Source organism: Macaca mulatta, chromosome X (genome assembly GCF_049350105.2).
Source record: "Macaca mulatta isolate MMU2019108-1 chromosome X, T2T-MMU8v2.0, whole genome shotgun sequence".
NCBI classification, from domain to species: Eukaryota; Metazoa; Chordata; class Mammalia; order Primates; family Cercopithecidae; genus Macaca; species Macaca mulatta.
In genome coordinates, this window is record NC_133426.1 from 23,777,369 (window position 1) to 23,849,457 (window position 72,089).

The 72,089-nt window shown below is 43.2% G+C and overlaps 1 protein-coding gene across 5 annotated transcripts; it reads right to left on the reverse strand.

The window, feature by feature from the left end:
• Positions 1–5,455: 5,455 nt before the first annotated feature.
• KLHL15 (kelch like family member 15) lies at positions 5,456–53,716 on the reverse strand. Of its 5 annotated transcripts, XM_077987584.1 has the most exons (5): positions 52,968–53,115; positions 52,683–52,884; positions 52,437–52,499; positions 32,179–32,890; positions 5,456–10,762 (listed from the first exon to the last, which is right to left on the reverse strand). In XM_077987584.1, exons 4-5 carry the CDS (start codon positions 32,881–32,883, stop codon positions 9,653–9,655), a joined length of 1,815 nt encoding a protein of 604 aa, XP_077843710.1. In that variant the 5' UTR covers positions 32,884–32,890; positions 52,437–52,499; positions 52,683–52,884; positions 52,968–53,115; the 3' UTR covers positions 5,456–9,652.
• Positions 53,717–72,089: the final 18,373 nt, after the last annotated feature.

Consider the following 72,089-nt stretch of genomic DNA (forward strand, 5'->3'; position numbering starts at 1 on the left):
GGCGTGGTGGCACAGGCCTGCAATCCCAGCTACTCGGGAGGCTGAGACAGGAGGATCGCTTGAGTCCGGGAGGTGGAGGTTGCGCTGAGCCGAGATTGTGCTACTGTGCTCCAGCCTGGGCAACAGAGAGAGAGAGCCCATCTCAAAAAAATAAAGATAATTTTTAAAAAGTATTTATCATAATGGGGGCATGGTTAGATAAATGACAGTATAACCATATTAGGGAACACTAAGTAATCACTAAAAATACTATTTTCAGGCTGAACATGGTGGTTCATGCCTGTAATCCCAGCACTCTGGGAGGCTGAGGTGGGTGGATCACGTGAGGTCAGGAGTTTCAGACCAGCCTGGCCAATATGGAGAAACCTTGTCTCTACTAAAAATACAAAAATGAGCCAGGTGTTGTGGCACACGCCTGTAGTCCCAGCTACTCCGGAGGCTGAGGCAGGGGAATCGCTTGAACCTGGGAGGCGGAGCTTGCAGTGAGGTGAGATTGCACCACTGCATTCCAGCCTGGGCAACAGAGCAAGACTCTGTCTCAAAATATATATATATATATTATTTTCATTGAAATTTTAATGGCTTATGAAATTATTTCTAATATAATGTGAAAATACAGGAAAAAAAACTATAATTGCACTGATCGCAATAACACTGACCCCTCAGAGGCAGTTTTCTGTTGACTCCTTATTTTCCTGAGTATGGGTCACACTTTGCTGTTTCTTTGTACATCCTGTTTCTTTTAGATAATATGTTGTAGCAGCTCTGGACCCTTCATTCACCCACTCCCAATCCAGGTGTGGTGGGGTTTGCTATTTTTAGATTTGTTGTTTGTTTAGTGATCTGCCTGGACTAATTCTGTGGCTTCTATTCCCTACTCACTCTCCCCACTCCTCAGTGTACAGCCACTGATGTCTCTGCTGTTTTTGAAATTCTTGTTTTTAAGACTCGATTCCGAGGGATCACTTCTCAGTTGGCATAGGTCAGCCAATGATTGGTCAGAAGTTGTGTTTAAACACCTTGAGCCAGTAAAGCTCTCACCTTCTGCTGATGAATGCGTGTGACCTGGGGAATGCATTCAAGTCAGAGCAGTTTCCAAGTCTATTTATTCCAGTTTTGATTTTGTTTGCAAGGTTTCACACGCAGGCAGGGACAAGTAGCTTGCTAGGGCCCTTTTAGGTCTCTTCTTGGGTGCACACAGCCCTGCACATGAGCATAGCCTTCTGGACCACTAGGGATAAGCAGGATCTTATCAAGCTTATTTTGCTGTCACATTCCCAAGACCTCCCTGTTAAACTGCTCGCTGCTGTCTGCCTCTCTATTGTTAACCCAAATCACTATTTGAGACCTCAGGCTAGCTGCAATGTTGGCCACACTGAGATACGGGATTCTCCACACTCGACTCCAAATAAAGTCAGCCCCCTCCCGCAGCCCTAGAACTTCTGTGATAGAGCCTGGGGAGAAGGGAGTTGGGATGGGAGCAGCCCCAGGTTAAAACATCACAGACTCCCGCTGTTCTTATAGGGGGCTTCAGTAGCTTTTCTTGAATAAACACTCCTCAATTTGCTGTATGCCTTTGGTCAACTTCCAGTCCAGTCTTAAAATTTTTTTTTTGACAAGTTTGTTCAGTTTTGTCATTGCTTTTTAGGGAGAGGATTCGCTGAGCTCCTTACTTGGCCTTATTGGAAGCACTGCTCCTCAAACCATACGGTTTGTAAAAATTTATACTGGCCGGGTGCAGCGGCTCATGCCTGTCATCTCAGCACTCTGGGAGGCTGAGGTGGGAGAATCACTTGAGGTCAGGAGTTCAAGACCAGCCTGGCCAACATGGTGAAATCCTCTTTTTAGAGACGGGATCTCACTGTTACCTGAGCTGGAGTGCAGTGGCGTGATCATAGCTTACTGCAGCCTCAAACTATCCTGCCTCAGCCTCCCAAGTACCTGGGTTGTTTTCTTTCAGTTATTCCTTAGCAAGGCTTTTTCAAGAGCATTCAGGGATCACACATATTCCATGAAAAAGAGCTCAGCTCTTGGACTGGTTTACAAATAGTCAAATGTTTGGTTTATACTGAGCTAAACAAAATCAAAATGAGTTAACAGCAGGACTTCTGGGAGCCTTTAATATGCTAATGTTGGTTAAGATTCTCCAAGAAGAGAAGCATAGTGTTTCCCAAGATTACTGTGACCACTGAACACTTCTTCCCCCAACAGAGCATTTCATGGGATTAATGTTCTGCAAAAACACCCTTTGGTCTGTCTTGATATTTTCAGCCTAGATCACAAACAGTGAGCTGTTCAGGGAAGAAGTATTTGTTGACAGCTGTGAGAGCTGTATGCATTACCCTTCTAGACAAAGGAGCGGTGGTAGTGGAAATGGAGGGAAATTCCTCGGGGAGGTCAACTTTGGCAGACAATCAAGCTCTCTAATACAGGTACCCCCTCACCCGGAACTTTTCATTGGCAACATTCCAAGTTTCTGGGTTCTGTTTTTAAGGAGGACTTACCGTGTACCAGACATTAAGTCAGACTCTTGGAAAATAACACAGTATTCGCTCTCAAGGAGTACGGTTAAGGGTGGGATGGAGAAGACAGTGGCCGGATCTCAGCTCACTGCAAGCTCTGCCTCCCAGGTTTACGCCATTCTCCTGCCTCAGCCTCCCGAGTAGCTGGGACTACAGGCGCCCGCCACCTCGCCCGGCTAGATTTTTGTATTTTTTTTTTTTTAGTAGAGACGGGGTTTCACGGTGTTAGCCAGGATGGTCTCGATCTCCTGACCTCGTGATCCGCCCGTCTCGGCCTCCCAAAGTGCTGGGATTACAGGCTTGAGCCACCGCGCCCGGCGGAGAAGACAGTTCTAATCACGTGTTAGGGGAGATGGGGTCTAGGTATCCCCAAGTGTTATGGTAAGACCAAGGGGACGTTAACCTGGCCCAAGGGGTTAAAAAAAACCCCAAAACCTGACAGAGGGCATGATACCCAGGCTGGTTCTTGAAGGCCAAGAAAGGGTTAGGCAGGAATGGAAGAGGGGAAGCATGTGTGCAAAGACAGAGAGGCTTAAGAAAACACGGTCCTGTAATCCCAGCACTTTGGGAGGCCGAGACGGGCGGATCACGAGGTCAGGAAATCGAGACCATCCTGGCTGACACGGTGAAACCCCGTCTCTACTAAAAAATACAAAAAACTAGCCGGGCGAGGTGGCGGGCGCCTGTAGTCCCAGCTACTCGGGAGGCTGAGGCAGGAGAATGGCGTGAACCCGGGAGGCGGAGCTTGCAGTGAGCTGAGATCCGGCCACTGCACTCCAGCCGGGCGGCAGAGCGAGACTCTGTCTCAAAAAAAAAAAAAAAAAGAAAACACGGTCTATTCAGGAACTACAATTAGTTTGCATAGCTAGAGGACAGAATGTAAAACAAACTGAACAGGTACAAAGAGAGCAACGCACAAAGGGCCTTGTGTGGCACGCACGCTAGGGAATTTGGATCTTAGTCTCAGGGTGAAGGGAGATCAGTAAAAGGTTCCCGAGGTGGGTGGATCGCTTGAGGTCAGGAGTTTGAGACCAGCCTGGCCAACATGGTGAAACCCCGTCTCTACTAAAAACACAAAAACTAGCCGGGAGTGTCATCCCAGCTACTTGGGAGGCTGAGGCAGGACAATCGCTTGAACCTGGGAGGTGGAGGTTTCAGTGAGCTGAGATTGCACCACTGCACTCCAGCCTGGGGGACAGAGTGAGACTCTGTCTCAAAAAAAAAAAAAAAAAAAAAGTGGATGATGGAGGTAGATGATCAGAAAGCTCCAGAAGGCCAGCAAGATGGACAAGGGTCTGAACTAGGACAGTATGAATGGAGAGGAGAGGGCAGTTGAGAATTTAAAGTGCTAGAACTGGATGAACTAAGATGTTGGGGTTAAGTGGGAGAGGCATTCCAAGGTTATACATGAACAATCATAGGCAATGGTAAAGCCAGATAATACAGAGAAGATAAAGGGCATGTTTTGGGGGAGGAGATAATGTATTCAGATTTGCACCTGTTCAGTTTGAAATTCCAATACAACACGTGAGAGATGTTCAGGAGATGGCTGGAACTCTGCGTTGAGAAATACAGGTATGATGGGTATCAGAATAAAAGTTGTAGGCCGGGTGCAGTGGCTCACACCTGTAATCCCAACACGTTGGGAGACCAAACGGGTGGATCATGTGAGGTCAGGAGTTCGAGACCGGCCTGTCCAACATGGTGAAACCCCGTCTCTACTAAAAATACAAAATTAGCTGGGCATGGTGGCGCATGCCTGTAATCCCAGTTACTTGGGACACCGAAGCAGGAGAATCACTTGCACCCAGGAGATGGAGGTTGCAGTGAGCCGAGATTGCACCACTGCACTCCAGCCTGGGTGACAGAGCAAGGCTCTGTCTCAAAAAAACAAAAGAGTAACAGTTGTAGATGAAGCCACAGGTATAGGTATGGATGAGATAGATAGTACAGAGTGTGTAGACTGAAAAGCAGGCAGAGACAAAAACCCCAGGGCACTGTAATCTCTCATCTGAATACCTATACCATTTGTCTGTTACATATGGAATTTGTCATATGCTGCAATAAACATTTAGCTCAGTGCCTACTGTGTACAAATGCTAGATATGAGGGTACAAAGAATGAAAAATCCTTTCACCCAAGGAGACTATGATCTAGTCGTGGAGAAAGAATCATGCCCAATTATTATGCAAAATGAAGTTAAATAGAAACTGTAAGTGTGTTGAGTGTAGAAGAGGCAATTAATTCAACAGAAGAGCTAACGCCGCTTTCAGGAGAGGGAAACATTTGAGTTGGACTTTGCAAAAATAAGTGGATTTTAACAAGCAGGGCAGGGGAAAGAAAGGCAAGTAATTTTAGGCTGGAAAGGAACACACGTAAAGATCACAACAGAATGGAGTGTAGGAAGTGGTGGAGAGAAAGAGGCTGGAAAGGTTGCCTGAGGCCAGGATCTAGGTGCTTGGGAATCCTGTTGCGGTTTCTTAGGTGTCTGTTTGAAAGATGGCACACATGTGCCGATGTATACCCAAGGCCTCCACCAAGTTCTGAATTTCAGAAATGCCTGGAAGACCAATGAATCAAAAATGCTAAAGGAAATCTAAAAATCACCAAACTAAGGCTTGAGGCTTGTAAACGCTTTTTCTCAGTTCTATATTTTCCTTTTGCAAGACTGCAAAACTCTGTTAGAACTTTAATTACTTGGCTTCATTATAAAATTTCCATTGCATATAAGAGTATAAATAATTTCACTCTAATGCTCTCATTTGAATCTGCGGCTGAAAGCATTGGCAGAAATCACATTTTCATGGCACTTCCTTGGCATGTTGAAGGAAAACAAAATGTATTCTGCTAATCAAGTCATTAGTGACTTTGAAAGTGATGGATTATATATAAAAAAAAAAAAAACAGCAAATAATCAGAGATAAAGAGGTATATTTTAAAGATTAAAAATATTTTATTTAAACTTTTCTTCATAAACACTTTTAACATTTTTTTTCAATTTAAAAACAGAATGGATAGCATAAACATGTTTGAATAGATTATATCCACGGCTTGGGAAAAATTACCTGACAAAAATGTAAAGGCTTTCAAAACAGGTATAAAAGGCAAACCTTAAATTATTCTAAGATTTTTATATCGGCCCTAGGATTATTTGACTACTGGCCCAAAATGTACCTAAAGGTCAAAATATTTTTCTATAGACAAAGTATGCCCAAGAGGTACAGGGCATATACAAGTTAGGTAGAAAATAACCTCTCCCAATCACCTCACTGGACCATTCCTTCAGAAAGCAAACACCTAATCCTTACTATATACTGATTAATAACATTTTAAATGTAGTTGTTCCCAAAATGTAAAAAGAAAACCTAAGAATTTAAGGGAGAACAAAGCTGATGGCATTCTCCTCAATGTTACTTGTGTAATATTGAAGTTATATGGTGTACTGAAAGGATATGATTTCCATGAATTTATCTATTCCAGTCTATGCCTAGTGAGTATTTGACTTTATAAACTCTGGATAAACTAATTTTTAGGACTTCCATTTTTAAGATAAATCTCTTTTTAGAAGATATTTATTCCCAAACCAACTCTAAATGTAATTGAACAAACATATGATCTCTCAAAATGTTCAGAATACAAAACAAAAATCAAAAATGTTTAACAGGCAAACAAGAAAACTGGCACTAGCAGTTTTACTGCCATATAGCCCTCAATTATATCTGATTTACACTATTATCTATGTTGTATTTTACTTCAGTCTAAAACTTTAAATTATGAATTCTCAAAAGAGCTAGTCTCCTTTGAGAGATAGCTTATAAACTGAAATAACAATTTATATTATAAACTGAAATGTTATGACCTACACCCACATATACATATATAAAAATAGTCCCACTGAACGTTTGACATGTTTAGATTATGCAGCTCAAATAATCTGTTATAAAATATTTTAAAGCTTAGTTTCATGTAATTAAGACAAAACTCCATTTTTACCACTTCTCCCCACATAAAGCGTGTGTCCTTTACTATGACTCGAGCAGGCTTCCCAGAATGAGGTGTCCAAAGGTGCTGCTTTAGAAAAGATAAGTGAAGGGCTCAGTCAGTATTTCACAAATTCTAGTAACACTCACACAGAGCAGAGTAATGAGGACACAGAAAGCTGTCTCAAGAAAAGCTAGTAATTCTATTAGTTAAGCTTTGCTTTTTAAAAACCAGTAGCATTTCTTCCAACACAAAACCTTCAATGTGAGAATCTTGCATTTTAAGAAAAGGTTGTAGTGCAAGGAATTTCTTTAAAATCAAAACTTAGAAGGTCAAAGACACGGAAGAGAACAAATAGTTCTAATTAAGATGTAATTAATGAAGATCAGCTATTTTTGTGAACTCTGGCATTTAAGATACAAAGTGAAAACACCACGCATAAAGGTCATAACAGTTAAACTGTACAGATTCAAATCTTACTGAATTTTTCGAAAAACTACTTTTTTGAGCGCAAAGTATATAAACAAAAATTCCAGATGAAGCACACAAAAAATAAACTTGAAAAAAATGCTATGAAAAACTTTTCCATAGTTTAGTATAACAAAAATAAATCTCTTGCAGCAATTAAACCATAATTTTAAAAGGGAATGTAAGTTAATCACGGATTTAAAATAACCTAAATTAGAACTACATATAAACAGGGAGTTTTCTCATACATTCAGAACCCAAGCAACAGCAACTATTCTTAAAGCTCAAAACTGATTACAGCTAACATCAGGTCCGACGTGACTTACGTGAAGCTGAACCCAGAGTTAGTTCAAGTTAAGATTTTACGAATTTTACAAAACATGAACTTTGATCTTGGCCTCTGTCTTTAAAATTGAAGACCAAGAATACTCAAATGTTCGCCCAAATGTCACCCTAACTAGGGCCATAAAGTCATATCTAAGCAATTAAAGAGAACCACCACTAGAGTGTAAAGCCTTTGATGGGGATACCTGGCCTGATGGCTCTTTCTTGGTCTTTTCTAGCAAAAGACATCAATGAGGAAAATAATGAAGACGTTATTTTCTTTAAAGCAAAACAGCACACATACAAAGCCACTAAACTAATGTAGTAGAAAAAAAAATTAAATGGTTAACTTATTCCTAGCTTTCAAAAATAAAATAATAGTTTTTTTTTAAATGTAGAAAAAGACTTTTTACCCATATTACCATGGGAAACAAGATACCAAATTTCATGTTTGGAAACTCTAAGTAAATGATAGGACTAGTTAATGGAAATTTAAGTTTCATATACAAAATTAGATTATTATTGATTTCTGAAATCAATGCCAATGGTTTTTTCAAAAGCTACTTGTGTACCTGACTTTCTTAAACCCAAATGCCTCCAATTTTGGAGTTTGAAGATCAGGTTTAATCTCATAGTATGCCTAATAACTGCCCAAAAAACCCCCAAAAACCAAAGTCTTCACATTTCCACGACTTCACACTTCCATTTTATGTTCAATGGTGGCAGCAGCAAACAAACAAACAAACAAACAAACACCAAACGAACAAAGTGAAACTAGAAAATTTATACATCAGCAGCCATATAGAAGGCATTGCAATATTGCACCAATATTCTAAGATCTGGCAAGCTTTGCCAGTATAGATCTAGTCTGTATCAGATATAGACTACTCATGTGAAAATGGCATCAATTTTAATGATCCACTCCCAGGCTATTCTTGCTTAACTTTGTCAACTGTTTTTTCCTCTGCATTTAAAGAGTTGAAAGGTGCAGCTAATCCTAAAACACTTATTATAAATGCTTTTAAACAGCTATTCTTGATCCATTCTGAACTTTGTGGTTACTATCCTTCATGCTAATAGCTTTCAGTAAATAAAACAAAACTGAGGGCTTACATCCCTAGTGTCGCTGGGTATTTTGTACAAAATAAACAAGTAGATAAAACCAGTAACATTGTAATTCTATTTCTTACCTCTAAGTCAAAACTGAGCTCAAATTTTCTAACAGTTTCTACCTTCCATTCAATAACAAATGCAGCAGCCTTACTGAATGTAAAAAATGGGAGTTGCACTTACTTTTAAGGGCCTTGATTTAGGAGTCTGGTATTACCTAAATGCTCTTTAAAAGTGCTTGCATGCTGCAGGGCCAGAACTTGTCATATACCACTCCGATTCTCACTAAAAACAGGGCAACGTTAAACAGACTGCAAAGAAAAACATTTTCAAAAAGAAAAGACATACATCGACAAAGAACACTAACATTTACTTTTGAAAATAAACTATAAAATGTTAGTTTTCATAACCATACATGTTTCAGAAATATAAGGAATTCAAATATTACTGAATCAGTATGGACTGAAGATAGGCTACTTTGATAGCAAATGAGGACTCCAGTTATTTTAACTTTCTAAAAATGTTAATATGTGAAAAGACGTTACATCTAAAATTCAACAAGTATGGCGAACTGTGTGTGCAAGTGCACTAGCTTAAAAATATAGAATCCTAACCACGCATAAAAGGGATGTGCCTTGTGTATTTATAGGTTGTATGCGAGTATGAATATGCTTTCACTAACACAATGCGGATAAGAGAAGGCAGCTTAGAAATAGTGTTTTGAATATAAAAAGTTAATTTTGTAGAAAATTTATATTTTTGCATTTTCAGCAAAAAGCCATGCAAAAAGGTCAAGAGTTTTAAACTTTTAAATAATAAAACCAAAAAGTATAACAGATTGAAATACACTGAAATAAATCTTCAAAAAGGTTTCAGATAGAGACAGGGACTGAAATCACATCCAGTGACACTTATCAGGTCTTCTCTTAGAAGACACATGACTCCTACGCTAACATCTGAAAGAAATGTTTAAAGCAGAAAATCAATTTCCCAGATAAGTGGAGCATTCTATTAAACTGCTTCTGGAAGTAGTTTCAAGAGCTAGCACTTAGAATTAACTTATTGCATGAGTTTGAGGCCACTGAAAAGAAAAGAAAAAAAGGATGCTAGCACAGAATGAAAAATTCTTACGATGTTAGACCAATGGCTTTGATAGTAAAACTGGTGAGGTTTTTCTTTATATGTTTTAATTAACTACTCTGCACAAACAAATACTTTGTTTGCCTCTTTTAGGGAGAAGGATGTCATTAGTTGCAACGCCTGACCTCATCCAGTACATAGTCCGGAAAATGCAGGTTGCATACTTGTAAACCATCCAGCTTGCAGGGCATCCGAGGGTACTCATCTTCCTTCCACTTGTTTTCATCCGGATCAAAAGTGAGAATGGAATCGCTGTAATGACCATTATAACAAAGGCCTCCAAGAACCATTATTTGTTTGTCCAGCACAGTCACACCATGACCACTTCTACCAATCGGCATGGATGCCAAGATGGTCCACTGATCAGTCTCTGGGTTGTATACTTCTGTAGAAGGGCATCCCTGAGATTCGAAAGAGGCCCTCAAGATCACACAGACGCCACCGAAGACATAAAGCTTGCCATTGTAAGAAATCATCTTGTGAAAGCATCTCGCGTAATTCATCTTGCTCTTATTCTCCCAACAGTTGGTAACCACTTGAGTTCTCCTGGTCCGTTGTTCTATGGTCCCTTCTTTGCTGGGGTCAAACACGCACACTTGCTTGGAGGTGGAAGATGAGGTGATTCCACCGGTGATAAACAACTTGTTATTGAGCACTGTCCCCTCATGTCCATATTTGTTAACTGGATATGGATCCACAAATTCCCATTTATCATTGGTGATGTCATATCTCTCAGTTGAATAGAAAGTCTCATCTCTGGTTCTGCCTGCTACGGCGTAAATAAACTTCCCAATAACACCTACAGCAAATTCAGAGCGTGGTACAGACATATCTGCCATCTGCAGCCAGGAGTTTTGTCTCGGGTCATACCTGAATACTTTGGAAGAAGCATGGAATTCACCATCCGGGCCCAGCTCTTCCCCACCTAACAGGAACACAAAATTATTGACGATAGCAAGGCAGTCAGGTCGCAGAGGTACTTGTGGGCCTTCTAGTTCCCACCAGACTCTTGGTTTCTTTAAGAGAAGTATTTTACTGTTAACCATGCTATGTCCAATCATTCCTCGAAATACTGTAGTTTGTGGTTTTGCAGAACGAATGCGGCTTGACTTCATATCCAACAAAGGCTGCTGGTGAACATTCTGAAAGTAATTCAATGCTTGGTCAACTTCGTAACGGAGCTGTCGGGAGTATCTATAAAATTCTGATGTCTTAACCTAAGAACACAAGAAAAAGAATTTAACCAAAGGAAAAAGCATCAGCGACAAAAACAAATTATCAAAGCCGACTAACACGATCATCTTAGGCTCACTTTACTAAAACTGCTTTTCCTGCTAAGATCACCTACTTTCTTTTGTTATCTACAAAGCTTTTTTTGGAGATGGAGTTTCGCTCTGTCACCCAGGCTGGAGTGCACTGGCACGAACTCGGCTCACTGCAACCTCAGCCTCCCGAGGTGCCTGCCACCACGCTCGGCTAATTTTTTTATTTTTAGTAGAGACCAGGTTTCATCATCTTGACCAGGCTGGTCTTGAACTCCTGCCCTCATGATCCACCCGCCTCAGCCTCCCAAAGTGCTGGGATTACAGGCGTGAGCCACCCCATACGGCCTCCTATATTTTCTTAATTTGTAATGATCTATGCACATTCCCAAGCTTTTAAGAGTAAACAAACAATTAGGCACCTATTATGTCAAGCCCTGGGCTACAAGGAAGGAATATGAGGAAAAGTACAGGGCTTCACAGTAGAGGAAACCATATTCACAGTTTTCTTTACCACAAGTAACACCATAAAGCTGTGACTGAATCATTTGGGGAGTTAAGTTAGTGAAAATTTAAATACATGTAAAATTTTGGGGTTTTGACATAAAGACTTGGTCTGATATCGACTTCTAAAAGAATTCAGGCCAGGCACGGTGGCTCATGCCTGTCATCCCAGCATTCTTTGGGAGGCCGAAGCGGGCGGATCACGAGGTCAAGAGATCGAGACCATCCTGGCCAACTTGGTGAAACCCCGTCTCTACTAAAAATACAAAAGTTAGCCAGGCATGGTGATGGGCATCTATAATCCCAGCTACTCAGGAGGCTGAGGCAGGAGAATCGCTGGAACCCGGCGGTGGAGGTTGCAGTGAGCCGAGATTGCACCATTGCACTCCAGCCTGGTGACAGAGCAAGACCCCATCAAAAAAAAAAAAAAAAAAAAAAAAAAAGAATTCAGTAGATATTAGGTCAAACTTTTTGTTTAATTTTTAAAATTTTATTTTAAAATTATTATTACTAGATATTTTTAGAGATGGGGTCTTTCTCTGTTGCCCAGGCTGGTCTTGAACTGGCTCAAGTGATCCTCCTGCCTCAGTCTCCTGAGCTGCTGGGATGACAGGTGTGAGCCACTGTGCCTGGCAAACATTTTCCTTTTGGATTCTGGAGCTGGAGCTACCTAATTATGATGACTACCAAGATTTTATAAAGCACTTTTGGCCAGGTGCGGTGGCTCATGCCTGTCATTCGAGCACTTTGGGAGGCTAAGGTGGGAGGATCACTTGAGACCAGCCTGGGCAACAAAGCAAGAACTCATCTCTACAAAAACTAATAAAATAAAATTAAAATAAAGCACTTTTAAGTATTGTGCTAAGTGCTACAGGGAGAAACAAAATTAAGTATAAGATGTGATCCATTTCCTTAAAGAACCTAGAATGTATTTGGGAAAGTGGAAACAAATACAAATTTACCAACAGGTAAATGAGTCAGGTGGCAATTAGGTATGAAGCCAAACAGCACATCTGTGAGTGCGGCAGAATTAGAGATAAAGATTATATTAAAGTGGCCCAAGACATTCAAGAGATAATTTGTGGAAGATGTAAGAAGTAGGGGACTCAGCAGAAAAATCCTGTGTCATAAGACGACAAGGATAAGAGGGTCTTAAATTTGGGTAACAGGAATTAGAGTAGAGGTAAAATCTACAGACAACCATGACTGATTTGAAATAGGGTGAAAGAATGAGGACTCAAATGTGATTTGAGCATTTAGACTTGAGGTGATGGAGAGAGTGGTGATATCAATAGGGAAAGCAGGGAAGATGAGCTGGTTTGAGAGAGGTATTCAACTTCCCTGGTAGGATGTTGAGGTGGAAATGTCTAAGAGCCTGTTGGAAATCTGGGACGACAGCTTGGGAGGGAGTCAAAACCAGGTGTATATATTTAAGAGCTTCCTCCCCTTCCTTCTCCTCTCTTTCCTTTCCTCCTTCCTTTCTTTAGCCCATTCATTAATTTATTCACCTTAGTCCAAAACAGTGGTCAAACAAAAAGCACCACAAATTTGTTTTAAGTATTTTGATAACTGTATTCAATATAACTGGTTTCCTTTGTAATATCAGGCATTTTATCATTAAAATCATTATTTTGAGAAGGGGTCCTTTCATGGGCTTCACAAGATCAGCAAAGGGGGTAAACAGCACAAAAAAAGGCTGAGAACCCCTTGTCCAATCACATAAGAGAGAAAACTAACATTGGCCGGGCACAGTGGCTCACACCTGTAATCCCAGCACTTTGGGAGGCCAAGGCGGGCAGATTACTTGAGCTCAGGAGTTCAAGACCAGCCTGGCCAACACGGTGAAATCCCGTCTCTACTAAAAATACAAAATTTAGCTGGCTGTGGTGGCGTGCGCCTGTAACCCCAGCAACTCGGGAGGCTGAGGCAGGAGAATCGCTTGAACCTGGGAGGTGGAGGTTGTAGTGAGTTGAGATTGCACCACTTCACTCCAGCCTGGGCGACAGAGCGAGACTGTCCCAACAGAAAACAAAAACAAAAACAAAAACAAAAAACTAACATTGTTACTGCACTGGATGCTTTCATGTACATCTCACATTAAATTATTCCTCCTGTGAGAGTGCAATAACCATCCCCATTTTCCTGATAAGAAAACTGAGGCTTAGAATGTGAAGTGACTTGTCCAAATTGTTTATGTAACTACAACTGGTAGAGTTGTGATCTGAACCTTGAATGAGGACAATTTTACTTCAAAGTTCATGTAATTTCCAGAACGTTACAACACAGCTTCCATTATTCTTTAGAAAAATCTTTACATTATATACTCATTTATTAAAACAACATGTTCAATGAATGAGCCTAATGACCCTTCTCAAATAAAAGACAGTAGAATTGCTCTTAATAAAAAAAAAAAAAAATCAAGTCATATGAATCACAGTGATTGGGCATCCAGCCCAATTCTTCCTAGCAAAAACAGTAACTCTGGAAAAATCATAGCAAATGATGAATACTAGTAAACAAGTAACTTCACTAAAACAAATAATATAATAAAGGAAAAAAGGTGAGAACAACCTAAGATCTTCCATTTTACTACTTTTACTTCACACATAAAAAGTTAAAGTGGGCTGGGCACAGCTCACACCAACATTTTTGCATTCTTTGTTTTTTTATATATCATATTTATAAACAGAAAGAGTTCTTGCCATTCAAAAATGGTTATCCATCAAAACGATTTTAAAAGCCCAGGAGTTTGAGTTGAGGCCAGCCCGGGCAACACTGTAAAACCCTGTCTCTACAAAAAATACAAAAATTAGCTGGGTGTGGTAGAGCAGGCCTGTAGTTCCAGTTATTTGGGAGGGTGAGGTGGGAAGAGCACCTGAGCCCAGGAGGCAGAGGCTGCAGTGATCTGAGATCGTGCCACCATACTCCAGCCTGGGTGACACAGCGGGACTCTGTCTCAAAAAACAAAACAAAACAAAAAACAAAAAACAGTCCAGGCACGGTGGCTCACACCTGTAATCCCAGCACTTTGGGAGGCCAAGGTGGGTAGAACACCTGAGGTCAGGAGTTCAAGACCAGCCTAACATGGTGAAACCCTGTCTCTACTAAAAATACAAAAATTAGCTGGGCATGGTGGCGGGTACCTGTAACTCCAGCTACTCAAGAGGCTGAGGCAGGAGAATCACTTGAACCTGGGAGGCGGAGATTGCAGTGAGCTGAGATTGCACCATTGCACTCCAGCCTGGGTAATAAGAGCAAAACTCCGTCTCAAAAAAAAAAAAAAAAAAAAAAAGCTGGGTGTGGTGGTGCATGCCTGTAATCCCAGCTACTTGGGAGGCTGAAGCAGAAGAATCGCTTGAACCCAGGAGGTGGAGGTTGCAGTAAGCCAAGATCGCGCCATCGCACTGCAGCCTGGGCAACAACAGCGAAACTCTATCTCCAAAAAACAAAAACAAAAACAAAAAAACAGGCTGGGTGCGGTGGCTCATGCCTGTAATCTCAGCACTTTGAGAGGCCGAGGCAGGTGGATCACAAGGTCAGAAGTTCGAGAACAGCCTGGCCAACATGGTGAAACCCTGTCTCTACTAAAAATACAAAAATTAGCCGGGCGTGGTGGCGCCTGCCTGTAATCCCAGCTACCCGGGAGGCTGAGGCAGTACAATTGCTTGAAGCTGGGAGGCGGAGGTTGCAGTGAACTGAGATCATGCCACTGCATTCCAGCCTGGGTGACATAGCAAGACTCCATCTCAAAAAAACAACAAAAACCCGAAAACAAACAAACAAAAAACAAAACTGAGCATTTTCCATTCATTTCTTCTATAAATTGACTAATAGTGTGCCTTGCCCATTTTTCTCATCTTTTTCTTATTGAGTTGTAGAAGCTGAAAACGAAATACTCTGAAAATCAGCAAGAATCATAAACCTCAAATTAAATATTTAAGTGCCTACTGTGCACAGCCAGTGGTCTGAGAGCTACACAGGTTTTCAAGTAATAGAATCCTGTCCAGCATGGTAATTAAGCACCATGTCTGGTGATTAAGGATCCAATTTAGGAAATTTCTGACTTTGGCACTCATGAGCTGTGGCAATCTTGGGCACAGAGCTCAATATCTTTAAGCCTATATCCTCAACTGTATTATTGGGATAACACATTCATAACCCTGTAAGTGAGAGTACGTGAAAAGGATTTAGTATGGTGCCTGTCATGTGGCAGTGTGCAAAAAGTATCAGCTATTATTAGCTATTACTAATGACCAGGGGACATTTGTGAAAGTGTCACTCAGCTTAAATCAGTGCTTCTCATGACATGCGTTTGTCTATGTAAAAATTTAGTCTTTCAGAAGATTGAGGAGAAATGAAAGAAACAGTTACTTTGGACCTATCCTCACTGGTGAAACATGACTGGTAATGTACAAATGGGAGAAAGCTTTACAGAAAGAAGCCATGTTGTTTGGAGATCAAGAAACAAAGGAAGGAGAATGCTGCACATATTGGATAGGCAGATTTCAAGTTTTTCAAAGGAAAATTAGGATCAATTCCAAGATCAGAAACTGTGCTAGGAAGCTCAAGAAGGCTTGGAAGCTCTCAAAAGCATAACGCTGACTGCATAATTGCAAAATACACTGATAAGAGGAAGAAAAGGGGAATGTATCTAAAAAATCTGATGTGCTGCACAGAGAGCTTTCTGGAATTCAGATGTTAAAAAACCACTTACAACAGATGGTAAAAATTGGGCACATAAAACAAGTATTATAATGAGTGAAATAGAGCTATAAGAATATAGTGAATAAAGCTAAAGCCTCAGGATGAACTGTGACTTGACGAAGTAAGAGACATGGAATAAATGGCATTTTATACGTTAAAGGAAGAGTGAAGCCCACCCCCATCCCATGGGGTGGTTAATGTATTAACAAATAACAAAGAGAAACAACCCTACTCCTATTTTATTTCCATTCTCAGCTAATAATGTCTTATTCTTTCTAATCTGAGGATTAAATACAATTACTAAGAAGAAACTTAAATCCAAGATGGTTGAGAACAAAAAGAAAAACTAGCTAGTTCTTCTCAGCAAGTTCAAGTCACTGGATCTCACAAATTATGTCCTGGGATCCTGAGGCTTCGTAGATAAGGCTGCTTAATTGCTTTTTGCAATCTGTGTGGAATTGTGATGAATGGGAGAGGACTAGAAGCCAGACAGATTCCTGAACTACAAACTGGTTAGCCTGAGGTAGATCCTGTATTGTTGAAAAATAGCCCTCCAAAACAAAAAAGCGCCCCACACTTGGAGGCAGCACGACCTCACTGGGTAATGCCAAGGATGACCCAGTTTCCTGTTTAATTTTTGATGATGTAACAGCACTGGAAGAGAATGAGAGAACCTATGACTTCAGTAATCAACAAGGTCTAATCATAAAGAAAAGAGAAACACCAGGGACCCATGAACCACCTGAAATTGCAGCAATAATTGTGTGTTAATCCATTTGGGGGGTAGGGTGAGGTGACTGGAAGTCCACAGTTTTTATCAGGTGCTCCAGGGACCCACGAACTCCGTATGTAAAACTTCAACTGACTATCCTCAAAATGAACTAAAGTGATATGGCAGCTGTAGGAACTAACAAAACTGTAAACTAAAAGGACAGACAATCCTGGTTGGGCACAGTGGCTCACACCTGTAATCTCAGCACTTTGGGAGGTTGAGGCAGGCAAATCACTTGAGCTCAAGAGTTTGACACCAGCCTGGGCAACATGGCGAAATCCCATCTCTACAAAAAAAATAATAATAATAATACAAAAAATAGCTAGGCATGGTGGCTGCATGCACCTGTGGTCCCAACTACGCGGGAGGATGAAGTGGGAGAACTGAATAGCTTGAGCCCAGGGTGAGGTTGCAGTGAGCCATGATAGTGCCACTGCACTCCAGTCTGGGCAACAGAGTGAGACCTTGTCTCAAAAAAAAAAAAAAAAAAGAAAAGAAAATAGGCAAGCCCACCCTCTCCATTCAGGTAAAACCACAACCAAGACAGTGCTAAGTTATATCACTATACTATTAAACACTGACAAAGTGGACCACATCTGGAAGACAGTGAAGGGATCCAAAGGGAGAATGGTCAAATGGGTGAGGAATGTTTCAACACAAGAGAAGACTCAGAAAGATGGCAACTATCTTCAGAACCATTAAGAAGAAGATTTTACACCAACGTAAGAAAAAGTTCTGTAGTAAGAACTGTCAAGAGAATGGATACTCATTGCATTATTGTTTGTAACAGCACAAAACCTGGGAATAACTCCAATCACCTATCAATAAGACATTGGTTGGATATGCTCTGGTAATATACCATATGCAGCTGTGAAAAAGAGTGAGGTTAATCCATATGCACTAACACAGATATTCAAAATGTTAAATGAGAACGTGGCTCGTACATGGCTCATCTTTAGAAGGCACTTCTCCCATCCTTCATTTCTCACATAACAGTTTAACTATCTGTATATCAGGTACTCTCAAAGAGGTATGGAAAGAATGACATTTCTTTCATGATCTGAATTACTTTCCTTTGCCTTTCATAGGATTAAACAACTGTCATGTTTTCAAGCTTGGAAAGAATAATGTTACCACTTTTGTTGCTTTGATACTTTAAAAAATTGTATAATGAAAAACATTTTGTCTTATTCTGAATATATTATATAATTATACATATAATTTCAGTGGTCTGAAAAAAATTTTTTTAATTTACTGATTATTTAATAAAATAGAGATTAGGTCTCACTATACTACCCAGGCTGGTCTCACTATATTACCCAGGCTGGTCTTAAGATCCTGAGCTCAAGTGTTCTTCCCACCTCGGCCTCCCAAAGTGCTGGGATTACACGCATGAGCCACCATGCCCAGCCTGAAAATGTAAATTGGCTATTTCATCTAAACATCTTTTATTTTAATGTTAATTGTGTATGCACGTATGCATATAGTTGACAATGAAGTGTGAGAAATAATTTTGAATACAGTTCCTGTAAATAGGTACACACACACACACACACACACACACACAAAGTTGAAGAAATAACTAGCCATTAATGCTGGGGAAAAATTTCATGTTTCTCCATTCAGTGTCAAAATGTTACATCATAGTGAAACCCCGTCTCTACTAAAAATACAAAAATTAGCCAGGCATGTTGGCGTGCGCCTGTAACCCCAGCTACTCGGGAGGCTGAGGCAGGAGAATCGCTTGAATCCGGAAGGTGGAAGTTGTGGTGAGCCAAGATCACGCCACTGCATTCCAGCCAGGGCAACAGAGCGAGATTCTGTCTCAAAAAAAAAAAAAAAGAAAATAAAAAAGGCTGGCTAAAATCCTAAAATAATTCTAGACTGTAGCCAGTTAGAGTCTATATTTTTTTAATTCCAGATTTTTTAATCAAATAGTAAACTCTGTGGAAATCCCTATTTTAATTATATTGCAAGTTACATTTTAATTCTCTCAAAATTAAGGAAGGTATATACAAATTACTTTTAAAACTTAAGAATTTGAATACCATGTGGTCAGGCTGGTCTTGAACTCCTGACATCATGACCTGCCTGCCTCAGCCTCCCGAAGTGCTGGGATTACAGGCGTGAGCCACCGTGCCCGGCCTAGCCAGCCAATTTAAGATACACTTTTTGGAAAAAAAAAAAAAAATTTTTTTTTGAGACAGATTTCACTTGTTGCCCAGGCTGGAGTGCAATGGTGCAACCTTGGCTCACTGCAACCTCCACCTCCTGGGTTCAATGGATTCTCCTGCCTCAGTCTCCTGAGTAGCTGGGATTACAGGCACATGCCACCATGCCCGGCTAATTTTTTGTATTTTTAGTAGAAACGGGGTTCCACCACTCTAGCCAGGCTGGTCTCAAACTCCTAACCTCAGGTGATCCGCCTGCCTCGGCCTCCCAAAATGCTGGGATTACAGGCATGAGCCACCACGCCCGGCCACAAAATAATTTTTAAAATATCCAATATATTAAGTCAAAGAAACAAAATACCTTTTATTAGTTTGTTTATCAGAAGAGGTGGGAGTTGGGGAGCAATTCCTGAACTTAAGATGGTGCCTGGCACTGTAAAAGAGGTAATCAAGACTGAGTCTTGGTTGTCAGTTTTATCTCCTCTCCACCATGATGCAATCTTCCCAAGTAGTTACTATCGTGGTGCTTTAATGCTGAAATAAACCATATCAGGTTGGGTGCGGTGGCTCACGCTTGTAATCCCAACACTTTGGGAGGCCAGGCGGGCGTATCATGAGGTCAGGAGTTCGAGACTAGCCTGGCCAACATGGCGAAACCCTGTCTCTACTAAAAATATAAAAATTAGCTGGGAGTGGTGGGGGCACCTGTAATCCCAGCTACTCAGGAGGCTGAGGTAGGAGAATTGTTTAATCCCGGGAGGCAGAGGTTGCAGTGAGCCGAGATTGCACCGCTGCACTCCAGCCTGGGCAACAGAGGGAGACTCCATCTCAAAAAACAAAACAAAACAAAACAAACAAACAAAAACCCCTGTGTCAGCTACATTTGATATAATTTTGATTCTCAGTAAAACATGGAACAGTCTTTAGATGTTCCTACATTGCATGTTTAGATGTTTGCTATATTGCAAAACTATCTACCCTGGTATAAGATGTCTTTATTTGTAAAATCTTGCTCAGAACTAAAGCTTATATTGATTTACGTAAAACAAAATCATCACAAAAAAAGCTAGGTGCAATATGCCTTTAATTAATCCCTTTGTCCTGAAAAACTGAGTTAATGACCAAGGATAAAGCTATGAAAAATCAGTTCATGCTAAGCACAAATCCTTTCAGTAATACTGTATTTATAGTCAAATACCAAATGGTAAATAAAGACAAATTGTAGTAAGAATTTACTCACCCTCTTCTCTCCAAGCAGGCAAAGTCAAAAGTGAACTGAACTTCAGAAGTAAAGTGACCAGGGTAAATAGGGGTGAGGGAGAGACGCTCCCTCAGGGCAAGATTCTAAGAGTTTCAGCACAATTTGGTAAAGTTCTCTATCCCTTCAACCCTTCTAGAGAGTAAAAAATATTTTTTTTTTTTTTTTTTTTTTTTTTTTTTGAGACGGAGTCTCGCTCTGCCGCCCAGGCTGGAGTGCAGTGGCCCAATCTCAGCTCACTGCAAGCTCCGCCTCCCGGGTTCACGCCATTCTCCTGCCTCAGCCTCCCGAGTAGTTGGGACTACAGGCGCCCGCCACCGCGCCCGGCTAGTTTTTTGTATTTTTTAGTAGAGACGGGGTTTCACCGTGTTAGCCAGGATGGTCTCGATCTCCTAACCTCGTGATCCGCCCGTCTCGGCCTCCCAAAGTGCTGGGATTACAGGCTTGAGCCACCGCGCCCGGCCGAGAGTAAAAAATATTTAAAAAATAAATGTGCTTCAAGCCTGTAATCCCAGCACTTTGGGAGGCCGAGACGGGTGGATCACCAGGTCAGGAGATCGAGACCATCCTGGCTAACACAGTGAAACCCCGTCTCTACTAAAAAATACAAAAAACTAGCCGGGCGAGCTGGCGGGCGCCTGTGGTCCCAGCTACTCGGGAGGCTGAGGCAGGAGAATGGCGTGAATCCAGGAGGCGGAGTTTGCAGTGAGCTGAGATCTGGCCACTGCACTCCAGCCTGGGTGACAGAGCGAGACTCCGTCTCAAAAAAAAAAATAAATAAATAAATAAATAAATGTGCTTACAAAATCTAATTTCCTTCCAATTTCAGTGCAATAGTAATAGAACACTATTAGAAACTTAAAAAGCTGGGCATAGTGGTGTGCCCCTGTAGTCCCAGCTACTCAGGAGGCCGAGGTGGGAGGACCACTTGAGCCCAGGGATTCAAGGCAGCAGTGAGCGATGATGGTGCCACTGCACTGCAGCCTGGGTGACAAACCAAGACCTCATCTCTAAAAAAATACAATTTCTGGTCAGGCAGGGTGGCTCACGCCTATAGACTCAGCACTTTGGCAGGTGGGCAAACACCTGAGCTCAGGAGTTCAAGACCAGCCTGGCCAACATGGTAAAACCACATCTCTACTAAAAATACAAAAATTACCCAGGCGTGGTGGTGTGCACCTGTAGTCCCAGCTACTTGGGAGGCTGAGGCAGGAGAATCACATGAACCCGGGAGATGGAGGTTGCAGGGAGCTGAGATTGTGCCATTCTACTCCAGCCTGGGCAACAGAGTGAGACTCTTGTCTCCAAAAAAACAAAAAAACCTTTTTTTTTTTTTTTTTTTTTTTTTTTAAATTTTAGAAAAAGAAACTAACAAGCCTCAGCCAAGTGCCATGGCTCATGCCTGTAATCCCAGCACTTTGGGAGGCTGAGATGGGAGCATGGCTTGATGCCAGGAGTTGAGACCAGCCAAGACAACATGGCAAAACTCCATCCCTACCAAAAAACAAACAAAAAACCCTAACAAACCTCAAAGGTAGAACATAAATTTTTTTGTTATTTTTTTTTGGTTTGAGACGGAGTCTCGCTCTGTCACCCAGATTGGAGTGCAGTGGCACAATCTCAGCTCACTGCAACCTCCGCCTCCCAGGTTCAAGCGATTCTCTTGCCTCAGCCTCCTAAGTAGCTGGGATTATAGGCACGTGCCACCATGGCCCAGCTAATTTTTGTATTTTTAGTAGAGACGGGGTTTCGCCATGTTAGTCAGGCTGGTCTTGAACTCCTGACCTTGTGATCCGTCCGTCTTGGCTTCCCAAAGTGCTGGGATTACAGGCGTGTGCCACCGTGCCTTCTGAGACGGAGTCTTGCTCTGTTGCCCAGGCTGGAGTGCAGTGGTGCAATCTTGGCTCAATGCAAGCTCCGCCTCCCGGGTTCACGCCATTCTCCAGCCTCCGCCTCCGGAGTAGCTGGGACTACAGGCACCCGTCACTACGCCCAGCTAATTTTTTGTATTTTTAGTAGAGATGGGATTTCACTGTTAGCCAGGATGGTCTCGATCTCCTGACCTCATGATCCGCCCGCCTCGGCCTCCCAAAGTGCTGGGATTACAGGCGTGAGCCACCGCACCAGGCCTAATAATGTATTTTTAAAAAAGACTTAGAACCATCTTTTTATTTTCTGGTTATACTAATATTTAGATAGTACAACTAAGTTCTAGAATTCACAACTTATAAGGAATTTTTTTTCCTATTGATGATAGAACAGGAAAGCCAAGTAAAAGGTTTCATCCTAAAACTAACTTTTCAATGAACAATGCTTACCTATTACACAAATAGTATTTTCTGAATAATAAATTTGAAAATAAAACTTAACTCATAGTACTTCCCCCTTCTTCCTTTCCTGCTCCAAACCTTTTCTCCAGTCATTTCCAGACTCTCTGATCCTCTTCAATTTCTGCTTATCATCTGCTTTTTCCTTCCAATTTCTTCAAAGAGTTTTCTCATTTTAAAAAAAAATTTTCTTTTGAGACAGAGTTTCACTCTTGTCCAGGCTGGAGTGCAATGGCGAGGTCTCGGCTCACTGCAACCTCCGCCTCCTGGGTTCAAGCGACTTGTCCTGCCTCAGTCTCCCGTGTAGCTGGGATTACAGGCGTCTGCCACCACACTCAGCTAATTTTTCTGTATTTTTAGTAGAGATGGGGTTTCACCATGCTAGCCAGGCTGGTATCAAACACCTGACCTCAGGTGATCCGCCCACCTCGGCCTCCCAAAGTGCTGGGATTACAGGCTTGAGCCACCGCGCCTGGCCACGGTTTTCTTCTTTTAAATGTCAACAAAGCTGTCCCTGTTCCACACCTTCCTTTTTAATTTCCAATTGTCCTATGCTTGTTTTCATCTATCTTTTATTTAAAAAGAGAATCAGCAAGTAAGACTGAATTTTTACACTCCGATTTTCTATAGGTTCCTGTTTGTCTAATACACTCCCCAAGATCCTATCTTTCCTAGGACACTAATATAATCAACACCTAGATTACAGGCACTCTTCAGGAATCTGTGAATCTGGAGTGAATGCAAGTCAAAGGCAGAAAATAAGAGCACTCTACATCTACACATAAAAGGCAGAAAACTTCAGGGAAGAAAAACACCTTGCGTGATTTCTAAAGAACTGAACATGCATTAATTACAGTCTTCCAAGTCCATGGGGTTGGGGAGGAAGAGTTGGCAAAAAGGAGTCTGATGCAGAAAAAGACATTAAGTTAACTGAGAAAGTACACTTAACCCACTGACCTAGTTTCTAACAGAAAACCTGCTCATCTCTATGCTTTCACTCCAAGAGGTGAGTTGTTAATTTAAGCAATTTCAAGTTCTAGCTGTGTATTATCTGATATCTGAAGGAGATTTGAAACGTTTTCAAAAACAACTCAAGCTTATTAGAAATTCGAATCAAATTTCACATTTGAAATACAGGTTACTATCTTTAAAAAAGTTGGCCCAGCTGGGTGCGGTGGCTCACACCTGTAATCCCAGCACTTTGGGAGGCTGAGGAGGGCAGATCACGAGGTCAGGAGATCGAGACCAGCCTGGCCAACATGGTGAAACCCTGTCTCCACTAAAAATACAAAAATTAGCAGAGCATGGTGGTGCCCGCCTGTAACCCCAGCTACTACTCAGGAGGCTGAGGCAGGAGAATCGCTTGAACCAGAGAGTTGGAGGCTGCGGTGAGCCGAGATTGCACCACTGCACTGCAGCCTGTGAGACTCCATCTCAAAATAAATAAATAATAAAAAAAAGTTTGTTACTGTCAAACACAGCACTGCTTATATTTCTCACGTACTTCTAAAACTGAGAGCTTATATTTCTCATGTACTTCTTAAAAACTGAGGGTTAGAGGGAAATTTCTACTTCTCTAGATTTATCTGGCTCTAGCTGAAGTCATTAGATATAAATGAACTGTTTTTCTCCAAAGAGTTTTTGGCTAAATTATGGTAACACTGCAGGTGACAGTTTGGTTCCTGGACAGAAATTTTGCATTGGTCAAGTGCTGGATTAGTCAAAACATGTTCCAATGCCTAAGTGAAGGAATTCTGGAGGGGCATACAGCACCTACACTTTACATAGATGTGGCTTTGCCCAGGCAGTTTCATTTACCAAATGGGTTGTGCCTCAATTAACCAGAACAGCATACCACCTAAGCATGAGATTATATTAAGAACAATATATGTCCTTACGTGTCATAGGCTATTGTTAATACTATATAGATCAACTATGCTCACAGAGAAAATATGTGGAAGATTATTAGTGTTTTGTGAAGACCAGTTGTGAGAGCTACTGCATTCTAAGTAATGTGTACTTTGGATGCCTAATTTGTCATTTTTTAATTCTGTCAGTTTCAAGGTGAGTCCAAGACACCTAATCCTCATTTTAAAATGTAGCATTTAAAGCCACAGATTCAGCTTGGGCAACATGGCAAAACTCCATGTCTACAAAAAATTAGCCAGGCATGGTCGTGTGCACCTGTAGTCCAAGCTACTTGGGAGGCTGAGGTGGGAGGATCGCTTGAGCCCAGGTGACAGAGTGAGAACCTGTCTCAAAAAAACAACAACAACAAAAAAACTAATTCTGCTCCCTAAATTAGATATATATATTTTTTAATGTTAAAAAGCTTTTCCGGCCAGGCACGGTGGGTCACACCTGTTAATCCCAGCACTTTGGGAGGCCAAGGTGGATGGATCATCCGAGGTCAAGAGTTCGAGACCAGCCTGGCCAACATGGGTAAAACCTCGTCTCTACTAAAAATACAAAAATTAGTTGGGTGTGGTGGTGCACACCTGTAATCCCAGCTACTAGGGATGCTTAGGCAAGAGACTTGCTTGAACCTGAGAGGTGGAGGTTGCAGTGAGCTGAGATCACACCACTGCACTCCAGCCTGGGCAACAGAGTAAGACTCCATCTCAAAAAATATATATAAATAAATAAATAAATAAAAAGCTATCCTGAGGCATTAATTTTTACAGATGCTTAGGTTTTCCAAAATAGTGAAGTCATCTTTATCACTTATCAAAATTATCTCAAAGTTGTGAATATTCTCATAACAAATTCTCTGTAAGTTACGGAAATCCAATTTTGGGGGGATATACTGAATTACATTTAACAGACAGGGGAAAAAAGTACATTCGGGGGTCTATCATGAGCCAGTTTATAAGATAAAATATTTTGAATAAGCATGATGGCTTTATTTAAAGCAGAATACTTCTATATAATCTACTTCCTTAATAGCCAATGAAAAATGAACTATAAAATCCTAAATACAAAGCTGAACTAATGTGTTTTTTCTCTTTATAGGATTTAAAATAGATTTCTTTCCCTTTGAGAGATTGAAAGATTTTATGATTATGAAGACACTGTATTTTACATATTAATACAATGTCTAAGGGGATCATTGGGATGCTGAATCTTACCTTATGCATATTTATGATACTGAAGATACCCTGGGTTCAAAAATATTAAAATGTCACTGTACTAGAGAATCAACATATGGGTATTTTAATGAATAATTTAACAATTTTCTTTAAAAAATACTTTATGCACAAAAAGTCGTATAGGCTGGGAGTGGTGGCTCACGCCTGTAATCCCAGCACTTTGGGGGGCCAAGGTGGGCAGATCACTTGAGGTCAGGAGTTTGAGACCAGCCTGGCCAACATGGCAAAACCCCGTCTCTACTAACAACACAAAAATCAGCAGGATGTGATGGCACATGCCTGCAATTCCAGCTACTCGGGAGGCTGAGGCAGGAGAATCGCTTGAACCTGGGAGGCGAAGGTTGCAGTGAGCCAAGATCACCCCACTGCACTCCAGCCTGGGAGACAGAGCGAGACTCCGTTTCAAAAAAAAAAAAAAAAAAAAAAAAAAGGAAAAAATATATATCTCCAAAAAAATTAGCAGGGCGTGGTGGCGGGCACCTGTAGTCCCAGTAACTCGGGAGGCTGAGGCAGGAGAATGGCGTGAACCCGAGAGGCGGAGCTTGCAGTGAACTGAGATCGCGCTACTGCACTCCAGTCTGGGTGACAGAGCTAGACTTGGTCTCAAAAGAAAAAATAAATAAAAACAAAAATAAATAAATAAAAGTCAGGTATAATATGCATTTTGCCAAATATACATTTACTTCATACAATGTTTTCAATAAAACAATAATTGTTTTTTAAAAACCAAAGACCAAAGAAAGCAGTTTCAACTATTTAAATCTTCGTATCACTGAAATTCAGAATGACAAATGTCAGGCCTTATCTGTTAACATGTGCAAAGACCATCAGAGCTAGTAAAAAATACATGCCATAGACATTTCCGTAAGTAAAAACTGAAACTGTAGTCTAGTTTTAAAACTAGGAATCCACTATAGATCAAATGAGTCATAAAAACCCTTAAATAACTATGTCAAAAGGACAAGATCCTTAAAATTTCAATTTGATTATTTCAGTGAAAACCCAAGATTTGTGCTTTCATATCGAAGTTTTCCCACACTTTATATATATTTTTTCAGTGCCATTAAATTTCCTAGGCTATGTTTTCTTTTTTTTTTGGGGGGGGGTAGGGAGGAACAGGTTCTCACTTTATCACCCAGGCTGGAATGCAGTGGCACAACCATGGCTCACTGCAACCTCGACCTCTCCGGCTCAAGCAATCCTCCCACCTCAAACTCCCCAGTAGCTGGGACTCCAGGCATGCACCACCACAACCAACTAATTTTTAAATTTCTTGTAGAGACAGGTTTGCCTATGTTGCCTAGGCTGGTCCCCAACTCCTGGGCTCAAATGATCCTCCTGCCTAGGATTCCCAAAGTGCTGGGATTATAGGCATAAGCCACCCTTCCTGGCCCTTCAGCTATGTTTTGCTCATGTAAACACTTAGAATTTTTACAACTCTGTAACATACGCCTGCCCCTTAGGCTATGTTTTGTTAATGTAAACAGCTTAGAATTTTCATAGCTTTGTAACAACTTCTGAATGACCCAGGCTGGGCCACAGGTTAACAGCATGCTTCTGGCACTTTAGGGTCTTCTCCCTATTCTATTAGCTGTAACAGGAAGTCCCAGATTGGGAAGCAAGCTGCCCTGGCTTTCAGCCTAGACAGTGCCACTTGGTCTGGAATAAGATCCTTAACCTTTCTGTGCCTGTTTCCTTATCTACAAAATGGGGATAACATGTAGATGCTACCTGTATGTACAGTAGAGCACTCAGTGCATGACGGAGCATAAATGTATGTGTGTGTGTGCGTGCGCGCACATAGTGTTCAGATAAAGAGTATTGCTGCCTCTAAGGAACTCAGGAAATTTGGAAGCCTTGGCCTCTTCAGGGATGGTTCCACAGAATACTTAGTACAAAAATTAAGACAATCTGGCCAGGCACGGTGGCTCACGTCTATAATTCCAGCACTTTGGGAGGCCGAGGCAGCAGGATCACTTGAGGCCAGCTCAAGATCAGCCTGAACAACACAGGTGAGACCCTATCTCTACAAAAAAATGTTAAATATTTAAAAAGAAAAAAAGTATACTAAAAAAAAGAAAAAAAAAGTTAAGACAATCTTATCTTACCTAAGGAGAAAATCCAGTAGAGGACTACATAGATACCGCAGAAGGATAAACCCAAAGATTTCAGCACAGCTAGAGCACATGACTTCAGTCCCTAGAACGAATGGGGGCTTTTCCTTGGGTAAAGGCAGAATGCCCCCTTCCCTACACTATTAAGTCACTGCTCAAATCTGTTACTACCAAAGGAAGAATTAAGAATCTCCAGCCAGATACAGTGGCTCATGCCTGTAATCCCAGCACTTTCCGAGGCTGAGGTAGGCAGATCACCTGAGGTCAGGAGTTTGAGACTAGCCTGACCAACGTGGAGAAACCCCATCTCTACAAAAATACAAAATTAGCCGTGCGTGGTGGATCCTGACAAAAAGATGCTATACTCAATGACAGTTATCTTCACCAGCCAATCCACAGAATCATCAGGTAGGTTAAAGTTCATTTAACACTAACTGTACATAACGTTTCTAAAGGCTAGAAATCTGGGAGAAGGGTTAAGTATGTGAGAAAGGCTATTTACCGTATGCACATTCAGACAGTTTCTATTGAACAACACATCTTAACTTCTAGAGCAGGGCTGTGAGATAAAAATAGAATCTGAGCCACAAATGTGAGTCAAAGATGCAATTTTTACATTTTCTAGTAGCCACATTTTAAAGGTGAAGTTGATTTTAATAATATAGTTGTTGAAAATATATCCAAAATATAATCTCAACATGTAATCAATGTAAAAATTGAGGTAATTTACATTCATTTTATCATCTTAGTCTTTGAAATCTCAATTCAGAGTAGCCACATTTCAAGTGTTCAAGAGCCACAAGTGACAACTATATTGAACAATGCAGTTCAAGAGTCACTGACACTTTAGCTAGTTTTAATCCCAATACATTAAATGGAAGTGTTCTAAATCAAAAAGAGGGAGGAGATTTTAGGAATCGAAAAGAAACCTAATACCGAATAGTATGAACAAAATTCTTGATTTTAGTCCTAGAATTGGGCTACTTCGCTTCATAATACAAAGTTCATAGAAACTACTTAGCTACTTTGATTAGAGTAGTTTTCCAAGTTTTTCTCTGGCAGTCAACATTTTCCTGTAACTGTTCCTGAAAAACATGGTGCTAAAAAGATGTGTTAGTAGGAAATAAAGGGAATAGAAGAACTAAGTTAACACCAACACAAGGAAGTTATCAGAGACATCCAGAATGTAGGACACACTGAGGCAACTGGTGGTCTGGTCTCAAAAAAAAAAAAGAGCGAAGAACTGTTCTAGATGAAGAAAGATTAGATAACCATATTAGGGTCTTGCTAATTTTCCTAGGTAGAATAGTATTTTAGTATTGTACTTAAGTAGGAAAAAGTTCTTACGCTTAGGAGAAGCATGTTAAGTATATAGGAGGAGGTGTCATGATATTTATAACTTATTTTCAAATGTTCGACCCAGAAAAAAATCGATATGAAGCAAATACAGCAAATGTTAACAGTTCTTGAATCTAAGTGATAGCTGTACAAGTGGTCATTATATTATTTACTCGACTTTTTGTATGTTTGAACATCCTCATAGATTAAAAGAGACATAGGCCAGGCATGGTGGCTCATATCTCCCAACACTTTGGGAGGCCAGGTTGGGAGAATCACTTCAGGCCAGGAGTTTGAGAACAGCCTGGGCAACATAGTGAGACCCTATTTCTTTAAAAAAAAAAAAAAAATTTTGTTTTAATTAGCCAGGCATGGTTATGCATACCTGCAGTCCCACCTACTCAGAGACTGACGTGGGGGGATCACCTGAACCCAGGAGAGGGAGGCTGTAGTGAGCCATGATCGTGCCACTGCACTCCAGCCTGGGTGACAGAGCGAGACCGTGTCTCCAAAAATAAAAACAAAAACAAAAAACAATTATCTCTCTGTGGCTAGGTCCTTACTAAATTTTCCTAAGAAAATAATTCCAGAAGGAAGCCTTAACAACATGTTTATTCTGATAACTCCCAATGTCTGGCCAATGGGTAATAACCACCTCCTATGCTGCACATGCCAAAGGAATCCACCAGTAGATATAACTGACGTTTTTTACAATTTGCAAAATTACCTGATAGTCTAGTGTTAATTTTCAGCTACTGTCACTTTTGTTTGCCTTGAACTGATCACTGGACTATAAGAAGGCTTTGAAGCTCAGCACTTAAAATAATTTACTATGGCCGGGCACGGTAACTCACACCTGTAATCCCAGCTACTCAGGAGGCTGAGGCATGAGATTCGATTGAGCCTGGGAGACAGAGGTTGCGGTGAGCCGAGATAGCGCCACTGCACTCCAGCCTGGGTGACAGAGCTAGACTCCGTCTCAAAAAAAGAAAATCTACTGCTATCAATTATCTATCATATTGTCTGACAAGAGGGAAAATCTCACCTTTTATTTCATAGTACCTTCCATCTAGACTGAGGTTGGAGGGGTTTTGTTCTAGCAGTGGGAAAGAATTTGCATTTAATGTATAAAGACAAAACAGGGGCCAGGTACAGTGTCTCATGCCTGTAATCCCAGCAATTTGGGAGGCCGAGGCGGGTGGATGACTTGAGGCCAGGAGTTTGAGACAAGCCTGGCCAAGATGGTGAAACCCCGTCTCTACTAAAAACACACAAAAATTAGCCAGGCGTGGTGGTGGGTACCTGTAATCCCAGCTACTCGGGAGGCTGAGGCAGAAGAATCGCTGGAACCCAGGAGGTAGAGGCTGCAGTGAGCCGAGATTACACCACTGCACTCCAGCCTGGGCGAGAGTGAGATTCCATCTCAAAACCAAAAACCAAAAACCAAAAAAAAAACCCAAAACAAAACAGGATTCCCCAGGGAAAGAAAGCAATAAAAACAAAAGGAAAAAAAAAATCAAAACATCAGAGACAAATGATTTACATAATTGATGTAGGGCTGATTATCACTAAACCAAAAATAATTAAGAAATATATCCTTGGCCGGGCGGGGGGTGGCTCAGGCCTGTAATCCCAGCACTTTGGGAGGCCGAGGCAGGTGGATCATGAGGTCAGGAGTTCGAGACCAGCCTGGCCAAGATGGTTAAACCCTGTCTTTACTAAAAAACACAAAAATTAGCCAGGTGCAGTGGCGGGCACCTGTGTAATCCCAGCTACTCGGGAGGCTGAGGCAAGAGAATCGCTTGAACCCGGGAGGCGGAGTTTGCAGTGAGCCGAGATCGCACCACCGCACTCTAGCCTGGGCGACAGAGCAAGACTCCATCTCAAATTTTAAAAAACATTATATATATATATATATACACACATACTTTAGTTTCAATTATTTTTGCTGTATCAATACATTCTGAGAATAAAAGATAAAAATCCACAAAACTGAATTCTCAGTTTCACAGCATTTTGGAGGAAAAAAAATGTCAGGCTGCTGTTATTCAAAGGCGCAAATGGGTTTATTTTTCAAATGGCATAAACAACCCTCCTTTGCAGATATTTTTATAACCAGGTCTAATAACTAAAGCTGAGGAACTATTTAACATGAAAGGTGACCGACCAAGTTTTCAGTGTGCTTTCTAGAAAAAAGAGAAGATGCAAGAAGTAAACAGAGCCCCAGAGGTAACCATGTGATTAGAAACCAATTAAGTTATTAAGCAATTACTAAATCTGCTCTATGACCTTTGGGCAAGAAAGGATCACAAGTGAAACTCTATAAAAATGAACATGCTTACATGCAAAAAAAGGGCAAGGCTGTTTCAGAGAAAGACTATTTTTAAGAGATGGTAAAATGTGCCCAGGGATGGTTGATCAATGTAGACAGAGGATTTATAGTCTACTTGTTTAGAAATGCCAAAATGATGTTTTTAGACACATAACATGTTTTCATTGTCAAATTTAGTTACTATTCACAGTAGAACAGGGAAAACCAGAAAGTAAGAGTAGGGAAGAAAATCACCATTAGGGCCTATTGGTTTTCAAGAGCTATTTTGTATGTCCTTGCTATATTTTAGAAGAATAAGAAACTCTATTAATGTATACCATGCAGAACTCTTCTCAATGCCAATTTCTGCATGTATTACTTAAATTTATTTTTAAAAAGAGATCTAGTCTGACTCGGTTCTGATTTAATTTGTGAAATGAAAAGCTACAGCAAACATGTAATATTTTGCATAAAATAATTATGCTTCAACTTTAAAAGTACTTTTAAAATAAAACTATTCTACTACCTACGTGGTTTATCTTTCACCCACAAAATGTATTTCAGAAAACCTAAATGCACAAAAAATCAGGCTTCTTACACATAAAGTACTCTTATAAGTTATTCATTCTTGGCTCCTAACTAAGTCTGTGAATCTTACCTATAAAGACATACACTGCCTTAACTAAATGATGAGTACCGTCTATTACTTTCAAACACACTAACCTTCTCAAAAACGCTGGTTGGGGTCATCAAGCAAAACCGGATATTCTGAATGATGGTATCGGTATGTCTCCAGCGTCTTCTATCATGCCGCAGCCAAGACTGCACAGCCTCATACAGCTCTATCTCTGGGAACCTACTCAGATGATCATTATCCAAATAAGACATGAGCTTCTCAAAGCTCAGATAGGACAGAAAGTCAGGCCTAGACATGAGTGGCACAAAGTTGTCTAGCAGAAAGGCGTCCAACTTCTCCCTGACTCCCTCGATGTTTACGCCGAAATCATCTAAGAGTCTCATAATTTCTGCACAATTTTCTAGGCAGATCTTCGCTAAGAGAAAAGAGCAGCAGAACTTCACCACTTCTATAAGCTGAACATACATGGCTGCCTGAAGAATCTCATGAACGGTATTCATACTCAGCTCTATAGTACCGTAGTACATAAATTGCAGGACGTGGCTGAAACCAGTAGCTGTTAGACCTTTTAAATGAATTTTGTCCTGATCTCGTTCCCTCATGTCTGCAGTAAACATAATTCTGAAGTAGTCACTCTGGGTGGCCAAGAGTGCTTTATGGGCCTGGAACTGATGATCTTCAATAACCAGAGTGACATCAAGAAGCAATCCCTCCTCATACAGTGCTCTGAAACCAGCAGAGACACTGGTGTCATGGATGGAGGAACAGAATCCTTCCACGTCCCCTGCCATGAATCACCTGGAAAAAAAGTAATCAAAGACAACAATGTTAAACACTTCCATGCATTCAGAAGAGAATATTAACTTGGAGTTTTAACAATTTTTGCTATTATCTCAATTCCACTACCTAAGTCCAAAATGTACAAGTCCTTTGGGAGAAGACAAACTGAAGGTTTGCAGACTAATGTTTTTGGCTTTCCTACCTAAGGAAAAGAATCTATTAAAGATACATCAATAGTTCATGCCTGTAACCCCAGCACTTGGGGAGGCCAAGGCAGGAAGATCGCTTGAGCCCAGGAGTTGGAGACCAGCCTGGGCAAGATGGCAAATCTCTGTCTCTACGAAATAATAATAATAGTAATAAAAAGTAGCTGGGCATGGTGGCACACTGCCAGCAGCCCCAGCTACTTCAGAGGCTGAGGTGGGAGAATCCCTTGAGCCCACGAGTTTGAGGCTACAGTGAGCTATCATTGCACCACTGCACTCCAGCCTGGGCAACAGAGCAACACCCTATCTCTTAAAAATATGTACATATGTCGGGCAAGCGCGGTGGCTCACACCTGTAATCCCAGCACTTTGGGAGGCCGAGGTGGGTGGATCACCTGAGGTCAGGAGTTCAAGACCAGCCTGACCAATATGGTGAAACCCCGACTCTACTAAAAATACAAAAAGCAGCCAGGTGTGGTGGCATGCACCTGTAGTCCCAGCTACTCAGGAGACTAAGACAGGAGAATCGCTTGAGCTCGGGAGGTGGAGGTTGCAGTGAGCCGAGATCACGCCACTGCACTCCAGCCTGGGAGACAGAGCGAGACTCCATCTCCAAAAAAAAAAATAATAATAATAATAAATAAATATATATACATAAAAATATATATGCGCACACACACATATATACGTCAAACAATGGTAAATTGTTATCTTACAAATAATATATGCCTATTCCATTGATTTCATACTGTTAATCAAATATACTTTAAATATGTTCCAAAATTAGCAACATAAAAAGGATTTCACAGCCAAACACTAAATTATGAAAAAAGGGACAAAAATGAAACTAAAAAGTATACCTGAAAACTCCTAGAAATTTACCTAAAGGAAATATTCAAATAAATAGCCAAGTTGTACATATAAGGTTTTTCTATCTAGGCTTATTATTAAAAAATTAGAAACTATTCAAAAGTCCAATAACAAATTATTAAAACATAATACGGTCCTACAATAAATTACTTTAACAATTTAAAATGATGCCAACAGTTTAACTATTTTTACAAAGAATATTTACCAGATGTTGTATGGAAAAAAAAAAGCAAGTGACCACAGTATACTGAGTACATCTTCAAAAACTAAACACACATATTATTTGTTAGCTGAGAAAAAGTCTGGAGAAATATGTACCAAAATAATGTCCCTGGGTAGTGGGTTTTCAGGAGAGGCTTTCTTTTCATTTACCTCATTACCCTTACTTTGAAAAACAATAATGATGTGATGCATATATATTTAAAAATACAAATATATAATTTTAAAGGAAATTAAACCAAATCTTTCCGTATCAGAGAAATGAAGGTGAAACAGCAGAGAACTATAATTAGATCTCTTAAATACAGCAGAATAAACTAATTCAGTCTACTTTTTGTTTTTTTGGGGACAGACTCTAGCTCTGTCGTCCAGGCTGGAGTGCAGTGACATAATCTCGGCTCACCACAACCTCTGCTTCCTGGGTTCAAGTGATTCTCATGCCTCAGCCTCCCAAGTAGCTGGGTCTACAGGCACCTGCCACACACCCAGCTAATTTTTCTATTTTTAGCGAAGACGGGTTTCGCCATGTTGGCTAGGCTCGTCTGAAACTCCTGGCCTCAGGTGATCCATCTGGCTCGGCCTCCCAAAGTGGTGGGGTTACAGGCATGAGCCACTGCGCCCAGTCACTAATTCAATCTACTGGGCTATTTATGAAGCAAATTAATTTTCTCCTTTTTACATACCCCCTCCCAGGCCATCTATCTTCTTAATTCTCATCCTTACACAGCTCCCAGCTTCTTCCCCAATGACCCATCCTCCATCCCTGAATTCCCTCCCAAACCTTTCCACTGTGCCCCGTGGAACCTTACTTCAATGTAAACAAACTCCCCTACATGCTCAGGTTGGTCACAGAAAGTTCCCTCCTCAACTTTATTTAAATGAGACATAGTTTTCCTAAAAGTCACAGCTTAGCCGGGCGCGGTGGCTCACGCCTGTAATCCCAGCACTTTGGGAGGCCGAGGCGGGCGGATCACAAGGTCAGGAGATCGAGACCACGGTGAAACCCCGTCTCTACTAAAAATACAAAAAATTAGCCGGACGCGGTTGTGGGCGCCTGTAGTCCCAGCTACTCGGGAGGCTGAGGCAGGAGAATGGCGTGAACCCGGGAGGCGGAGCTTGCAGTGAGCCGAGATCGCGCCCCTGCACTCCAGCCTGGGCGACAGAGCGAGACTCCGTCTCAAAAAAAAAAAAAAAAAAGTCACAGCTTCCAGGCCTCCTGCCTCCAACCTCTATCCCTACTCCCATGCATGTTAGAAAAAAAAAAAAAAAAAAAAAAAAAAAAGCTGTTAGAGCTTACAGACCTACTTTCCAAGCTTTCTTTTTTTTTTTTTTTTTTTTTTTTTTTTTTTTTTTTTTTGAGACGGAGTCTCGCGCTGTTGCCCAGGCTGGAGTGCAGTGGCCGGATCTCAGCTCACTGCAAGCTCCGCCTCCCGGGTTTACACCATTCTCCTGCCTCAGCCTCCCGAGTAACTGGGATTACAGGCACCCGCCAACTCACCCGGCTAGTTTTTTGTATTTTTTTAGTAGAGACGGGGTTTCACCGTGTTCGCCAGGATGGTCTCGATCTCCTGACCTCGTGATCCACCCGCCTCGGCCTCCCAAAGTGCTGGGATTACAGGCTTGAGCCACCGCGCCCGGCCTCCGAGCTTTCTCTCTCTTAGCTTTCTATTGTTCTTTTTCTAAAATCTGGCCTTTTGTTCAGATGAAAATTCATCTTCTGTCACCCCTTATCACTTCCATACACATCTTCTGATCAATCACTCTCAAACATTTGATGAAGACTTCAACACCTAAGCCAGGCATGGTGGCTCACATCTGTAATCCCAGCACTTTGGGAGGCTGAGGCAGGAGGATCACTTGAGGTCAAGAGTTCAAGACCAGCCTGGGCAACATGGTAAAACCTTGTCTCTACTAAAAATACAAAAATTAAAGGCCAGGCATGGTGGCTCATGCCTGTAATCCCAACACTTTCGGAGGCCGAGGTGGGTGGATCACCTGAGGTCAGGAGTTTGAGACCAGCCTGGCCAACATGGTGAAACCCTATCTCTACTAAAAATATAAAAATTAACCAGGCGTGGTGACGGGCCCCTGTAATCCCAGCTACTCAGGAGACTAAGGCAGGAGAATCGCTTGAACCCAGGAGGCAGAGGTTGCAGTGAGCCGAGATTGCGCCACTGCACTCCAACCTGGGCGACAAGAGTGAAACTCCGTCTCAAAATAAATAAAATAAAAAACAAATACAAAAATTAGCTGCACATGGTAGTGGGTGCCTGTAGTCCTAGCTACTCTGGAGGCTGAGACAGGAGAAATCTCCTGAATTCAGGAGGTGGAGGTCACAGTGAGCCAAGACTGCACCACTGCACTCCAGCCTGGGCAACAGAGCTAGACTCCATTTCAAAAAAAAAAAAAAAAAGGGGAGGGGGGGCAGGCGCAGTGGCTCACGCCCATAACCCCAGCCCTTTGGGAGGCCTAGGAGGGTGGATCGCCTGAGGTCAGGAGTTCAAGACCAGCCTGGTCAACATGGCAAAACCTCGTCTCCACTAAAAATACAAAAATTAGCCACGCGTGGTGGCTGGCACCTGTAATCCCAGCTACTTGGGAAGCTGAGGCAGGAGAATCGCTGGAACCCGGGAGGCGGAGGGTGCAGTGAGCCAAGATCACGCCACTGCACTCCAGCCTAGGAGACAGAGCAAGACTCCATCACAAAAAAAAAAAAAAAAAAAAAGACTTCAACACCTGGCTAAGTCATCTTTCACACACCTCTTCAATGTTCACATAAGATCACCCATCCAAAAACTGTAAGTCAAATCTACCTGACCATCTCAACTGTACAACCTCCCCACTTATTCCACTGCAAACCCTACTCCCACCCCACTTGGACCTGTCCCTGATCCAGAACTGGTCTACATCTGAAATCTTAACTGTCAACTTCTCACTTAACCCTCCTACTCTCCTTTCACTTGGTCTATCATCTAACTTTACCCTCTGTCCTTCTCCAGTTTAGACCTTCCCATATCAGAGCAACCACTTTCTAACTAGGGCCTTCATCCCTTAACTCTCTGCCTGTCCTCCATCCCTGCCCTGCTAAACAAAAACTATGCTGACTGACCCTTTGATCTTGGGCCAATCTTCAGTGCCTCTGGGCAGTTTCATCCACCGAATAGTTGTGAGGCATTCCCTGCTGATATAACACTGATGCACTATGAAAGATGTTCCCAAACTAAGAACAACAGATATGGACAAATCTCTGGGATACTACAGCCATTTTTTAAGCACCTTCTAGAATACCTCATGACTTGGGATCATATGTTGGAGGTATTTGCTAGAACACGATCTATAAATCACACCAGCCTAAAAGAGCACTAAGGATGTGGCAGCCAACATCTACGGCTCTGAATTTCCACCAGTGACACTGCGGGACCTAATCTCCCAAGTTCTGTCCTTCCCCTGGTTAGGTGTTTGGATGGACCCCGAGCCGTCCAGAGAAGCAGCTGGCACTGCAGTCAACTGCTGTCACTTGTTCTACCCCCTTTTTCAGGGAGGCTGTCACTGCCAGTGTTACCACTCTGTCAGTGCCCTCCCATTTCATTTACTAAAAGGAAGAGCCCTTCTGTGTGCCAGGTACTGTGTTAGGTATGGAGGTAAGTGCCATTTGGGAATCCCTCTGTACTCTGGGTTTGGCTGAGCCCTCAGTTGCCGAGAAGGAAAAGGTGGCATCTATGCACGCACTAAAAAGATGCCACTTCTCCACTCTCATGAATAAACTATCACTAGATTTACTACTTTGTTTTATCAGTATGTTGTCCATGATACCCTTTATTCAACTTCCTGACAGATTAACCCATTTATTCAATAGTTATCCCAGCCCAAAGTCATCTCAAAACAAAACAAAACAAAAAACCCTTTCTAATAAATAAGAAAAGGCAGGCATGGTGGCTCATGCCTATAATCTCAGCACTTTGGGAGGCTGAGGTAGGAGGATTGCTTGAGGCCAGAAGTTCGGGACCAGCCTCGGCAACATAGTGAGACAGTCTCTTTAAAAAAAAAAAAAAATGCGGAGGGGCGGGGGACCAGGCACTGTGGCTCATGCCTGTAATCCCAGCACTTTGGGAGATTGAGGCAGGCAGATCACAAGGTCAGGAGTTCCTGGCCAACATGGTGAAACCCCATCTCTACTAAAAATACAAAAATTAGCCAGGCGTGGTGGCACATGCCTGTAACCACAACTACTTGGGAGGCTGAGGCACGAGAACTGTTTGAACCTGGGAGGTGGAGGCTGCAGTGAGCCAAGATGGTGCTACTGCACTCCAGCATGGGCAACAGAGCAAGACTTCGTCTCAAAAAAAAAAAAAAAGAGGCTGGGCGCGGTGGCTCAAGCCTGTAATCCCAGCACTTTGGGAGGCCGAGACGGGCGGATCACGAGGTCAGGAGATCGAGACCATCCTGGCTAACACGGTGAAACACCGTCTCTACTAAAAAAATACAAAAAGCTAGCCGGGCGAGGTGGCGGGCGCCTGAAGTCCCAGCTGCTCGGGAGGCTGAGGCAGGAGAATGGCGGGAACCCGGGAGGCGGAGCTTGCAGTGAGCTGAGATCCGGCCACTACACTCCAGCCTGGGCAACAGCGCGAGACTCCGTCTCAAAAAAAAAAAAAAAAAAAAAAGAAAAAAATCTGGGCACGGTGGCTCACATCTGTAGTCCCGGCTACTCGGGAGGCTGAGGTGAGAGAATCACCTGAGTCCAGGAAGTTGAGGCTGCAGTGAGCCATGATTATGCCACTGCATTTCAGCCTGGATGACACAGTGAGACCCTGTCTCAAAAAAAGAAAAAAGAAAAAGAGTATAAAAGGATAGAATGCCAAAAACATTAAAACGGTAGAGTAGGCCAAGTGTGGTGGCTCACGCCTGTAATTCCAGCATTTTGGGAGACCAAGTTGGGCGGATTGCTTGAGGTCAGGAGTTCGAGACCAGCCTGGCCAACATGGCGAAACCCTGTCTCTACTAAAAATACAAAAATTAGCTGGGTGTGGTGGCAGGTGCCTGCAATCCCAGTTACTTGGGTAGGGGGAGGCTGAGGCAGGGGAATCGCTTGAACCTGGGAGGTGGAGCTTGCAGTGAGCTCAGATTGTATCACTGCACTCCAGCCTGGATGACAGAGCAAGACCCTGTCTCAAAAAAATAAAAAATAAAAAATGGCAGATAAATAAAAATAGGTAAATAAAAATAGATAAATAAAACAGGTAGTTTTACTTTTATCCCTTCCTATTTGCTAATCTGTGTTTTCTAATCTATTTCCAATAAAAGTGTATTATTGCTTTTTAAAAAGTTCATAAAAATCTCTTTAAAAGGCCCTAATTGGTCCAATTCAGAGGTTACATTCTAGTCCCCATTTCCCTGGATCCTTCTGTAGCATAAATTATGCTCAGCTCATCACACTCTCAGCTCCATGATACTGTGTTCCTGATTCTCTTCCTAGTCCTGGGCTGCTCATTTCTCAATCTCCTTCATGATGAGCTCACTTTTCTTGAGCTACCCTTTAAACATTCCCCAGGATTCTGTTCTTGCCTCTTTTCTCATCTAAATACTATGTCTCCCTGGCCGGGCGCGGTGGCTCAAGCCTGTAATCCCAGCACTCTGGGAGGCTGAGACGGGTGGATCACGAGGTCAGGAGATCGAGACCAACCTGGCTAACACGGTGAAACCCTGTCTCTACTAAAAAATACAAAAAATTAGCCGGGCGTGGTGGCGGGCGCCTGTAGTCCCAGTCACTTAGGAGGCTGAGGCAGGAGAATGGAGTAAACCCGGGAGGCGGAGCTTGCAGTGAGCTGAGATCCGGCCATTGCACTCCAGCCCGAGCAACAGAGCAAGACTCCATCTCAAAAAATAAATAAATAAATAAATAAATAAATAAATAAATACTATGTCTCCCTAAATGAGCTCACCTAAATCCATGGTTTCTACTTATATGCACTTTCACCAATACCTTGATAATCTCTGTCCAGATCTCCATCCTTACTCCAGTCCATTTATATGTGGAATCAACTGCCTAGCAGACACTTCTGGGTGCTCCATTTTGGGATGATCCCATTTTGACATCTCAAAAGCAACATGTCTAAACAATCGTAATTCTATTCTGCCCCCACATCAGATTTTTCAGTATTCCCCATCTTCTCAAGAGGTATTTGAGGTTCCCTCTTTCCTCCCTTCTCTCCCCTAACCTACCTTTAAGTCCTACTGATTCTACCACATTAAAGGTTCACTTATCTAAGACTGCAAAGTATATAAAAGATGAAATTAATAACAAATTTTTATTAGTACTCCATTAATTGAAAGCTGTATCATTTCATTTGGAAAGGTAGAACACAAGAGGGCTATCTATAATGTGGGAAAAAATAAATTCTGGAAACTGTAATCAATGCTTGGCAAAACACCTTTACTAATACATTTAAGATCAAAGTAAGCTACAAGTTTGGTCTTGTTTATCTGAACTACTGATTTAGTTTTTAGAGACAGAGTCTTGCTATGTTCCCTAGGCTGGAGTGCAGTAGCTATTCACAGGCATGATCACAGTACACAACTGCTGGGCTCAAGCGATCCTCCTACATCAGTCTCCTGAGTAGGCATGCCACTGCATCCAGCTTAGAAATTTTTTTTTTTTTTTGAGATGGAGTCTCACTCTGTTGCCCAGGCTGGAGTGCAGTGGTGCGATCTCCACTCACTGCAACCTCCAGCTTCTGGGTTCAAGCGATTCTCCTACCTCAGCCTCCCAAGTAGCTGGGGTTAGAGATACGCGCCACTAGGCTCAGCTAATTTTTTTTTTTTTAATTTTGAGTAGAGACAGGGTTTCATCTCGTTGGCCAGCTGGTCTCGAACTCCTGACCTCAAGAGATCTGCCTGCCTGGGCCTCCCAAAATGCTGGGATTACAGGCATAAGCCACCACGCCCAGGCTTGAATTATTTTTAAATGTAAAATTTATGAGCTTAGAATTTTCCTACATACACAAATGCATACTGGGAACAAAAGGAATCTCATACAGTGTGGTGTTTGAATAACCAGTCTAAGAGGGCTATCAACATCACACTAATTACCAGTTTTCCAAATAATTAGAATAGGGCTGGGTGTGGGGCTCACACCTGTAATCCCACACTTTGGGAGGCCAAGGCGGGAGGATTGCTTGAGCCCAGGAGTTTGAGACAAGCCTAAGCAACATAGTGAGTTCCCATCTCTAAAAAAAAGTAGTAATAGAAAAAAAGAAATAGAATTAAAAACAACAAATTAAACCGGATGAAAAATTTGACATTACATTTTTTTTTCAGGATCATTATGGTCACCAACGATCACTCTGCCTTGTCATGCTGTATTGGTCTACAGGGAGTGGTGGCTTGTGCCTGTAATCCAAGCAACTCAGGAGGCTGAGGCGGGAGGATCACTTGAAAGAACAGCCTGAGAAACAAAGATCCTATCTCTAACAAAATTAAAAAAAAAAAAAAAAAAAATCTGCCGGGCACAGTGGCTCACACCTGTAATCCCAGCACTTTGGGAGGCCGAGGCAGGCAGATCACAAGGTCAGGAGATCAAGACCATCCTGGTTAACACGGTGAAACCCCGTCTCCACTAAAAATACAAAAAATTAGCTGGGTGTGGTGGTGGGTGCCTGTAGTCCCAGCTACTCGGGAGGCTCAGGCAAGAGAATGGCATGAACCCGGGAGGCAGAGCTTGCAGTGAGCCGAGATGGCGCCACTGCACTCTAGCCTGGGCAACAGAGCGAGACTCCATCTCTTAAAAAAATAAAAATAAAAAAAAAAATCAAATGGGCATGGTGGCATGCACCTACAGTCTCAGCTACTCGGGAGGCTGAGGCAGGAATTTCAGCCTACAGTGAGCCATGATCATGCCACTGCTTTCCAGCCTGGGCAGTAGAACAAGACTCAAATCTAAAAGAAAAAATAAAGATTTATTGGTCACATTTAATGAAGATTTAATAATAGAAGGCTGGAAATTAGTGTTCATATACTTGAGAGTAAACTACTTTGTGTTTCATTAATCTGTTATTTTGACAATGCCTAAAAATACCATACTTCATGTCAAAGTCACCCTCTCTGTTCAACAGTTAATCACTACCTGAAAAGGTCTAAAACAGTTAATATTCACATTTCTGAAAAATATTCCATCTAAATTTACAAAAGGAGAAACTATGCTTTCTCAAAAAAACAAAAAACAAAAAACCAACAATCAAGGTTCCAGATACTTACTATGGTGGAAATATCATAAGGCAGAGAAGCAGCGGGGGAAAAAAACAGGAGGAGGAGGAAGAGGATTGGTAAACTGTGAGTCAAAAGACCCCAAAAACATACGTAAAGACAGCTCCTGCCTGAGTACACAGCACTCTCCTCTGGGCACCCAGCCTGCCGAGAGGGATTCCTAGCAGGCAGCCTCCCACTCTGTGATCCTGGCCACGGTCACTCATGGTCATACAGGAGTGGGAAATATGAATCAAGATGAACAGAAACTTAGCAAAGGCGAGGGGAGAGAAGAGAGAAACAGAGAAAAAGAGAGAGACGTGTATTGACTGTGTATGACGGGAACTGGAACATGTCAAAGAGCAGCTGTGGGCACCCACTTCTGTCTGCCATGTGGGCTGAAGATCAGAGAAAGGCAGTCAACTGAGAAAGAATAAAGCCAAAAGGAGGACAGGGAGCGTTCCTGAACACCTCATTCTCCCAGTCGCTAGACCCAGTTCTATGTCTGCCCTTGGGTTCTGAGAGAGCCTTACATTCTTAGAATAAATTCTTCCTCTTTACTACCTTAGGTTGATTTTTCCTACTTATAACCAAGGGTCCTAACTAATAGTTTTAGAACAGAAATACTATGTAACTCAAACTTTCTTGGCCTTCTCTCTGCATCTGTAAAAACAAGAGCACTAGACATAATCTCTAAAATATTTTTAGTCCTAAAATTCTCATTCTTTTCATATGATTTTGTAAATATGCAATGCACTAAATACGCATGCCAGTTAAATAAACTATAGTTACTTTTAAAGTATCAGCAATGCATTTGTGAAGTTTACCTGATCTAAACAGACTTCTAAAACTAATCTGCGATAGCCGAGACATATGCAGTAACTTATTTTCTACCTAAAAAGCTCAGTGCATTTATTGATAAGACTAACAACTTTAGAGCAGCAGCAGTATTTTACTTTTATGGTAACCGTGTATTAAGTAGAAAACAGTGAAATACTCAGTGATTAAGTGACTAACATGATAGTCTCTAGACGGAAGTAGTAAGTAAGGGTATAGGTCTGGAGTCAGATGCCTAGGTTTGAAGCACGGTTTTACCTCTTATTAGCTCTGTGACATTGGGGCAAGCCTCTCTGTGCTCTAAAATGTAAAATCTGGACCAGACGCGGTGGCTCACGCCCATAATCCCAGCACTTTGGGAGGCCGAGGTGGGCAGATCACCTGAGGTCAGGAGTTCTAGACCAGCCTGGCCAGTGTGGTGAAACCCCGTCTCTACTACAAATACAAAAATTAGCCAGGTGTGGTGGCTGGCACCTGTAATCCCAGCTACTTGGGAGGCTGAGGCAGGAGAATCGCTTGAACCTGGGAGGCGGAGGTTGCAGTGAGCTGAGATCAGTTCATTGCACTCTAACCTGGGCAACAAGAGTGAAACTCCATCTCAAATTGATCAATTAATTTAAAAAGTATAAAATTGAAAACTTTAAAATTGGGGTACTTCAGGCCAGGCGCAGTGGCTCACACTTGTAATCCCAGCACTTTGGGAGGCCAAGGCAGGTGGATCACAAAGTCAGGAGATCGAGACCATCCTGGCTAACATGGTGAAACCCCCGTCTCTACTAAAAATACAAAAAAAATTAGCCTGGCATGGTGGCGGGTGCCTGTAGTCCCAGCTACTCGGGAGGCTGAGGCAGGAGAATGGCGTGAACCCGGGAGACGGAACTTGCAGTGAGCCGAGATGGCGCCACTGCACTCCAGCCTGGGTGACAGAGTGAGACTCTGTCTCAAAAAAAAAAAAATTGGGGTACTTGGACAGGTGCGGTGGCTCACGCCTGTAATCCCAGCTACTCGGGAGGTTGAGGTGGGAGAACTGCTTGAACCCACGAGGTGGAGGTTGCGGTGAGCAGAGATCGCACCACTGCACTCCAGCCTGGGCAACAGAGTGAGACCCTGTCTCAAAAAAAAAAAAAAAAAAAAAAAAAATTGGGGTACTAATATTAATAGAACCTACCTTACAGGTTGCTGTGAGGATTAAATGAATTAAAGGATGTAAAGCACTCAGAACGGTGCATGGACCTTAAGTACACTGTAACATTAAGGCTTATTATCATGCCCCTTCATGTTGTGCTACTAGAGCCAAAATAGTAGGCCTGATCTAGTTAACTCTGAAGAAACTCCCCAGCCCACCTTTTGAGTATAGTTTCTCAGGACTCAGGACCCAGGTCAACTCTAACTCCACAGATAAAGACTGTAATGTCCACGGGTGAACTGACTTTTTATTCAAGGTCATAGAACTAGTAGTTAGAAATAAAGTTAAGACTAGATTCTAGCGTAGGCAACATATCAAAACCCTGTCTCTACAAAAATTATCTGGGCGTGGCAGTGTGTGCCTGTAGTCTCGGCTACTTGGGAGGCTGAGGCAGGAAAGCTGCCTGAGCCCAGGAGGCAGAGGTTGCAGTGAGCTGAGATGGTGCCATTGCACTCCAGCCTGGGCAACAGAGTAAGAGCCTGTCTCAATAAAAAAAAAAAAAGATTAGATTCTATTTGCAAAAAATACAAAATAGTGTGGTCGGAAAGAGCAAAACCTCTGAAATCAGAGTGCTTACTAGTACTTACTGTGTGACCTAGAGAAATGTTGTTAACTTCCTAATCTTGGTTTCCATCCATACATTACTAATAATCATCATCGTCATCTTATTGTTAAGTTAGGGTGGTGAATAAATGAATTAACGTTAAGTGAGAACCCTCAATCTCCTCTCTACCAATCCCATGCCTCCCTAAGGTTTATCATAATGCAGACTGATAACAGATCAGGGTCAGGTGTGGTGGCTCACGTCTGTAATCCCACCACTTTGGGAAGCCAAGGTGGGCATATTACTTGAGCCCAGGAGTTCGAGGCCAGCCTGGGCAATGTGGCGAAACACCATCTCTACTAAAAACACAAAAATTAGTCAGATGTGGTGGTGTGTGACTGTAGTCCCAGCTACTCAGGAGGCTGAGGTCAGAGGATAAACTGAGCCCGGGAGGCCAAGGCTGCATTGAGCTATAATCCACCGGTGAACTTCAGCCTGGGCAACAGAGTGAGACCATGTCTCAAAAAACAAAAACAAAAACAAAAAAAACTGTGTACATAACTCTTTAACTGGGTGCAGCAGCCTCATGCCTGTAATCCCAACATTTTGGGAGACAAGGCACGAGGATCACTTGATACAGGAGTTCAAGACCAGCCTGGGCAACATGGCTGGACCTCGTCTCTACAAAAAAATTTTTTAAAAAATAGCAGAGCTTGGTGGCATGCTCCTGTGGCCCCAGCTACTTGGGAGGCTGAGGCAGGAAAATCTCTTGAGCTGAAGATGTCGAGGCTGCAGTGAACCACGATGAAGCCACTGCATTCCAGCCGGGGCGACAGAACAAGGCCCTGTCTCTAAAAAGAAATGTAAGTACAGAATTACATCAATTTAAGGAAGAAAACTATTATAAGAACTACTTTGCAATGGCAGAGACAGCGGCGGCAGCAGCAGCATGCTCAACAAGAAGTGCGTAGCCCCATTCTCCCAAAAGAAAACGAATCATTGTAAAACACAAAAACCTTAAATAAGAACTCTTTAAATCAGTGAGTGCTGGAGGAAAAATTTAAGAGGCTTTGAGAAAAAAACATTTACTGACAAAATGTTCAATGTACAAAAATTCTGTATCCTTACTTTTCACATATAGGTTTATCAACATTTTATACATGGCCTTCAGAATTTCAAATGGTAGGGTTTTTTTTTCCCCAAGAGGGGAACCAACCTAAATTAAACCAAATGACAAAGCATACTTATACTACCAGGAAAGAAATACTGAAGAATGTATCTTGTTTCATAAACTTGGTACTGACTAAATAAAAGAAAGCCTCACATTTTTGTGCCTAAGAATGAACAGTATAGGGATTCTCAAAGCATGATCTGGGGACAAGTGAATCCAGTTGTCCTAAAAGATTCCAGTCCCCACTAAAGGGGCTTCCCAATGTCAAAATTATTATCAAAATAATTTTTTTAAAGTTATTGGTCAGCCAGGCACGGTGGCTCACATCCACGATCTTAGCTCCTTGGGAGGTAGAGGTGAGCTGATCACTTGAGCTCAGGAGTTCGAAACCAGCCTGGTCAATATGGTGAAACCCTGTCTCTACTAAAAAATACAAAACTTAGCCAGGGGTGGTGGCATGTGCCTCTAATCCCAGCTACTCAGGAGGGTGAGACATGAGAATTGCTTGAACCCGGGAGGCAGAGGTTGCAGTGAATGAAGATTGCACCACCGCACTCCAGCCTGGGCGACAGAGCAAGACTCCTTCTCAAAATAAATACACAAATAAAGAATAGTTATTTGTCTTTTTCACTTTCATTCTGTTTTCCAGAGGTTTACACATGGTATGTGATATTGCAACAGACTGAATGCAGAAGCTGATGAGAAGCTCATTGGCTTGTATTAAGCCAGACATTAAAGAGATTTGCAAAAATTTAAAACAATGCTAATCTTTTCACCAAGTTCTTAACTGTTTTAGAAAAGTTATTCTTCATAAAAAAAAGTTATTTAGGTTACCATGTAACAGACCTAAAAAGATTAGATTCTATTTCCAAAAAATACAAAATAGTGTGGTCGGAAAGAGCAACACCTCTGAAATCAGAGTGCTTACTAGTACTTACTGTGTGACCTAGAGAAATGTTGTTAACTTCCTAATCTTGGTTTTTATTTGTTTATTTTTTGAGACAGTCTCACTCTGCACCCAGTACAGTGGCATGATCTCTGCAACCTCTGCCTCAGGGGTTCAAGCGATTCTCCTGCCTCAGCCTCCTGAGTAGCTGGGATACAGGTGCCCACCACCACGCCTGGCTCATTTTTGTATTTTTAGTAGAGACCGGGTTTCACCAAGTTGCCCAGGCTGGTCTTGAACTCCTGGCCTCAAGTGATCCACCTGCCTCGGCCTCTCAAAGTGCTGGGATTACAGGTATGAGCCACCAAGCCTGGCCCCCACTAATTTTTAAGAGTAAAAAGAAGTCCTGAGACCACAGGTTTGAGAACTGAAAGTATAAGAGATAAGTGACCACACACATGCACGCACAAACCTCAACCTCTTCCTATTCCTACCTGTGCCCTGGAAGACTATTACTGCTATTTATGTCACAGAAATTTTGAACACTTCAAACTCTCTAGTGACCAGTAAAAAAAAAAGTTTGGTGGGGGTACAACTGGACAGGAAATTAAAGGCAAATAAATTAAATGCTTCCTTTTCAGTTATAAGGCTGCCATTCTGATGTGAAGGCAAAATTCTAGGCAATTAATTAAAAGACATTTCAAAATTAACCTCTATGTTTATGCCATAAGCAATAATTCATTGCTTTCACATTCCTTCCACAGCTGCTTGAAAATTCATACAAAAGCTTAACGTATTCAATGCAAAAGCTAGATTCTCAGAGGTTGATATAATATACTTATCCTCAATGAAAAATTTAAATAATTTCATACTATCTTCATCCCCAAACTGTTCTCCTACCAAAATTGATGCCTATGCAGAAAATGCCACAGTTGCATACTGAAAAGAGAATGCAAAGGCTTACTACGGATAAAAACAGAATTAATTTCTGAGTCATAACATTTCTCACTTCTGTAACCTATAAAGCGAAAAAATGTAAATTCGACAATCTCAAAGCAGCCAACTTCTCAACTCAACATACCAATCTAAAACAAAAGACAAATTTAAAGACAGACTAAATTTTTAGCTCTATTAGCGGTCACTTTACTCTCAATACACTACTCAAATTGAAAACTCACTTTAATATGGGAGGAGCAGTTGTGTAAGTTAACTTTAATGTGTTTAATACTGGAAATTCTTGCTTGTCATCAAAATATTTTTATAACTCAGGACCAAACTGCAAATGACCATTTAACTAAGCTATTAGGAGGGCCCTGGGTCCTCCAGCCTCCAGACTGGCACCAAATTACTTCACTTTTCAGGTATGTTTAGCATTTAGTCATCCTATAATACAAGAACCCTTATAAGAAAAAAACACTCCTGCTTGAATGCTATTTTTCATCAGAAGACTTTAATTTAATGCTTCTCTGCTTATTCCACACCATGACTAGTAGTAGTCCAAGAGTGATGTCATGGAAAACAGCTTCCCTTAGCCTTTAGAGATTGGATCCAGTGAGAATTCTAGGAAAAGCCTCTACTGGGGAATAAAACCCCAAATCATCTAAGTTCTATTCTAACATGAAATCACAAATACTGTAATGTTAGCCTTTCAGTTCCTCATAAGAATTATAGAACCAAACTAAATATTTTGGAAGGTCTTGCTGTTATGATATAGATTTCCTGCAAATCATTAAAGTCTATGATATATATCATTAACTAAATTCAAAGATCTTATCAGAGCAAAGAGTATTTTTTTCTATCCATTCTTGTATGTTTCAGTGATTGAGCGTGATGGGTTTTAAGGGTCTTACATTAAAAACAGAAAACCTGACAACATATTTTGCCTTTCCTAATTTGTTTCCAAAGTTAAAATTTCAAATTCTGAAAAGGCCTTCCACTTTTGGACCAGCAGCAATACAACATATACCCTTGGCAGAGATGAACTATGAGAGCCTTTCCAATGATTCTTAAAATGGCAATAATAATAATCATCTTATATTACTATCTCCCTTGGTGCTGCTGTTCCTTGAAAACCAGCTACACTCCCAACTTAAGGCCTCTCTACACCCTGTTCCCTCCGCCAGGATCACACTATCCCCAGATATATATGGTTCCCTTAGGGTCTTTTGTGTCATTTCAGTGAGGCCTTCCTCAAACACCCTCTTTTAATGTTGCAAAACTCCGTCTGCCCCATCAACCAGACAATCCCCATGCTCCTCCACTTTATTTTTCTCTGCAGTATACTAAATGGCAATACAGGCTATCCATTTTACTTAAGTTTCCTTTCTGCTTCAATTTGGCGGTTTTGCTTCCTTGACTGTTATATCTCCAGCACCTAAAACAGTGCTTGGCACATAATAAGTGCTTAATAAATATTTGTTGGAAAGACGGATAAATTTAATCCTCACAACCTTCCATGTTTTGTATCCATCCCTGACTTAAAGATGAGAACATCAAAGCTCAGAGGTTAGGTAACTTGCCCAAGGCTATATAATTATTAGAAAGTTGTGAAGTTGGGGTCCGCCTGACTTCAGAGCCTTCCTGATTAAACACTGTTCTACAATGCCTCACCCATTGCTCCAACTTTCATTTCTCTTCAATAAAAACCACATGAGATATAGTACTCCAATTCAGAGAAAATAGATGCTAATAAAGTAATCCACCTCCTCTAAGCTAAAGATTCATTCTCCTCACAGTTAACATTATTCACTCTCAAAACATTTGCACTGGGAAAGGCCAGGCTTGACAACAGGCCACCTACATCATTTGCGGGGACTCTTGTTCAAAATCAGGGAAAAATGGCGTTAAAAGGCTGGGCGATGGCCGGGCGCGGTGGCTCACGTCTGCAATCCCAGCACTTTGGGAGGCCGAGACGGGCGGATCACTTGAGGTCAGTGGTTCGAGACCAGCCTGGCTAATGTGGTGAAACCCCGTCTCTACTAAAAATACAAAAATTAGCTGAGCATGGTGACGCGCATCTGTAATTCCAACTACCAGAGAGGCTGAGGCAGGAGAATAGCTTGAACCCAGGAGGCGGAGGTTGCAGTGAGCCGAGATCGCGCCACTGCACTCCAGCCTAGGAGACAGAGCAAGGCTGTCTCAAAAGAGGAAAAAAAAAAAAAAAAAAAGCTGGGTGCGGCGACTCCCGCCTGTAATTCCAGCACTTTGGGAAGCCAAGGCGGGCGGATCACTTGAGTCCAGGAGTTTGAGACCAGCCTGGCCAACATGGTGAAACCCCGTCTCTACCAAAAATACAAAAATTAGCCGGGCGTGGTGGTGCATGCCTGTAATCCCAGCTACTCAGCAGGCTGAGGCCCAAGAATCCTTTGAGGCCAGGAGGTGGAGGTTCCAGTGAGCAAGGATCGCGCCACTCCACTCCAGCCTGGGCGACGGAGCAAGACTCTGTCTTAAAAAAAAGAAAAAAAAAAGTCGTCAAAAGCAGTAAAATATAAAGCTTTTTCCTTTCTTCTGTATCTCTCGACTATTTCACGGCGTTTTTTTTTTGAGACGGAGTTTTGCTCTTGTCGCCCAGGCTGGAGTGCAATGCCGCCATCTTGGATCACCAGAACTTCCGCCTCCCGGGTTCAAGAGATTCTACTACTGCCTCAGCCTCCAGAGTAGCTAGAACTAGAGTAGCTGGGATTACAGGCGTGCGCCACCACGCCCGGCTAATTTTGTATTTTTAGTAGAGACGGGGTTTCTCCACGTCGGTCAGGCTGGTCTCAAACTCCCGGCCTCCCAAAGTGCTGGGATTACAGGCGTGAGCCACCGCTCCCGGCTCTCATGGGTGTTTTTTAAATTTTATGTTTAATGTCGTTCTGAGTAAAGGAAAATTAAAAATTTAAATTAGCATGACTTTTACCATTCACCCTTATACTGTACAATCCCAGTTTTACATGCAGATTATTAAACCAAGCGTGGGGCCCTTCTGAACATCCATGAAGGCAAGCCTGCCCTGGTCAAGGTTAGGTTTCTGAGATAACCCGACTCGAGGTAGAGAGAAGGTCAAACCTTCAAATTCCCAATAAAGCAATGATTTGTCAAAATTTTATCTTCAAGTTAAGTGATAAATCCAATCTATAAAACCAACCACTTTGAAGTAGGCTTTTCCTTTTACTATGTTAATCCTGTCCAACTTCTATTATTCTGCCTTTTTACAAAACACAAAAGCATACTCTGAAAAGACAACCGATATTGGACTAGACAATCATAAATTTAATAAAACCTAACTACTCAAAACCATTTGTTAGCTAAAAATAACAATGTACCCAAAAATGCTTCTTTTTCACTTTTTGTGGACCATTTAAGCCAAACCATACTATATTTTTGATGTGCCAAGTAAAAATGATCCATACTGATCTGTTACACATATAAATTCTGGCAAAATAAATTCAATTTTCAAACCACAAATATTTACTATCCTATTCTTTCCCCAAATTAATCAGCAATGAAGAGTGCAAGTTAACATCCTCTACCACTGATAAACTGTGACTCTAAGCACCTACTACATGTGATGATTAAAAATGAGAATCAAATTATATAATTACATTAAGTGCTAAAAAGTTGAAATGTTCTATACATTTCTAGATCTATTAAGGATTACTGAAACATGAATGCATTGATAAGCTCTTAACCAATTTTCAAATTAGTAGAAGTATTAGAGCATCCTGCTCCCTAGATATGAAAAACAGGCATTAAAATTAGGGTATGTATGTCTGCAAGGCATTTTCTAAATTACCACTTAATCAGATCAACAAAGGCAAACAAATTCGGAAAACAGAAAAGACTAAACAAATGTAAGGTGTTAACTAAATATTCAGAGTAAGAAAAGGGGCCTAAAGCGGCCTAGAACGAGGAAAAGCAAAGCGCCTACAGTAACGTTACATTTGAATTAAAGAATACCGTTATTTAAATAAGCAGTTAGCACTTCGTAGGAGGAAGGCCAAGCAACGTGACTATTATAGATCTATGGATTCACAGCACTGCTTTACTATTATTCCGTACTTATTTGCTTTTATTTGTAATATAGAAATAAAGAGGCAGCAACAGTTAGCCACTACATTAACCACTCTAGCAAAGGTTACTTTAAAAAACGGCCTTGAATTCTTACAACACTCTACAGTTAAGGATTATTTTCACATATATGACCTCATATAGTCCTCTCAACCCTGCGATGTTGGTACTACCGACTATATTTCATAGATAAGAAACCGAGGCTCGGTACGCGATTTTTTCTCAGAGTCACCCAAGTCGAACCCAGACCTTCCGATTCCTAGTTTTATGCCTCGCATTTCGCATAGTTCTATTTCAGGCATAAATTGAATTGTTAAAGGGAAGGAACGGGTTAGGGAAAAAATAATCATGGTACCTGCAGCTGTGTGCTGCAAAAAATGGCTGAATTATGCTTCTTCCTTTTTCTTTCTCGCTCTCTCTGGGGAAAAAAAAAAAATTACATTTCAAACAATTTAAGTAAACTCAAAGACAAATGAGGTCCCGGCGTCTACCCAATGTTTGACTCGGGTCCGTGTAGAGAGGGCCGGCGAATTCGTGCCTAGCTCGGGGTCGCGGGCGAAGCCCGGGCTCCGCAGGCCGGCGGCCAGGGGCGGCTACGTACCTCGGGGGGTCCTGTCCAGCCTCTAGTGGACGGCAGTCTGCATCAGGAAGAACCGGGCCGGCGGGCCAATGGGTGGGCGGTCGGGCGCCGGGACGGCACTCGGCAGGCTTCTCGGACGTCTACGAGCGGCCGCTGCCGGCACGAGCCGGGTCGCTCCGGCGGGGCACGAGCGTGCTCGCCTGCAGCACCCTCTGGATAAGTCCTGGGAAAGAAGACAGCGCTGAGTCGCGAAACCAGACAGTCGGGCTCCGCACGAGGCGGCGCGGCGTCGGGGCCCGGACCGACCTTGCCAACGCCGGGGGCCTCGCAGCACCCGGCGGGGCTCGGCGGGAGGGCCGACTGGGGCCGCGGGCGGGGGAAAGGGCTGGGGGGCAGCAGGCAGAGACAGAAGCACCAGAGAAGGTAGCGTCGAGGACGGCGTCTCCGAGCTTCTGCCCCGAAGCGCGCCGAGCCTCGGGATCACCCACGCCGGGGGTGGAGGAAGGCGGGAAAGGGGCGGGGAAGGGGCGGGGCGTGCGGGGCCACGAGCCGGGGGCCGCTCCGGGCCGCGCGCCCCCTGCGGGCCGCGGGAGCCGCCCGGGGCCCGCCCAGGGAGGCGGGGCTGGCCGGCACGGGGCCCCGTGCGCCGTCGTCTTGACGCGGAAGCCCGCCACGCTGGGAGAGAGGGCGGAGGGTGGGAAGCCGTTGGGGGCGGGGAGCTGGCCCGGGAGGCCCCCCCTCGGCCCCTGCTGGCGCCCCGAGGGGGCCAGCCTGTGGCCTGGCGGGTGTTTACCTTCCCCCTGGTCGAGCGCCAATGCCGCCATCTTTCAGCCTAAAGCGCGTCACTTCCGGCGCCACGGGAGCGGGAGCCGGTGTGGGAACGGGGGTGGGGGGCTGGCGGGGAAGGCTGTCCCGCGCCCGCGGCGCCCCGCGTCCCGGCTGCCGGCCCGCCACGCCAGCGGTTTCCCACCGAGGAAAACAGGCGACCGGGCGTCGCGGCCCCAGACTGGGCCCGACGCAGCTTCCCCCGCGGCGCCGCCGTCGGGGCTGAGGACACTCAGCTGTCCTCGTCCCCTTGGTCCCTCTCCGCCTGCACGAGCGATGGGCCCCGAGCCACTGAGGTGCGCCCACCCTCGACAAGTTGAGGGCTAGGAAGCCAGGAAAGTGTCTTTTTGCATCTTGGCCACGGTGGGGGTGGGGGAATCGGGGACAACGTGGAGGGAGCTTTTCCATAGCTACCTGTTATAAAAGTGACTAGATCTGCGCCAAATGACATCATTTTTGTAAGGCAACTTGCAGTGGATTATTGCGTCACTGTCCACTTGGCTTGCTGCACAACAATTACACGTTTCAGAAATCGATTTCCCAGGGGTGGGAAAATTCATAAAAAATTGCATGTCTGCACCACCCGGAGATAATGCCGGATTTAAAAAAGCTGTTCTGTTTCCACTTGCGTCAAAATAAGAACGTTCAGAGGGCAGTGATTTTTGTTGTTCATTTTTAACACATCAGCTGTAGAATTCTAGCTAGTACTTTTTAAATATTACCTTTTCTTGACTTAAGAATATAAAACTAGACTATAGGACTGGTTTGTAAATTTATTATGGCATCTCTTTGTGGGAAAAGTGTAGATGACGGAAATACACAGTTGGAAGCCCGTGATTCTACAATTAACCTTAAATTAGGGCATCCATTGCCCATAGCAGATCCTAAAGTGAGGTATTTCGGCTTCCCCCACCCCCACCCCCCGCCGCCATTTTCTCTCTAGACCAATATCCCGATGAACTTTCCGTGAGAGGTGTCGCTAAAAGCGATCATTATCTCTTTCTAGCAAACTCGAACATTCTATCTTTCCCGAGGCCAAAATAGCACACGGTGTACTGTTTTGCTGAAGTAGACTACTTCGTGGGAGAGATAACAGAATCACCTCAATCTTTTGGAAAAAAGCTTCCTTATTCCGATTTAAACTTACAAGCTTAAAAAAAACTAAGACACAGAAATTCCCAAGTTGTTCACACTTTCTTTCCATCTTTTCCAATAGCTCCTTTAAGATATTTCTGTTCATTATTTTAAAATCCCTGCTTGCTGTATTTGCATCTGTGACTATATGACAAATTACCCCAGAATTTATCACATTACAACAAAATTTTAAAAATTAAACCATAAACTTTAAAAATGCATACATTCCACTTCTGAATATTTAAATTTTCATACAGTATTCCCGAACATCTAAACGCTGAATTTGGATTTTTGTACATTAACTAACAGACATTTTAAGCTATACATTACTATCTGGCACTGACCTGTCTAAAGAGAGGCTTCTGTTCTTCATTCAAGCAAGAGCTGAAACGTTTCTGCGCTCTGTGTACCAGGTATAAATGTAGTGAGTGATGTCATAGCCATTGTGTGATCACCGTGCCCCCCACCCCTCCTTATTTTGACATTGCAAGGTCTCATATGGGGAATTTCAAATGTGCTTTTTTGGATACTTATTGTAGTTTCTAAAACTGCTGTGTCTTTCAGTCAATCTATACGTTTACTATATAACACCCCCCCAAAGTTATCTTCAACCAATGATGCCTCTTTCACTCTTATTTCTTATTTTCATGTTGTTATTATTATTTTTTGAGACGGTCTGACTCTCGGCCAGGCTGGAGGGCAGAAGCATGATCACAGCTCACTGCAGCCTTGACCTCCCGGGCCCAAGTGATCCATCCGCCTCAGCCTCCCGAATAGCTAGGACCACAGGCGCGTCCCACCATGCTCGGCTAACTTTTCTTGTTTTTTGTTTGTTTGTTTGTTTGTTTTTGTTTTTGTTTGTTTCTGAGATGGAGTCTAACTCTGTTGCCCAGGCTGGGGTGCAGTGGCATATCTCGGCTCACTGCAACCTCCACCTCCCGGGTTCAAGCAATTCTCCTGCCTCAGCCTCCCCAGTAGCTGGGATTACAGGCGTCCGCCACCACGCCCAGCTAATTTTTGTATTTTTGGTAGAGACGGGGTTTCACTGTGTTGGCCAGGCTGGTCTCAAACCCCTGACCTCACGATCCGCCCGCCTTGGCCTCCCAAAGTGCGGGGATTACAAGCGTGAGCCACTGCACTCCAGCTCGGGCAACAGAGCAAAAACTCCGTCTCAAAAAAAAAAGAAAAGAAAAGATATTTTAACTTTCCCCACCAATTTCTGGACTGTAATGGGAGTCGTTAAATACCTTGAGAGTATCCTTTCACACTGGTAGAGTCCCACTGAGGCAGATGGAAGCAGTCTTTTCTTAGCCCTGTAGCCTAAGTATTTGAGAATACACATTCCTCAGTAGCTATCTAGCAGCCAGCGAGGTCGGAAGTATGCTAGAGGCTCGGGCCTGGGAGTGCTGGTGGAGTCGGAATAAGGTTCCTCCCCAGGGGTTCTGAGGATTTAGGATACTGCATACCCTCCTCCTCCCTCCTGTTTTTGTTTTTTAAGAAATTCAGGCCGGGCGTGGTGGCTCACGCCTGTAATTCCAGCACTTTGGGAGGCCGAGGCGGGCGGGGGGTGGGGGGAGGGAGGGTGCAGCAGGGGGTCATTAGAGGTCAGGAATTGGAGACCAGCCTGACGAACATAGTGAAACCCCATCTGTATTAAAAATACAAAAATTAGCTGGCGTGGTGGCGCGGACCTGCGGTCCCAGCTACTCAGGAGGCTGAGGTAGGAGTATGGTTTGAGCCCAGGAGGCAGAGGTTACGGTGAGTGGAGATTGCACCACTGCACTCCAGCCTGGGCAACGGAGCTAGAAGCTGTCTCAAAATAAATAAATAAATAAAGTTGAGGCTTTTCAGAAATTCCCAGTCTGCGGTAGTTGTCTTGGTAATCGCTTTTCTTTTTACTTTTTATTATTATTTATTTATTTATTTATTTATTTATTTATTTTGACACGGAGTCTCCCTCTATCACCCAGGCTGGAGTGCAGTGGCATGATCGGCTCACTGCAACCTCTGCCTCCCAGGTTCAAGTGATTCTCCTGCCTCAGCCTCCCAAGTAGCTGGGACTACAGGCACACACCACCACACCCGGCTAAATTTTGTCACTTTAGTGGAGATGGGTTTTCCCATGTTGGCCAGGCTGGTCTCAAACTCCTGACCTCAAGTAATCCATCCACCTCGGCCTCCTAAACTGCTGGGATTACAGGTGTGAGCCACCGCACCCAGTCACCCCATGATCTTTCCACTGTACCGTGTTATTATATTAATTAACATAGTAAATGATCTTCACATCGTTGTATGTTTGTTCCTACTTAATTCCATAAACTGTTGGTTTGCAATCTACTATACTATTTAGTTATTCATTCCATAAGTATTTGTGAGTGCCTAGTACATGCCAAGTCTTGTTCTACCCACTGGGGATCCATCAGTGAATAAAACATATGAAAATTAGCCCTTGTATGGATTACACGTGTCAGCCAATAAACAAAATAAATAAGCAAATTATGTGGCCTGTTAGAATGTGGTAAATGTGGCTGGGTGCGGTGGCTCACGTCTGTAATCCCAGCACTTTGAGAGGCTGAGGTGGGTGGATTACTTGAGTTCAAGACCAGCCTGGCCAACATGGGAAACCCCATCTCTACTAAAAATACAAAGAAATTAGCCAGGCGTGGTGGCGCATGCCTGTAATCCCAGCTACTTAGGAGGCTGAAGCAGGAGAAGTGCTTGAACCCAGAAGACTGGGCGAAAGAGGGAGACTTTGCCTCAAAAAAAAAAAAATATATATATATTATTTTCATAGAAGTTTTAATGACTTATGAAGTTGTTTCTAATATAATCTTATGTGAAAATGCAGGACAAAAAAAACTATAATTGCACTGATCGCAATAACACTGACCCCTCAGAGGCAGTTTTCTGTTGACTCCTTATTTTCCTGAGTATGGGTCACACTTTGCTGTTCTTTGTACATCCTGTTTCTTTTAGATAATATGTTGTAGCAGCTCTGGACCCTTCATTAACCCACTCCCAATCCAGGTGTGGTGGGGTTTGCTATTTTTAGATTTGTTGTTTGTGTGGTGGTCAGCCTGGACTAATTCTGTGGCATCTATTCCCCCAATCAGAATGTGATAAATGCTATGGAAAATAACAGAGCTTGGGAAGGGTGTTCCAGTTTTAACTGGGATGATCAAAGTAGGAGGTATCATTTGAGCCTTGACTTGAATGAAATTAGGGACCAGAGTGTATAAAGCCTGGTAGGCAATTGTAAGGTCTTTGGCCTGTGAGAAATTGGGAACCACTGGAAGGTTTTGTGAAGAGGACTAATATGATTTGACACTCAGGCTGCTATGTAAATAACAGAATTTAGGTGGACTAGGGCAGAAGCAGGGAAATGGGTTAGGAAACTATTACGATAATGGAATGGAATGGGATGGAGGCAACAGTGGAGATGGTAAGAAGTGCTTAAGACTTTGCAAATATTCTGGAGGAAGAGCCAACAGGATTTCCTGGAGGTAGGGATAAGGGAAAGAGAGGAGTCATGGATAACATCAAGGTTTTCCGTCCTGAGCAACTGGAAGGATGAAATTGTCATTTCCTGACATCGCAAAGACCTCAGGAGGATCAGTTTTGAAGGGAGTGGGGAGGAAGGAAAAGCTGCAAGGACTGGGCCCAGAGGCATGCCTGGGCTAGGGAGCCATCCTGGAGAACAGAGAGAACTGGTTCTAGGAGATCAGACAAGAGTTTGGAATGCTACAAGCTACAGAGAAAGTTACTGGAAGTTGCTAAACATCCACTATCAATAAAAGATGCAATGAATATTGCCATTTTAACGGAATATATTTACCTTGAAACATGGTGTAGACAATGCCCCCTTGTAAATGAAAACCTTAAAAAGAAAGTAATCATCTTTGTGCTCCTTATGAACCAATGAAAAACAACATTATGCTTCAGCTTCAGTTATGAGATTATCAAGGGGCTGAGTGTACAGCGAGGACTGGGCTTTGGGGCACAGCAATGTGAGGGAGTCATCTGGGACAAGATAGGGGACTGTCAAGGAGACAGAGAAGGAGTAGCCAGTGAGATAAGAGTAAGACAAAGACTGTGCTATGCTAAGCCAGATAGAAAAATACTGTAATTGCTAAACATCCACTATCACTATCAATGAAAGATGAAATGAATGTCACCATTTTAATTAAATCTATTTACTTTGAAATGCAACGTAGACAATGCCTCTTAGTAAATAAAAATGTTAAAAGGAGTAACATACCCCCTTTCCCAAAATTAATCATTTAAAAAGTTTTTTTTTTTTTAAGAGATGAGGTATCCCTCTGTAGCCCAGGTTGGAGTGCAATGGTGTGATCATAGTGATCATAGCTCACTGCAGCCTCGAACTGCTGAGCTCGAGGGATCCTCCTGCCTCAGTCTCCTGAGTAGCTCAAAATACAGGCTTGAGCCATTGTGCCCAGCAAAATTAATCACTTTTAAGTTATGAACCAATGAAAAATAGCACTATGGTTTAGAAGCCTCAAGATACGAGCCATATATTCTTTTTGTTTGTTTGTTTGTTTGTTTGTTTTTATGAGATGGAGTGTCACTCTTGTTGCTCAGGCTGGAGTGCAATGGTGGAGTCTTGGCTCACTGCAACCTCCGCCTCCTGGGTTCAAGTGATTCTCTTGCCTCGGCCTCCCAAGTAGCTGGGATTACAGGCACCCGCCACCATGCCCGGCTTATTTTTTGTATTTTTAGTAGAGACGGGGTTTCACCACGTTGGCCAAGCTGGTCTTGAACTCCTAACCTCAGGTGATTTGCCTGCCTCAGCTTTCCAAAGTGTTGGGATTACAGGCGTGAGCCACCATGCCCAGCCCAAGCTAAATGTTCTTAAGTACTGCATTTCAGTAGATGTGTACCCAAACACGCACACATTCTAAGTGTGAGTGCCAGAGTTGAGGTGAGTAGCAGGAATAAAGAGCTGCTACATGGTGTTGTATGACGAAAGAAGTGGAAAAATAAGAAAGGAAGGGAGGGAGGGAGGGAGGGAGGGAAAGAAAAGAAAGAAAGAAAAGGAAGGAAGGAAAGAAAGAAAAAGAAAGAGAGAAAGAAAAAAGAAAGAAAGGAAAGAAAGAAAGAAGGAAGGAGGGAGGGAGGGAAGGGAGGAAGGGAGGGAGGGAGGGAGGGAGGAAGGAAGGAAGGAAGAAAGGAAGGAAGGAAGGAAGGACAGACGGACTCACTCCAGTAATTACCGTTGCCGGCAGCACAACCTCAGGGTTTGGGGACTGTGGTTAAGCATACAGACAAGATTGAATGTAGGCTCTTAGGTTATTTATTGATTCTAAAACTAAGTTCTTTTAAAAATGCAGTGATGGCTGGGCACGGTGGCTCACGCCTGTAATCCCAGCATTTTGGAAGGCCGAAGCAGGCGGATCACAAGGTCAGCAGTTCGAGACCAGCCTGGCCAACATGGTGAAACCTCGTCTTTACTAAAAATACAAAAATTAGCCAGGCGTTGTGGCGAGCGCCTATAATCCCTGCTACTCAAGAGGCTGGGGCAGGAGAATTGTTTGAACCGGGAGGCAGAGGTTGCAGTGAGCCGAGATCATGCCGTTGTACTCCAGCCTGGGCGACAGAGTGAGACTCCATCTAAAAAACAAAACAAAACAAAACAAAAACGCAGTGGCTCATGCTTGTAATCCCAGCACTTTGGGAGGCAGAGGAGGACGGATCACTTGAGTTCAGGAGTTCAAGACTAGCCTGGCAAACATGGTGAAATCCCGTTTCTACTAAAATTACAAAAAAATTGGCTGGGCGTGGTGGCAGGCACCTGTAATCCCAGCTACTCGGGAGGCTGAGGCAGGAGAATTGCTTGAACCCAGGAAGCGGAGGTTGCAGTGAATCGAGATCACACCATTGCACTCCAGCCTGGACGACAGAGGGAGATTCCGTCTCAAAAAAAATTAAATTAAAATTTAAAAAACTAAAAAGCAGTGAGGCTGGGTGCAGGGGCTCACGCTTGTAATCCTAGTACTTTGGGAGGCTGAGGGGGGCGAATGGCTTGAGCCCAGGAGTTTGAGACCAGCCTGGCAACATAGGGAGACTCCATCTCTACAAGAAATACAAAAAATTGGCCGGGCGCGGTGGCTCAAGCCTGTAATCCCAGCACTTTGGGAGGCCGAGGCGGGCGGATCACAAGGTCAGGAGATCGAGACCACAGTGAAACCCCGTCTCTACTAAAAATACAAAAAATTAGCCGGGCGCGGTGGCGGGCGCCTGTAGTCCTAGCTACTCAGGAGGCTGAGGCAGGAGAATGGCGTGAACCCAGGAGGCGGAGCTTGCAGTGAGCCGAGATTACGCCACTGCACTCCAGCCTGGGCAACAGCATGAGACTCTGTCTCAAAAAAAAAAAAAGAAAAAAAAGAAATACAAAAAATTAGCCCAGCGTGATGCTGTGAAGTTGTGGTTCCAGCTACTCAGGAGGCTGAAGTGGGAGGATTGCTTGAGCCCGGGAGGTCAAGGCTGCAGTGAGCCGTTATTGCACCACTGTACTCCAGCCTGGGTGACAGAATGAGACTCTGTCTCAAAAAACAAAACAAAACAAAAAAACAAAACAAAACAAAAAAACAAAAACCTAGTGACTGCAAAACTATCTCTAAGACAGAATTTCTTTCTAGATACAGGGCAGAGAGGGACTTTAGGTAAGTCAATTCTGGCCTCCTCAGCTTTGTGTGTGGGTAGTGGAAGAGAAAGTAGGGGTATGATTTCACACATAGAGGTCTGGGCACAGGCCTGGACAAAAGGAGGGGTGAATTTCATGCTGTCTTAGGGACTTGGGAGAAGAGGCAGCACTGTCTTGGTGAGGGAGGTGAGAATGTTAAGCATAGGTGAGGCAGGATAGCCCTCTGTGATTGGAGGGTTTTTTTTGTTGTTGTTGTTTTTGAAACAGTCTTACTCTGTCGCCCAGGCTGGAGTGCAGTGGTGCGATCTCGGCTCACTGCAAGCTCCGCCTCCCGGGTTCACGCCATTCTCCTGCCTCAGCCTCCCGAGTAGCTGGGACTACAGGCGCCCGCCACTACGCCCCGATTTTTTTTTTTTTTTTTTTTTTTGTATTTTCAGTAGAGACAGAGTTTCACCGTGTTAGCCAGGATGCTCTCGATCTCCTGACCTCGTGATCCGCCTGCCTTGGGCCTCCCAAAGTGCTCGGATTACAGATGTGAGCCACCGCGCCTGGCCAGAGGTGTCAATATTGTCAAGTGATGGTTCTTCCCAATTGATCTACAGATTCAAAACAATTCCCATTAAAAATCCAGCAGGATGGCCGGGTATGGTGGCTCACGCCTGTAATCCCAACACTTTGGGAGGCCGAGACGGGCGAATCACGAGGTCAGGAGATCGAGACCATCGGGCTAACACGGTGAAACCCAGACTCTACTAAACATACAAAACATTAGCTGGGTGTGGTGGCGGGTGCCTGTAGTCCCAGCTACTCGGGAGACTGAGGCAGGAGAATGGCGTGAACCCGGGAGGCGGAGCTTGCAGTGAGCTGAGATGGCTCCACTGCACTCCAGCCTGGGCGACAGAGCGAGGCTCTGTCTCAAAAAAAAAAAAAAAAAAAAAAATTCCAGCAGGAGAGCAGGGTAAAACTTAATTGGGTGTGATGGCACATGCCTGTAGTCCCAGTTACTCAAAAGGCTAAGGCGGGAGGATCCCTTAGACCCCAGTTCAAGGCCAGCCAGGGGGGGAACATAGCGTTACCCTGTCTTTTTTTTTTTTTTTTTTTTTTGAGACGGAGTCTTGCTCTGTCACCCAGGCTGGAGTGCAGTGGCCGGATCTCAGCTCACTGCAAGCTCCGCCTCCCGGGTTTACGCCATTCTCCTGCCTCAGCCTCCCGAGTAGCTGGGACTACAGGCGCCCGCCACCTCGCCCGGCTATTTTTTTTTGTATTTTTTAGTAGAGACGGGGTTTCACCGTGTTAGCCGGGCTCGTCTCTCGATCTCCTGACCTCGTGATCCGCCCATCTCGGCCTCCCAAAGTGCTGGGATTACAGGCTTGAGCCACCGCGCCCGGCCTACCCTGTCTTAAAAATTAAATGGCTACAGGGTTTCAATTTTGCAAGATGAAAAGGTTCTAGAGATCAATTGCACAACAATGCACATGTAACTAACACTACTGGCCGGGTGCCATGGCTCACGCTTGTATCCCAGAACTTTGGGAGGCCGAGGCAGGCAGATCACAGGGTCAGGAGTTTGACACCAGCCTGGCCAACACAGTGAAACCGTCTCTACTAAAAATACAAAAATTAGTTGGGCATGGTGCCAGATGCCTGTAATTCCAGCTACTTGGGAGGCTGAGGCAGGAGAATCGCTTGAACCTGGGAAGCGGAAGTTGCAGTGAGCCGAGATCATGCCACTGCACTCCAGCCTGGACGACAGAGCTAGACTCCATCAAAAACAAAAAACAAAAAACCCCAAAAACTAACACTACTATACAATTAAAAATGGTTACGATGGTAAATTTTTACCACAATAAAAGAAAATCCAGCAGGCTTTTTTCTTCTTCTTCTTTTTTTTTTTTTTGGAATAACAAATGTTTATTCAGAAATGGATAAGTAATACATAATCACCCTTCATCCCTTAATGCCTCTTCCTCTCCTTTTGCAGAGGAGACACAGATGGGTAATGTAGGGGCATGGGAAGTGGAGGAGGACACAGGACTGGCCCACCACCTTCTCTTCCCTGTCTCCCAAGATGACAGCTTATAGAGTGAAGGAGGAAAACCGGTCCCCTCAATGTACCAGATGGTCACCTACAGCACCAGCTCCAGATGGCCACGTGGCTGCAGCTGGGCTCAATGAAACTCTGTGACAACCAGAACATACCTGCTTTGGGATTAGAGGGAAGGTAAAGCCATGCAAGCAGGATATTTACCATCCCTACTCTAAGCAGAGTCCAAGCAGTGAGCCCCTTGTTCCCAGTACCTGAAAAATCAGGTCCTACTGCCTTCTGGATGCTCTGTTGGGCCAGGAAGGGTAGTGTGGGAGGAATGTCTTCCAGCTCCTTATGAGAAGTCTGCACCCACTTGAAGAGGTTAAGAGAATAAAAAGCAACATTCTTTAAAGAACTGGAAGTGGAGCACCACCAGGTCCCTTCCTTGAACTTTCCCGGCCTGAGCAGCCTCAGAGCCTGCAGACTGAAGCTGGGTTCAAACCCCGAGTCCTTCCTGCCTGACAGACTGACCTCTGGAAACATGAGTCTCTGGGTTTTTCTTCACTGGGCTAGCCTCAAGCAAGTCTTGGGAACTCTAAGTGTCTCCAGCATGCGCCTTTCCCAGCACTTGCTACTGATTTTGCAGAGCTCCCAGAACCCTGCTCCCCAACTGGCTCCAGCTCTGCCAGCCTGGATTCCCTTCACTCCCAGCAAACCAGCAGGGGACCACTCAGTGACACCAGGGGCAACACTGGCCTGGTCATTCAGGGACTGCTCCTGGGCTCTATAGTTTTGTCCCAACTGCCTCCAGCAGGCTTTTTTATAGAAATTCACAAGCTGATCCTAAAATAGATATGGAAATGCAAAGGCCCCAAAAATAACCAAATAATTTTGAAAAAGAACATAGTTAAAGGACTTATACTTCCCAATTTCAAAATGTGATATAAAATTACAAAAATCAAAACAGTGTGATACTGGTATAAGGATAGACTTATAGATCAATGGAACAGAATTGACAGTCCAGAAATAAACTCTTTTTTTAATGATCCATTTATTTTTGACAAAGGTGCCAAAGCAATTCAATAGAGAAAGTGTAGTCTTTTCAACAAATAGTGCTGGGACAACTGGATATCCACAGGCAAAAAGAGAGATGGACTTAAACCCTCACCTTGGCCGGGTGCAGTGGCTCACACCTGTAATCCAGGCACTTTGGGAGGCCAAAGTGGGCGGATCACCTGAGGTCGGGAGTTCCAGATCAGCCTGACCAACATAGGGAAACCCCGTCTCTACTAAAAAAAAATACAAAAATTAGCTGGGCGTGATGATGCACGTCTGTAATCCCAGCTACTCGGGAGGCTGAGGCAGGAGAATCACTTGAAACCGGGAGGTGGAGGTTGCAGTGAGCTGAGGTCGCGCCACTGCACTGCAGCCTGGGCAACAGAGCCAGACTCCGTCTCAAAAGAAAAGAAAAAAAAAAAAACCTCACCTCAAACCATACACAAAAATTAAGTCAAAATGGATCACATACCTAAATATAAGAGCTAAAACTACAAACCTTTAAGAAGAAAACATAAAAATAAATCTTTGTGACCTTGGGTTAGGCAAAGTGTTCCTTTTTTTTTTTGAGATGGAGTCTCACATTGTCGTCCAGGCTAGAGTGCAGTGGCGAAATCTCAGCTCACTGCAACCTCCTCCCCCGGGTTCAAGAGATTCTCCTGCCTCAGCCTCCCAAGTAGCTCAGATTACAGGTGCCTGCCACCATGCCTGGCTAATTTTCTGTATTTTTAATAGAGACTGGGTTTCACTATGATGGCCAGGCTGGTCTCGAACTCCTGACCTCGTGATCCGCCCTCCTCGGCCTCCTGAAGTGCTGGGATTACAGGTGTGAACCACCACGCCTGGCCCAAAGTGTTCTTATATATGATACCAAAAGCATGATCCATAAAAAAGAATATAAATATATAAATTGACTTCATGAAAGTTAAAAACTTTTACTCTTCAAAGATACCAGTAAGAAAATGAAAAGACAAACTACAGACAGAGAAACATATACAAATCAAATATCTGATAAAGGACTTGTATCCAGAATATTAAAAAAAACAACAACAAATCTCTTGCAACCCAATATTAAGGAGGTAAATAACCCAATTTAAAAATGGGCTTGGTGCGGTGACTCATGCCTATAATTTCAACACTTTGGGAGGCTGAAGCGGGAGGATTGCTTGAGCTCCGGAGTTCAGGACCAGCCCGGGCAATATAGTGAGACCCTGATTCTATTTCAAAAAATTTTTTAAATTTTTCAAAAAAAAATGGGCACCCAGCTGGGTGCAGTAGCTCACACCTATAATCCCAGCACTTTGGGAGGCTGAGGCAGATGGATCACTTGAGCCCAGGAGTTTGAGACCAGCCTGGGCAACATACTGAGACCTTGTCTCTACAAAAAAACTTAAAAATTAGCCAGGCATTGCGGCACACACCTGTGATCCCAATTACTTGAGAGGCTGAGGTAGGAGGATCACTTGAGCCTAGGTGGTTGAGGTTGCAGTGAGCCGTGATTATGCCACTGCACTCCAGCCTGGGTGACAGAGCCAGACTCTGTCTCCAGAAAACGAAAAAGAAAAGGGCACTAGCCTGGGCGATACGGCAAGATCCCATCTCTACAAAAAAAATCAAAAAATTGCCTGGGCATAGTGGCATGCCTCTGTACTCCCAGCTACTTGTGAGGCTGAAGCGGGAGGATCATTTGAGCCCAGGAGTTCAAGCTGCAGTGAGCTATGATTGCACCACTGCACTCCAGCCTGGATGACAGAACTCCCAGCTACTTGTGAGGCTGAAGTAGGAGGATCATTTGAGCCCAAGAGTTCAAGGCTGCCGTGAACTATGATTGCTGCATTCCAGCCTGGATGACAGAGCAAGGTCCTCTCTCTAAAAAAAATAAACAAATAAAAATAAAAGTAGGCGAAATGTTTGAATAGCCATTTTACCAAAGAAGAGATATGAATGGCTTAATGAGTACATGAAAAGATGCTGAACACGCATTAGTCATTAAAGAAATGCAAATTGAAACCACATTGAACTGGTAGGGTGGCTCATGCCTGTAATCTCAGCACTGTGGGAGGCCAAGGCAGGAGGATTGCTTGAGGCCAGGATTTTGAGATCAGCGGAGGCAACACCGCAAGACCCCATCTTTCCTTTAAAAAAGAAAAAAAGCTGGGCACGGTGGTGGCTCACGCCTGTAATCCCAACACTTTGGGAGGCCGAGGTGGGTGGATCATGAGGTCAGGAGATCGAGACCATCCTGGCTAACACAGTGAAACCCCGTCTCTACTAAAAAATACAAAAAATTTGCCAGGTGTGGTGGTGGGTGCCTGTAATCCAAGCTACTTGGGAGGCTGAGGCAGGAGAATGGCGTGAACCCAGGAGGCGGAGCTTGCAGTGAGCCGAGATCGTGCCACTGCACTCCAGCCTGGGCGACAGAGTGAAGACTCCGTCTCAAAAAAATAATAATAATAATAAAGAAAAAAAAAGCCACTAGAATGACTATAGTAAACGAAGAAACAATTACAAATGTTGGTGAGGGGCCAGGCGCAGTGACTCATGCCTGTAATCCCAACACTTTGGGAGGCCAAAGCAGGCGGATCACCTGAAGTCAGGAGTTCAAGACCAACCCGGCCAACATAGTGAAACAACGTCTGTACTAAAAATATATATTAAAAAACAAAACAAAACAGCAGGGCATGGTGGTGCACACCTGTAATCTCAGCTACTCGGGAGGCAGGAGAATCACTTGAACCTGGGAGGCCGAGGTTGCAGTATGCCGAGATTGCACCACTGCACTGCAGCCTGGGCAACAGAGCAAGGCTGTGTCTCAAAAACAAAACAAAACAAAAAACAAGTGTGAATGAGGATGTGGAGAAACTGAGTCTTCTTCATATACTGCTGGTGGGAATGTAAAATGATACAGCCATTTTGGAAAACAATTGAAATGTTTCTCAAACTTTTTTTTTTTTTTTTTTTTGAGATGGAGTCTCACTCTGTCTCCTAGGCAGGAGTATAATGGCACGATCTTGGCTCACTGCAACCTCCGCTTCCAGGGTTCAAGCAATTCTTCTGCCTCAGCCTCCAGAGTAGCTGGGACTACAGACGGCCACCGCCACACCTGGCTAATTTTTGCATTTTTAGTAGAGACAGGGTTTCACCATGTTGGCCAGGCTGGTTTTGAACTCCTGATCTCCGGTGATCCACCTGCCTGTTGGGATTACATGGGTGAACCATTGCTCCCAGCCTGTTTCTCAAACTATTAAACCTAGATTTAACACAGGACTCAGCAATTGTACAACTAGATATTTACCAAGAAAAATGACAATATGTTGTCATAAAAACTTGCACACAAATGTTCATTCGCAGAATTATTCACAGTAGCCAAAAACTGAAAACAATCCAAATATCTATTCAACTGGTGAATGCATCAATAAAATGTGATATGAAATTTTATTCAACATCATGTTCATACATGCTACAACATGGATGAACCTCAAAATCATTAAGCTAAATGAAAGAAGTCAGACACAAAAGACCACATATTATATGATTCCATTTAAACGAAATGTCTAGAAAAGGCAAATCTTTAGAGGAAGAAAGTCCATTAGTAATTGCCTAGGACTGGAGGTGGGAACAGGAATTGAATGAACATAGATGCAAAGGATTTCTTTGGGGTGATGGTAATGTTCCAAATCTGGATTTTTGTGATGGTTGCACAACTCTGTAAACTCACTAAAAATCATGGAATTGTGTATTTAAAATTGGTGAATTTTATTTTATTTATTTTCTGAGACTCAGTCTCACTCTGTTGCCCAGGCTAGAGTGCAGTGGGGCGATCTCAGCTCACTACAACCTCCATCTCCCAGGTTCAAGCGATTCTCCTGCCTCAGCCTCCCAAGTAGCTGGGATTACACTCGCGTGACACTTTGCCTGGATAATTTTTGTATTTTTAGTAGAGATGGGGTTTCACCATGTTGGTCCAGGCTGGTCTCCAACTCCTGACCTTAAGTGATCTGCTCACCTCGGCATCCCAGAGTGCTGGGATTACAGGCGTGAGTCACTCCACCTGGCCTGAAATTGGTGAATTTTATAGTACGTAAATTTAATCTAAAGCTGTTTTAAAAAAAAAAAACACGGCCGGGCGCGGTGGCTCAAGCCTGTAATCCCAGCACTTTGGGAGGCCGAGACGGGCGGATCACGAGGTCAGGAGATCGAGACCATCCTGGTTAACACGGTGAAACCCCGTCTCTACTAAAAAATACAAAAAACTAGCCGGCCGAGGTGGCGGACGCCTGTAGTCCCAGCTACTCGGGAGGCGGAGGCAGGAGAATGGCGTGAACCCGGGAGGCGGAGCTTGCAGTGAGCTGAGATTGGGCCACTGCACTCCAGCCTGGGGGACAGCGCGAGACTCCGTCTCAAAAAAAAAAAAAAAAAAAAAACAACAACGAAAAAGAGTATACTCATACTTGACTATGAATCCCACCTCTGCTACTTACTAGCTGTAGAATCTTGGGCATGTTATTCAAACTTTCTAGGACTGTTTTCTCACCTGTAAAATGGGAATAACAATATCTACCTCATTGGATTTTGTGAGAAATAAAGTTAATACTTATTCGGGTGGTGCCAATAATTAACCATTTTTTAAATTACTAAACATTTTATTTCCTATGACTTTTCTACTTCCAATAAATGTTTCTGACGATGAAGCATATTATTATTCTGCCTATTGACAACGGATTTTATTATAATAATAATTATTATTATTATTATCTTTGTAGAGACGGAGTCTCGCTCGCTCCCCGAGGCTGGAGTGCAGTGGCGCAATCTCGGCTAACTGCAACCTCTGCCTCCCAGGTTCAAGCAATTCTCCTGCCCTAGCCTCCCGAGTAGCTGGGACTACAAGCGCACACCGCCACGCCCGGCTAATTTATTTTGTATTTTAGTAGAGTCGAGGTTTCACCGCGTTGCCCAGGCTCGTCTGGAACTCCTGAGCTCAGACAGTCCGCCTGCCTCGGCCTCCCAAAGTGCTAGGATTACAGGCGTGAGCCACTGCACCCGGCTGGATTTTATTATTTATTATTCATTTTTATTTTTGAGACAGGGTCTCCTCTGTTGCCCAGGCTGGAGTGCAGTGGCTCGACCACGGCTTACTGCAGCCTCAACCACCTGGCTCAAGCAATCCTTCCACCTCAGTCTTCCTAGTAGCTGGAACTACAGGAGTGAAACACTGCGCCCAGCTAATCTTTGTATTTTTTGTAGAGATGGGGGTCTCCCTATATTGCGCAGGCTGGTCTGGAACTCCTGGACTCAAGCGATCCTCCGGTTTTGGCTTCCCAAATTGCTAGGATTACAGGCATGAGCCACCACGCCTGGCCCAGATTTTTTTTTTTTTTTCTCTGAGACAGGGTCTCACTCTGTCACCCAGCCTGGAGTGCACTGGCATGGTCTCGCCGGATTTTTTTTTTTTTAATATATATAGATAAAATTCACAAGTCGTAAGATTCACCCGGTTAAACTGTACAATTTGCTGGTTTTTAGCATATTTACAAAGATGTACAATCATTGCCACTATATAAATCCCCAGCATTTTAATCACCTCAATGGGTTTTTGTAATTGGCTGGTATATTTAGAATGGGGCTGGGCACGGTAGCTCATGCCTGTAATCCCAGCACTTTGGGAGGACGAGGCGGGCAGATCACGAGGTCAGGAGATTGAGACCATCCTGGCTAATACAGTGAAACCCCATCTCCACTAAAAATACAAAAATTTAGCCAGGCGTGGTGGCACACGCCTGTAGTCCTAGCTACCCGGGAGGCTGGGGCAGGAGAATCGCTTGAACCCTGGAGGTGGAGGTTGTAGTGAGCCGAGATGGCACCATTGCACTCCAGCCTGGGTAACAAAGCAAGACTCTGTTTCAAGAAAAAAAAAAAATATATAGAATGTAAGATTAAGGCCTGGCACAGTGGCTCACGCCTATACTCCCAGCACTTTGTGAGGCTGAAGCAGGCGGATCACTTAAGGTCAGGAATTTGAGACCAGCGTGGCCAACAATGTGAAACCTTGTCTTTACTAAAAATAAAAATAAAAAAAAAATTAGCTGGGCCTGGTGGCACACACCTGTAATCCCAGCTACTTGGGAGGCTGAGGCACGAGAATTGCTTGAACCCAGGAGGCAGAGGTTGCAGTGAGCTGAGATTGTGCCACTGCACTCCAGCCTGGGCAACAGAGCACGACTCTGTCTCAAAAAAAAAAAAAAAAAAAAAAAAAAAGAATGTAAGATTCAACGGAATACCTCCAGTTTGCACCATCACTTAACTAATGCATGCATTTACTGAAACATGACTTCCTATTTTAGGTAAATTGTTGTACCTAAAATTTACGTGATATAAAACACATATTCATTTAAATTTTACTTAAGTATTCAATGAACACACAGATAACCTAAATTCTTTTTCTTTTTCTTTTTTGAGACGGAGTCTCGCTCTGTCACCCAGGCTGGAGTGCGGTGGTGCAATCTCAGCTCACTGCAACCTCTGCCTCCCAGGTTCAAGTGATTCTCCTGCTTCAGCCTCTCGAGTAGCTGGGATTACAGGCACGTGCCACTACGCCCAGGTAATTTTTGTATTTTTTAGTAGAGACAGGATTTTGCCATGTTGGCCAGCCTGGTCTCAAACTCCTGACCTCGAGTGATTGGCCAGCCTCGGCCTCCCAAAGTGCTGGGATTACAGCATGAGCCACTGTACCCGGCCCAGAAAACCTAAATTCTTATTTATTCACTTCTCCTTATTTTTTTTTCCGGTGTGAAATAGCTGTTTATAAAAAACAAACAACCCCATTAAAAAGTGGGCAAAGAACATGAACAGACACTTCTCAAAAGAAGACATACATGTGGCCAACAAACATATAGAAAAAAGCTGAACATCACTGATCATTTGAGAAATGCAAATCAAAACCCCAGTGAGATACCACCTCACACCAGTCGGAATGGTGATTATTAAAAAGTCAAAAAACAGCTGGGAGTGGTGGCTTATGCCTATAAGCACAGCACTTTGGGAGGCCAAGGCGGGCGGATCATGAGGTCAAGAGATGGAGACCATCCTGGCCAACGTGGTGAAACCCCGTCTCTACCAAAAATACAAAAATTAGCTGGGCGTGGTGGCCTATGCCTGTAGTCCCACCTACTTGGGAGGCTGAGGCAGGAGAATCACTTGAACCCAGGAGGTGGAGGTTGCAGTGAGCCAAGATGGCGCCACTGCACTCCAGCCTGGTGACAGAGCAAGACTCAGTCACAAAAAAAAAAAAAAAAAAGAAAGAAAGAAAGAAAAAGAAAAAGAAAAAGAAAAAAAAACCACACATGCTGGCAAAGTTGTGGAGAAAAAGGAATGTTCTTACACTATTTGTGGGGGTGTAAATTAGTTCAACCTTTGTGGAAGACAAAGTGGCAATTCCTCAAAGCCCTAGAGCAGAAATACCATTAGACCAAGTAATCTCATTACTGGGTATATACCCTCCAAAATATAAATCATTCTATTATAAAGATCCATGCACGCATATGTTCACTGCAGCACTATTCACAATAGCAAAGACATGGAATCAACCCAAATGCCCATCAATGTAGACTGGATAAAGAAAATGTGGCACATATACACCATGAAATACCATGCAGCCATAAAAACGAACAAGATCATATGCTTTGCAGGGACATGGATGGAGCCGAAAGCCATTATTCTCAGCAAACTA

Excerpts from the sequence above, each read along its gene's own strand:
- KLHL15 (XM_077987583.1), bottom strand. The coding sequence starts at position 32,883 with ATGGCAGGGGACGTGGAAGGATTCTGTTCCTCCATCCATGACACCAGT. Across the intron at positions 10,763-32,178 it reads CAACCAGCGTTTTTGAGAAG|GTTAAGACATCAGAATTTTA; the intron begins GTTAGTGTGTTT and ends TTGTGTTCTTAG.